We start from the raw sequence: 72,089 nt of genomic DNA, 5'->3' as shown, positions 1-72,089 counted from the left end.
TTCCCCTTAATCTTCTCTGCTCTCAGGAGAACTTTTCCACTCTCTCCAGATAACTGAAAGCGCTCATTTAAGGTGCAGTTTAACTAAATCTCCACAGCACCCTTTCCAAAGCCTTGACCCGAAGTGCGGTTTTCACAATTGGGCAATATTCCAGCTCAGGTCTACAGTCAATGATTTTGGAAGGTCCACCGGAACTTATTGCCGAAAAGACTAACTCCTCTTCAGTCAACTTCTCTCTGCTTTGCATATGTGGCACATGGTCCCATTGTTGCCAGCAGCCCTCCAAGTGAGTGACTGAAGGCTATTCAAGCACAGAGGGCAGCGCAGTTGTAGTCCAATTTAGACTTAGTTTGCTGTCCACGTGTGGTCAATCTCCAGCAGCAATCACAGGATGATAATCCGGAATGGGAAGCCAATTCTCCCATCCCAGCCCAGGGGCACCAAGGCCAATTGCAGAAACCTCACCTGAGATCAGATGCCTCGACACATATATGGGGCAATGAACATGGCGTCCGCTGGCATATGGCTTGGTTTTTGCACTCCTGATTGCCATTCAGTGATCCTTGCTTGATTCAAGGATGTGCACATCAGGTCCGTGTTTCTATGGCACCTGGGAAATGAGGAAGCATTTTCTCACACAAAGGGTATCAGAAATCTGACAGACTCAGAAAGTTCTGGATGATGCAAATTTTGAGACTGAGTTTGATATTTTTGGTAGGTAAAGTTAACAGGGATGGAGGTCATTAACTGGGGTGGAGACATTAACTGCCAATACGTTTCCAGGTTATTGTCACGTAACTGATCCACACCAAAGCCTGGTTTACAAGAGGATAGGGACCAAAATGCAGGATAGAAGATAGGGACACAAAATGGAGGTTACATGGAAATGGCGTTCAGACCAGTCATGGTTTATTTGAATGGCAGAGCAGGCTCGAAGGACTGAACGGCCTCCTCCTGTTATAATGAGGGGACAGCTTAACAATACCTAACTCTCTAAGCTTGCTTATGGGAAATAGGCACAAAAAGACCCAATGTCAATCATAAATCAGCACCAGATATGAGTCAGCACCTTCGGGAAAAATCAGGAGGAAATTGCAGAGGAACAATAAAACATCGTTCCTTCTGTGGAACCTGGCCCACAACATTAATGGGATGGTTTCTACAGCAACAGAGGGCAGCAGGCAGCCTTAGTTTCACTCTAGCATTGTGGGTAATGGACAGCTGCACTTTGTTCCTTTGGAGTTTAATGTTTTTGTACTAGATGTTCTCAATAGATGCAAAGCTATTGACCAAATTGCTTTTATAGAAATCAATGAGGAAGGGTGGTGAGCAATAGGACTGAAAGGCGGGAGGGTCTTCAATTAGACCCATTAAATAAATTAAATTGCTCCAAAGGTTAGGTTCAACCTTTTTCCTTTCTCACTGCTGATTTACTTTAATTTGCTGCTTTAAATTATAATTGCTGGTAACGTTTCCAGCATGGTTACCACAAGGCAGTTTCTTGTCAGTCTGTTGTCTGATAATTGAAGAAACTCATACTGCCTGTAAATAAAAAGGCTAAGAGAGCAGCTCAGGCAGGGCTTCTACCTATTTGATTTGAAGCGCACTCTCTTGGCTCTGTCGCTCCTGGCTTTTCGGTGCTGCAAGTGCCAATTTGCCTCCAAAACAGCATCCATGGAGTGTGCGTGTCTCTGGTGGGAACCCTGTCAGGTGGCATCAATGTGAGGCATTTAGTGCACAAGAATGGCAGAATTAAACAGAGTGGGCAGCTTGTGATAATCAGCCTGCGTTAGTGTAACAGCAAGCTGACCTTGCCTGACTTTAGTCTGAGCTGCAGTGCCGGCTATGGGTGACTCCTGCTGTAGTCCAAGCTCAGACATCAGTCTCAGACGCTGCTTCATGGTTGGGTGCACAAGTCTGGAAATGGATTTGGATATCATGTACACTCTAGGAAGGATAGGCTTCGAGCTTGGCACGAAGCCCTGCTGCCAAGTTGGACTCCTCCAACTTTCTCGATACTGAGCATAGGCTTTCTAGCAGACTTCTGAATGGGCCACGCATTTCATTGTGCACTCCAATTTCCTAGGCCATCCCATCAGTCTTCATTTGAGTCCACCGCAGCAGAGCTCATGTACATCTTTGCCCTCTTGTGAACTGGCACTTGTGCTACGCTTGTCCACCTGGCTCTAACCTCAGGCCACCCATATCTGATGCCTCACCATGTGCAGATCCTGGTCCTAATCTATTTTCTAAAGCACGCTACGGCTGCAAGTGTGAGAGTGAGTGATGGTGTTGCTTCTTCATCATTTCCTGCTCTTTCACCTCTTTCTCCTCCAGTGCTGCCTGACCAGGAATCAGAAAGGAGAAATGTGTCTTTACACCATCAGCTGCTCATAAGTCGGAAGCAATTGTGGGATGGGGGAAGTGGGGTGCGAAGAGGAGGCTTAGGCAGCAGAATCCCATCATCTTCAATTGTTTCAGCACATTGGCCTCAGCAGTAGCCACTCCAATAATGGCAACTATTTATGCATCCACCAGGGTAAAAACAACGAGTCGTGCCTGTCGCCTGCCTATTAACTCTTGATGCCACCAGTTTTGCACCGTCTTGTTTTGAAAAAGGGAGCGAAGTGGATTAGTGAGTGTTGTGCTTTGGGTGATGTGCCTGTCATGGTTGAATAGCTGGTAGTGTATGCAAGTGGTGAGGTATAGGTGCGAGGCTTGGGGCAGTACTAAATTGGAAGCAACGGAAAGAGTTTAATCAGAGATAGAGTGAGGTGTAACAATAGTTGTGATGGAGAAAGTGAGTGATGGGGTGTGATACGTTGAACGATGTGAGGCTTGTGGGATAGATGGTGGGATATGGCATTTGAAGATACAGTCACTGACCTTGACTAGTTGTGTGAAGTCATTGAACTTTTTGCGGCACTGCATCTGGAACCATGTGGATAAACACCTGCCATTGATCACCACCACCATCTGGTCCCACTGCCTTCCCAATGTTTGTCTGCTCCTCACCCACTATGGGGGCCTCATTCCTCTTTCTACCTATGTCATTGACACTGACGTGAACCAAAACCTCTAGCTGTTCACCCTTCCCCCTCAGGGTACTCTGAAGTTGCCATTCCTTTACCCTGGCACCAGGGAGGCAACACCATCCTGGAATCATTTCTACAACATTGAAATATTTCACCAACCATTATAGCAATGACTGCTTTTCTGCCTTCGCCCCTTGGCCAGCTGAATCTTTTGGAGAGTGAGATGCACTAAGGAAACTCCTGCATTAACTGCCTGCTGCTTCTTCGCTGTCATCCATTCCTTCTCCCTGCCTGCTGGATGACTACCTCCACATACCTACTACCCCCCTAGTTCTCAGCTTTGCGGATGTGTCACAATGACACAATGATGCTCAAGCTCCGAAACCTGGACTTAAACTCCTCCAGCCAAGGACACAGAGGGCCACCCAGGACATGATGAACGACTTTCAGTTCCTATATGGCACAGAATGTGTATCTGACTGTGACCTCCTGCCATGACTCTATTTATTGAACTATTATATAAACAAATTAAAAATTAAAGACTTACTTTGACTTAGACCTAATTAAAACTTACTAAATCTTAAACTCATTAGACAATTAGCTAAATTTTTTTGTTTAGTTAACTGCTTGAACTTTGGGAGAGAATAAAGACAAACAAAAGATAAAGCAATCATCTACATGCTGTCCTTTGTATCAATCCTTGATATTTTCTTGTTGTTTATCAATTTGCTGACTCTGCTATTCCATTTACACAGATTATGGTCTCAGGCCTCTGCTATTCTGTGCTGTCTCACCTCTGCACTGTCGCTGTGCTCTTGGGCCTACACTGCTCTCGCTGTGCTCTGGCCCTCCAGTGCCCTGGCCCTCCACTGCTCTTGCTGTGCTCTGGATCTCCAGTGCTCTGTGCTCTGGCCCTCCACTGCTCTCGCTGTGCTCTCGGGCCTCCAGTTGGCTTGCTGTGCTCTGGCCATCCAGTGCTCTCGCTGTGCTCTGGGCCTCCAGTGCTCTCGGTGCATTCTCAGGCCTCCAGTGCTCTCGCTGTGCTCTCGGGCCTCCAGTGCTCTTGCTGTGCTCTCGGGCCTCCAGTGCTCTTGCTGTGCTCTGGCCCTCCAGTGCTCTTGCTGTGCTCTCGGGCCTCCAGTGCTCTCGCTGTGCTCTGGCCCTCCAGTGCTCTTGTTGTGCTCTCAGGCCTCTCTACCCTCAGGCCCCTCTTGCTGGCATGTTCTCGGGTCTCTGCAATCTCATTCTGCTCTCTGGCCTGTGATATTTTTGCTGTGTGTGCTCTCGGGCTGTCCTACTGGGCTTCTGCTGTTCTCCAAAGCCTTTGATTTTCCAACATGAACCATTAGGAATTGGCAAACCTTTTGGTGAGAAACCACATTGCCCTCGATGGTGCTGCCTAGAAGGGCCAAGCTGGGTCATTGGGCTGGCCTGAGTTAGGCGAGGCTAGCTAGGGTGGAAGTGGAACTCTTATATTTGGCTCCTTAGCCAGTGAGGCGAATCATATCAGTTCATGTTCCCTCATGGATGAGGAGAGTCTGACTGATTTATTTTAAACCTGCCGCTGTGTTTTATTTTTGCAGCATGTGAAGTCAGCCAGGCCAGTGGTGGAGCCCAATGAGGGTTTCTGGCTCCAACTTCAAAGATACGAAGGCGAACTTCAATCCAGGCAGCTTGGAGCTAATCCTTCGACCTGTGGGTGAAAGCTTCGAGCAGCACAGCAGCTTTGCACAGACCTGCTTCCTTCAGACCTGCTTTACTAATATTATAGAAAATCTATATCCAACGTCACTGCTACTGTAAGGTGACCAGTTACTTTGCCTTATATTTTCACTGGTTCAATGTTTCAAGGAAGATCTCATTACAATTTCATCTGGCCACCACATATTATGACAAGGTGCAGTTCTATAATCCATTGCAGTGGGAATCTGCCATTACAGAGCTACAGTAACAAAATACTTTGTGATGGGAGGTTTGCACAGGGACATGACTCAAGAATATTGACCCTTTGCCACTCCTTCATTACAAACTACTGTCTGTCTTCAACCTCCCATTCCTCTCCAAAGTCCTTGAATGTGTTGCCACCTCCCAAATGCAAACATACAAAACAAGCAGCAGCAGGTGGCTATTCAGCTCCTCGAACCTGCTCCGCCATTTAATAAGATCATGGCTGATTTGATAGTAATCTCAAATCTACATCCTGCCCACCCTTGATAACCCGCTTGGTTACGAGGGATCTATCCACCTCTGCCTTTAATATTCAAAGACCCTGGTTCCACCACCTGCTCAGAAGGAGAGTTCGAAAGCCATATAAATCTTCCCCAGAACGCCATTTAGAATCCTTTCAATAATATTTTCACCCTGCCACAACACTGGAACAACTTGTATTAAAGTCCGACATGACATCCTATGTGACTGTGACAAGGGTAAACTATCTCTCCTCATCCTCCTCCACCTGCTCGACCTTGATGAGCACCATTCTCCAACATCTGTCTATAGTTGTCCAATTGGGTGGGACTGCTTTCACCCAGTTCCATTGTAATCAGTTTAATTATGGTCAGAGAATCACTTGCAATGGTTTCTCTTCCTGCTCCTGCACTGTTACCTTTGGTGTCCCCCAAGAATCAATCCTTGGCCCCGTACTATCTCCCACTGACATGTTGCTCTTTGGTGACATCATCTGGAAACACATCAGTCTCCACATGTGTACTGACAACACCTGTCACTCAGATTGCCTCTGCTGCGCATGCCCTAACTCACACCAAGTCCATTTACTCACCACCCAGCGTGCTCACTGACGCACTCCCACTGAAGCAACAACTCCATTTTTAAATTCTCGTCCTTGTTTTTAAGTCCCTGCATGGCCCAGCCCTCCCGATCTCTGTGATCTCCTCCAAGGCTACCCCACAAGTCTCCGAGATACCTGCACACCTCCAATTCTGGCCTCTTGCCCATACCTGATTTTAATCACTCTGGCATTGGTGGCTGTGCCTTCAGGTGCAGGCTCTACATTCTGGAATTCCCTCCCAACACCTCTCCAGCCCCACCTCACTTTTTCTCCTTCAAGATGCTCCTTAAAACCTATCTCTTTGACCAAGCTTTTGGTCATCTGACCTCACATCTTGTGCAGCTCGATGTCAAATCTTGTTTTGTAACCTGTGATATTTGGGATACTTTATTACGTTAAAGGTGATATATTAATTAAGTTACTGATGAACAGGCCGAGTGATGCAATGTATTTTTGTCACTGATAGTGCCATTCATTTGTCTCTTTATAAAACAAATGTTACCTTTGCAACTATTTATCATGTCCTGTTAAACACTGAATTAAAACTCAGGTGACAACCACAAACCAATTCAATTTTCCAGTTCCTATCCATCTTTTCCCTTTTCGCCTTTCTCATCTTTTTCAATTTGATTCTTCTCATAATGGTGTTGATGCACTAAAGTCTCCTCTCTTATGTTTCAAATTACACCGCATTACACATGTTTCCTCACCCCTGTGTTGAAATCGAGAATCATGTCAATTTCTTACCTCTTCCACAACAAGTAAAATCCCGATGATAAAATCCCAGGGGATCCACCCACAAATTTGTTAAGCGGAGCCGTGTGATAGCCGAGGAGGCCCCATTCCCACATGAATGTGTCTCTGTGTAACCGGATATGTCCACAAACGCAGTCTATGTCAACAGATTCAAATGCTAAACGGAAACACTGTTAAAGCATTAAATGTCTACCTTTTACAACATACACTGCAGGAACTCAGCAAGGGTCCATAGGCAGCACCTTCCAAACCCACGACCACTACCATCTGGAAGAACAAGGGCAGCAGATACCTGGGAATATCACCACCTGGAAGTTCCCTCCAAGTTACTCACCATCCTCACTTGAAACTATATTGCCATTCCTTCACTGTTACTGGGTCAACATCCTGGAACTCCCGCCCCAACAGCACTGAGGGTGTACCTACACCACAGGGACTGCAGCAGTTCCAGAAGGAAGCTCATCATCACCTTCTCAAGGGCAATTAGGGATGGACAATAAATGCTGGCCTAACCAGCGAGGCCCACATCCCTTGAATGAATAAAGAAAATTCAACCCACAAGCCTTTAAAACTTAATTTGGGTTGAATTAATCACCTTATTTGGTTGTTGTATTTTATTTAGTTTGCACAACTTTGGTGGTGTCCTGGATTATGGTTTTTGAAAGCTTCTGTCTGGTTTCTCAGTGATTAATTGAAAGTTGATCTCCTACACAGATGATAGGGAGTGGGATAGCTTGATCTTGGTTTCAGATAAAGCTCGGCACAACATCGTGGGCCGAAGGGCCTGTTCTGTGCTGTACTGTTCTATGTTCTATGTACACAGAAGAAGTGAATTGGCAGTGCTGCAATATCAAGTATTGCATTTTGCTTCTTATTGTTGAATGTGAAACACTGTTTGTGTAGAGCTACAATCAGGAACTTATTGCTGGTTACTGTGAGGTGAGTTTGAAATTTGGCTGTAGAATCATAGAGGCCATTTGGTCCATCATGCTTGTTCCAGTCCTTTGAAAAAGCTTTCCACTTAGCCCCACTTTTCTAACTTTACCCGACAGCCCCAGAATTTTCTTCCCTGCAAGTATTCTAACCAATTCCTTTCTGAAAGTCCCTATTGAATCTGCTTCCACAATCATTGCAAGTGATGCACTCCAGGTCATAATAGCTTGCTATGTAAAAGCACATCTCCTCCTTTATGCCCTCTGATTTCCTGTCCCCGGAACCAGTTTCTCCTTATTGATGCTAACAATACACTTCATGATTTTGAACAACTCTTTCAAGTTATCTCTTAATGTTCTCTTGTTGTAAGGAGAATAGTCCCAAAGTATTCTCTCCACATAAATGAAGTCTCTTATTCCTGATATCATCTAGTAAATCTCTCCCACACTCTCGCAAGGCCTTGAAATCCTTCCAAACATGGGGTGCTCAGAACTGAACATAATCCTAACCATGATTTATAGATACTAATAGGAGAGATTTTCAGTGTCTACCCGAAAAAACTGGACCTGTTTGCCCACAGAACTCAGTTTTCAAACAGGCCTTTAATTGGAGGCCCAGCTTTTGATCAAAACAGACAAGAGGTTGTTTAAAAATACAAATTTTGGTTCCACATCTATTGTAGGACACTGGTTGTGATTTTAATGGAATAATGGGCAAGGTATGCCCTCAGGCCTCAGAGGCCTAACTGGTGATGTGTTAAGGGACTTCTGGAGGCCTCTTCAATAAAGGTACAGTTTTGGTTGTTACAAAGATGGGGCCAGGAGGAGCATGAGGGTCTGATCTGATGATGCAAAAATCTCCCAATTTCACCATTCTCCAATTCTCGCCCCCCCAACCCTTGCCCTGGCATTTCCACTAACTTACTCCTTTAATTGACCGCACCTCACGCTGACTGCCTGCTGTCATTTGAGGGTTTTCAGGCACTGCAGTAGAATGGCCATTTGGCAGGTGCTTCAAATGCATCTGGTGCTTGGTTGATCCCCAATTGAAAATCTCTCACTGCTGCGATTGCCCCAATACAGTAAACAGATGACCAGACTAATATAAATATAGAAAGTGAAATAAGCGTGACTAAAAGGCACCAGCTGTGTGCTGGAATTCACCAGCTACATTGCTGAGCAAAGTTGGAAAAGTGACAGGCTGGGGATTCAAGTTGGTAGGTCGTCTCTTTATTGTATGTCAAATTGGGATGCGGCCCTGTGTCAATGGAGTGTTTTCATGGAATGCAGAAGCAGCTCCAAGAGGAAGAATTCCCCACTTTCCCCACAGACTGATCCAAAAGGGAGTGCAACAAAGATTCACTAGACTGGCACATGGGATAAGGGGATTAATTTATTCTCTCATGGGATGTGGATATCTCAGCATCCCAGATTGCCCTTGAACTGTGTGACTTGCAAGGCAATTTCAGAGGTGCGTGTAAGAGTCAATCACATTGAATCAATCACAGGTTAGGATGGCAGATCGGGCTTTTGCACCAATGATGATAGCTTTGTGGTCACCATTACTGAGACTTGTTCAATTCCAGGTTTATTAGTTGAATTTAAATTCCACCAGCTACCATGGTGGGATTTGAACCTATGACCTAAGAACATTACCCTAAACCTTGGGGTTACTAGTCCAAAGATTGTACCACTATACACCATCTCTCCATTGTCCTATGAAGAGAGATAAATAGACTAATTAAAAGTTTAAAGTTTATTTATTAGTCACAAATAAGCTTACATTAACACTGCAATGAAGTTACTGTGAAATTCCCCATGTCACCTCAGTTTAGCACCTGTTCGGGTCAATGCATCTAACCAGCACCACTTTCAGAAAGTGGGAGGAAACCGGAGCACCCGGAGAAAACCCACGCAGACATGGGGAGAATGTGCAAACTCCACACAGGCAATGGCTCAGGCTGGGAATCGAACCTGGGTCCCTTGGTGCTGTGAAGCAGCAGTGCTAACCAGTGTGCTACCATGCTGCCCCATTTAGTTAATACTCCCTTGAAGAATGAGATGTGATCAAACCGAAACAAGTAGATAATCATTTGGTAGTACTTGGGTATTGCTGAAAAAAGACATTTTAGAATCATAGAATCCCTACAGTGCAGAAAGAGGCCATTTGGCCCATCGAGTCTGCACCGACCACAATCCCACCCAGGCCCTACCCCCATATTCCTACATATTTACCCACTAATCCCTCTAACCTACGTATCTCATGACACTAAGGGGCAATTTTAGTGTGGCCAATCAACCTAACCCGCACATCTTTGGACTGTGGGAGGAAACCAGAGCACCCGGAAGAAACCCACGCAGACACGAGGAGAATGTGCAAACTCCACACAGACAGTGACCCAAGCCGGGAATCGAACACAGGTCCCTGGAGCTGTGAAGCAGCAATGCTAACCACTGTGCTACCGTACCGTGTCGAAGCTTTTCATCATGCACTCATCAGGACAATCACAAGAATACCAATGTCACGAGAAACAACAACTTTATTCTGAATGAAAAAAGAGTGCTAGTTGGTTGGCAGCGCAGCGGGCTGGGAGAATCGCCCCCCCAATTTGTATTTTGGATATGGTCTTTACCTTGCTCATTGCAAGCAGCGGAAGGGACATGCTGTTTGATATGATCTGCCAGTCTTTCGAATATACAGCATACATAGCTAGAATCTGAAATTCATATACCACATTACTTACGTGTATGGTAAGTAGAAGATCTTGTTGATTTGGGCAGCATTCTGTTCGTAGCAATACCACTTGTGTTGCTATTGTGTAGTAGCAGTATGTTACAACCAGCTTCACCTGTTGCTCAAACGTTTGAGACATCTTGCCCTGCCAGGGTCCTGACCTGATGAAGTACACAAATTCTTAAAGAGCTTTACTGGGTAAATGCTATGAAAATATTTCCCCTGGTGGGGGGATTTGAAACACTGGGTCATAGTCTCAGAATAAGGCATTGACATTTTAGAACTGAGATGTGGAGAAATTTCTTCACTCAGAATGCTTTGAATTTTTGAAACTCACTACCGCAGAGAAGTGTAGATGTTCAGTCATTGAATGTATTCAAGATGAATGCCAATAGAGTTTTAATAAAATGGGAATTAAGGGAAGTGTAGATTGTTAGGCCAATAAGCATTAAAAAAAATCCAAAACTGTGTGCTTCAAAAATTTATTGCTTTTTGCTATTTTCAAAATGGACTTGCTGCTGAACTAAAACGATGTCTGCTACAAGTCACATGACCCGTTGCTTTGGAATCTACCAATAGGAGTTACAAAAAAAAATTGTTCTCTCATCATCGTTTAATCTCATATCCCAATTGTAAGGATTTTATTACAATCACAAAACCAGGAGACTCAGATTGAAACTCATTACTCCTGGAGAGCGGTGAACAAACTCATCTCACACCTGCGACTGATTTCTAGAGTATAACTGAGGGGGAAATGGGTGTCATTTGCATCCTGATAAGATTATTGTCCAAGTAGACCCTCTTGATCTGCTTGGACAATGGCTTCCTGACACAAGAACCTGAATATGGATGGTAACTCTTTCAAAAGATAATGGGTGGGATTCTCTGGTCGTTCACGCCAGCAGGATTCTCTGGTCCCGCTGCAGTGAAAAGAGATTTGGCTGAGCACCAAATTCACCATGTTCGCTGGCAGTAGCGATGGGGCGTGATCAGCTGGAGAATTCCAGCCAGTGGCTGGGACATTATCAATCCTGAAACCAAAGTCAGTTCCAGACAGTAGATAAACATCCCTTTGACATTATTTAGGAGAAGGAAGGTCACACAAGTCAGATGACCATATTGAAATCTCTAGATTTCTTTGAGAATTGAGAAATCCTCAGACAGATGTTTTAAAACCAACTGAAAATAACTCCAGCAGCTCCCAGCTGAGCAAACAGCCAGCAACCATCTCTCAATTCTTTGAAGCCTGCTTGATTTTTGAAAGTAGTGTCAGCACAGAAACGTCAACATGCCACTTTGTCACTTATTTCAAGGACTTTTATGTTGATGTCTCCTATCAGAAACTCATTGGGAGTGAACTCAGCCATGCTGGAAACACCACCTGGACTTTGATTTCTCGGACATTGGAAATCATGTGAACTGGTATTAACTTCTGTGGTGCGTTTAATGTTGTTGCCCATAGTTATAAATCTTCTTTGTATGTGTGCGCGTGCATATGTGTGTGAGAGCGCTTGTGCATGTGCATGCATGTGTGTGTGTACGTGTGCATTTGTTTGTCTGTGTGCAAGAGCTACCTGTGTGTCTGTGCATGTGTGTGCATGTGTGTTTGTGCTTGCATGCGTGCATGTGTGTGAGTGATTGTGAGTGTATGAAGCTTGTGAGTGTGCATGTGTGTTTGAGTAATTATGAGTGTGTGAGTGATTGTGTGTGTGTGCATGCTTGTATGAGCTTGCGGACGTGTCTGTGAGTGATTTTGAGTGTGTGTGTGTTTGAGAGTATGTGTGTGCTTAGAGTGTGTGTGAATGTGTGTTTGTGTGTGAATGTTTGTGAGTGCGTGCGTGTGAGTGAGTGTGTGTGAGTGAGTGTTTATGTGTCCTTGTGTGAATGAGTGTGCATGTGTGTATATGAGTCTGCGCGTGAGTGTGTGAGTGAGTGTGCGTGAGTGAGTGTGCGTGTGCATGAGTGTGCGTGTGTCTGTGTGTGAATTTATGTGTGAGTGTGACTGAGTATGTGTGTGTGTGAGTCTGTGTGTGTGAGAGTGAGGTGGCAAACATTCACCTCACTTGGGTTTCAGTATGAATAAACTCATCTTCTGAGTTAGCCATAATGTGAATGAGTTGATTATTAAATTGGATCGCACAAACTGAGGGAGTGGGGAAACGTGGCGTAACTCACTTTAAAATAATTCAAAAACATCTCTGCTATGGACAGGTGAGGGGGAGAGGAGAAAGGAGTTCACTTTCTCTCTCCTATCCACAACAGGGACTATAGTAAAAGATGGAGTTAAGGTATAAGATCAACTATAATTTTACTGAATGGCATAACAGAGGTTAAAGGGCCAAATGGCATATGTACTCCAGCTCCTATTTCTTATGTTATGTTCTTATGGGTCAATTAATATCAGTTGTGGAACAAGGAGAAGGGCAATGGTTGAACCTCAGCTTTACTAAACTTCCATGGCGAAGTGACAGAGACCTGCAGCCAAATCAAGAAGCAAATCTGAAAGAGGTCCACACTTAAGATGGAAATGTTGTGCAAATAGCTCCCCTTCTTATTCAGGCAATCATTGTAACATCCATGCTAACATCCATAGTAACATCCGCGGTAACACCCGTATGCATTTATTGATATTTCTGATACTGCCTCCCCCAGTTATAAGACCTGGAACCTGGTGACTTTGTAACTGCTTACAGTGCTATTAGAGGGTCATTTTGAACAAAAGCCTGGGGGAAGAATATTGGTGGTTGCAGATCGACCACAGGTTGTCCCACCCTTTCCATTAGATCTTAATATAAGGACTGACAGATTGGCTACGACCAGTTTTAAAGCTAAATTGACTGACACACAATACCATCATCCTATAACAAGTGTTCCTCTTCAGGAGAATATGTACAAATCAATTAACTTTGCCAAAGTTCCAGAGGCCTGCGTTGATGGGTACTCCCCATCGTTGCAGCTCATTGAATTTCAGTGGAGGGAAGTGAGTCAAGCATTGACACATCCTGAGCCCAATCAATACTTGATTAATTCCGGCTTAACCTGGCAGCGAGGCAATCTCCCATTTAGGCCCAGCTGTTAGCGTCAGACAGCTGAAGCTTTGATTGCCTGATTCCACAAGAGGGAATCAGGGCAATGTTTGGTCTGAAGGTAAGGGAATTCAATGAAATGTGGTAAAGTGTTCGCTGGCATGACTGGCAATTCCACTTTGGCACTACGGTGAAGAGAAAGGATGTAATGCTGCTGGTGGCACGGGTCAGCACATTGAAGTTTTGAAGACACAATGAGGGAAAACTTGAGTTTGGTCGCTTCTTGGGCACCATGAGTGTTCCAAAAATATGGGGAACATGCATGAAAATCCTCTGGTGGTTACATCAAAGGTTGTTACACAAAATCATGGTGTAGGGGCTAACATATTAGCATGAATAGGGGATTTGTTGGCTGACAGGAAACAGAGAATAGGGATTAATGGATCATGTCTGGGTTGGCAAGATGTAGCTGGTGGAGTACCACAGGGATCAGTTCTGGGGCTTCAATGATTTGCAATCTATATAAATAATTTGGATGAAGGGACTCAAAGGTACGGTTGCTAAATTTGCTGATGACACAAAGATAGGCAGGAGTGTAAGTTGTGGGAAGGACAATAAGGTGTAGGATTTTCTGGCCAAGATAGGGAGTTCCCCGGACCTTTAAATTGTCTGCCAAATTTTTTGTCCCGCCCATTACGATCTCTGCAGCACATCTGCAAAAGGATATGCATAGGCCAAACAAGTGAGCAAAAATTTGGCAGATGGAGTATAAGGAAGGAAGATATGAACTTGTCTACTTTGGTGGGAAGAGTAGTAAAGCAGTTTATTATTTAAATAGAGAGAGATTGCAGAACTCTGAGGTACAGAGGGATCTGGGTGTCGTGGTACATGAATCATAAAAACCTGGTGCAGGTACAGCAAGTGACTAGGAAAACAAATGGAACCATTGTCATTTATTGAAGATGGATTGGAATATCAAAGTAGGGAAGTTTTGTTACAGTTTACAGAAAGCAGGCGAGACCACATCTGGATATGATGCATTAACTTTGGTCTCCTTGCTTTAGAAAGGCTTGAATTAGAAGCAGTTCAGCGAAGGTTCACCAAACTGATTTCTGTGATGGAAGGGTTTTCTTCTAAGGAAAGATTGGACAGGTTGGGCCTGTATCCCTTGGAGTTTACAGGTGATCTTACTGAAACATAAAAGATCGTCAGGGGACTTGATGGAATGGATGTTGAACAATGTTTCCCCTTGTGGGAGAGACTCGAACTAGGGGACACAGTTTACAAATTAGGGGTCTCCCATTAAAGACAGAGATAAGGAGAATTGATTTTCTCTCAGAGGGTTGTGAGTTTGTGGAATTCACTTCTTTAGAGAGTAATGGATATGACTGAATAAACTGAATATTTTTATGCCTGAGTTAGATAGATTCTTGATTGACAAGGGAGTCATAAGGGTGAGTGATTGTGAGTTTATGAAACTTGTGAGTATAAGACATAGGAGCGGAAGTAAGGCCATTCGGCCCATCGAGTCCACTCCACCATTCAATCATGGTTGATTTCAACTCCATTTACCCGCTCTCTCCCCATAGCCCTTAATTCCTCGAGAAATCAAGAATTTATCAATTTCTGTCTTGAAGACGCTCAACGTCTCGGCCTCCACAGCCCTCTGTGGCAATGAATTCCACAGACCCACCACTCTCTGGCTGAAGAAATTTCTCCTCATCTCTGTTCTAAAGTGACTAAGGGTGGAGAGGAAAGTAGAGTTGAGGCCACAATCAAATCAGCCGTGATCTTATCGAATGGCTGGGCAGGCTCCACGTGTGGAGTGGCCTTCTCCTGCTCCTATTTTGCCTGTTTGTATGTATACTTTAATGGAACAATGCTAGAATCTAGTATTATTGTAAAGACCGCTGGTTGAATTGAAGGTGCCTTGATTGTCACTTGTGTACAGTCTATGGCCGGAGTTTTACCGCCTCACCCACCCCAATTCCGGGGCAGGTGAGGCTCGCAGAACAGAATTCTCCGTTGGCCTCAGGTGGGATTTTACAAGCCTCGCCCAAGCGAGGTCGTAAAATCCTGCCCTATGACTCTCTGTGCCTGGAGGAATCCTGCACTACAAAAAGTGCCAGAGTCCTGTGCTTCCGACTATCTTCAACATACCAAAGTGGACATATGTGGCAGCCCTGCTAAACATGGCATCAGCCACATGGGTGATACAATTGCAGATGGAAGATTGTGAAATCTTACTGGTAGATCCCTGGAAAGAGCCAACGCTGAAGAAAGTTGGACAGTAGTTATGCTGTAGCCACGTGAGGCTGGGCTGCAGTTACATTGGTTAGCACTGTTGCCTCACAGCGCCAGGGACCTGGGTTCAATTCTGGCCTCGGGTGACTGTGTGGAATTTGCACATTCTCCCCATATCTGTGTGGGTTTCCTCCCGGTTCTCTGGTTTCCTCTCATAGTCCAAATTGCCCCTTAGTATCCAAAGATGTGTAGGTTAGGGGAATTAGTAGAGTAAATACTTGAGATTACAGGGAAAGGACCTGAGAGGGATTATTGTCAGAGAGTCGGTGCAGGCTCATTGGGCCAAATGGCCTCCTTCTGCACTGTAAGGATTCTATGATTCTATGATGCCACTGGCAATGCATGCCCCACTGTCCCATTTAGATGGTGGTCTTATTCAGGAAGATGTAAATGCCAGCAATGACTTGCCATGAAACATGAGTCTCCTAAAACACTGTGGCTTAGTCATGCCAAGAAAGCTGATCCTCTGCCTATATATCCTGCATTGAAGGTATAGCCTCCTTACAGCTGAAACTTCATTTCAACCCTATCTGTCCTGTGGAGTATCATGTGGCTGAGGAGAAGACAATTGATGCCTCTGCTGGTGTTGCTATTCCTCTTGTTCCTTACTGAAGGCCCAAGTTAGAGCTTCATGAGTTGCTCCCGTGTTGCAGTGAAGGTTGACAGCAGTGAAGCACTGATTGAGATGGATAAAGTCAAAGACAGGTGTAGTGACTTGGAAATTACCTGTAAAGCAGTGAAAGCATACTTCCAGGGCGAGGTCTTGTGAGCTGAAGCCTTTCATTTGGACATGGAAACAGCTCTGCAGTTTCATTCCTTAAAGACTTTCTAGCAATGAATCTCCACTGTGCACTCACCTTGTTGACCCTGACAAGTTTCACACAATTCGGGACAGCCATTCTTATTTAAACTACAGACCTGGCTGTTCCATGGGGGCGTCCCACATGCCTGGTAAAAGCAAGAAATCTATGGGATCATGTTGGGTTCCAATATGCTCACTTTTTGTTTGGAGATTTAAACCAGAAATGAGAATGGAGAATTTGGCACTCAGCTAAATCTCCATTCATAGCAGAGGGACCGGAGAATCCCAACCATGGATTTAGCCTCCCTGCTGCACCTGAACTCACCAATCCCAACCCCCAATCCAACCCCAACACCACCCATGCCCCCCCCCCCCCATTAACGTCAGTTAAAATTGAGCCCACATACGTGCGTTATCATTTTCAATTTTTATTAAATGTCTATGTTACAATTTAAACAAGAACAATGTTTAAACTCCATTGAAGCATTTACACAATAATTAAAAAAACTTGTTTTTGTAAATCTTATTCTTAAAACCTACCAAAAAGCCAGAAATACAGTTCCCCAAATACAAAACAAAGAGCAACCTATTAAAGTTCAGCACTGCGAACTATATAATCTCTGGTATACATGCATATAAAAATGAAAGCCAATCAGATTAAACAGATTCAAAGAGCTGGAGTATTACATCCACACTTCCCTCTCAACCATCTCCTTTTCACTGGGACATTCCGATTAGACACATTGTTTACAATCCTATCCCAATCTTACTTTCCCCCTCAATTTTGAAATGGTTTTAAAATGTTGGAATTCTTTCTTCCAAACTATGTTATTTTGTTTTGATTCTGAGACATGGCTTTTAGGCAGATATATGTTTGTTTTTCTGGACTGGGCCTGTTATAGAGGCTCAAGTTTTTTTAAATTTCTACTCCCTCCATGTTTTTAAAACATGCTTGAACTTATCTATGTCTCAGTGGGTAGCGCTGTCACCTGAGTCTGAAGGATGTAAGTTTGAGTCCTGTTCCGGAGACTTGAGCACAGAAATCTAGGCAAACATGCAAATGCAGCGTTGAGGAAGCTCAGTGCTGTGAGAGAGTTATTTGTTCGACGAGACATTAAATTGAGGCTCAGGGTGGGATCTTCTGGTGGAGATTCCCACCAGAGATCAACGCACCTTTAAATGGTCCGTCAAATTGTCCATTCCACCCACAACAATTCCCACAGCCAAGGGGACGGAGGTCGCCATTGGCTTCCTGATTTCCTGTCCCGCTGATATCTACAGCATTTTGCATGTCTTGCCCGCCCCACTGCTGGGGAACCCGCTGCGGGAGGGTTGCCTTTGGTGGGACCGGAAAATCCTGCCAGCAGAAAGAGCCGGAAAATACCAGCCAATATATTAACTGATATTCTGACAGTAAATGCCAATGACAATACACATAAAACCTCTTGCTATTTAACACAAATCATTTTTAAAAATTGGTTGCCCACCTCACTGAAAAGGGAGATCTTGTGGTGCAGTGGGCAGCTCCCTGCCTCTGAGCCAGAAGCTCCGGAGTCTGAGGAATATCAATAGTTATGAAACAGTGAAAATAACAAGTTATTTAATCATTCATGGAAATTCATGAAATAGTGTCTTTCTCTCCTGGTCACTTGGCCCTGATTTCTAAGCCCAATGTCCTGATTTTATTATTTATTCTCAATTTTTAAGATTGTGTCCTAGATTTTGTATTTTTGTCCTTGGTGTTTTTGGGGTCAGATTTTTCCTTGAGCTTTATTTCTATATACTGATCATGGGTGGTTACTCCTGATTTTTTTGAGGGCCTGTGTCCCAATTTTGAAGTTTGGAGGTTGAGAGGTAAGACATCATAAAGCCAGTTTTTTTTTGTTTTAATGTGAATCCTTTGAGGGTGGCACAATCAGTGCCCCAAAATCGCATCGTTTTGGGATTCTGCTTATCGTGCTCTCATTTCCGCATTCTTGCACACAAAGATCCGTAGCACAGAAGATGACAAAAGGCACAGTTCAGTTTGCAACCACTTTTAAAAATGCCTCATCAGGCCTAAGAGGATTTCGGCCTCTAAAAGATAACCAGCAAAGTGCTTTTCATTTTCATGGGATGGTGTTAACAAAAAACATAGTGACAGAATTGAAATCTGACTTTCCATGGTGATAATGTGGCACCATGTGATAAGTCCCACTTGAGGAGTAGAGAGGGTAGGCTGTTTTACCAGTGGTATCGTGATTTCATAAAATTACTTCCAGTTATGAACTAGTTCGCAGCAAAACACTTCCCTTATGTAATTATATCTGGCACTATAATGCTTGAAACCCCTTGGACATAATGGTAAGAACAAAGTGAAAAAATTGCATTTTTCAGCCATTCCATTCCATAGCTCTCTGCATTGCTACATCCTGTCAAATTCCCCTTTCTCCTCATAGCATGAGATTGCCAGATTTTCTACTGGATGATGGCAGGTGGTGAGAATCTTCTCCTTCCCTTTGCTACCCCCACCACTCCCGCTCCCGCTAGAGTGAGTGCTCTTACTCAGTCCAGTGACTCCTGACCAAACCCTCTGAAGCAAATGAGACTGAAGCCTAGGCATGTGACTCGATCAACTCTCCTAAGTGGAGTCATGAAGCCAATATCCCTTGTGCAGATTAAAACAAAAAACAATTCTGGCAGTGTGATGATAGAACATTCAAGACCTTTAGTATTGCAGTATAGACACTTACTCTACTTATTTAAATGCTTCACAGAGTGACATAATGATTTTACAAAATACAAATGATTTTTTTCTCACAAGACTTTTGAAGACCTGAGTAACATAAGAAGCATTTTTTTTGTCAGTCCTTGATTTAGACATAAGCTTTTGACTGAGTTGACTCTGCCTTTGTGTAGATTCGTTGTCCACTTTGAGCAGAAGAATACTTGTAGCCACTGTGAAAGAGAACATATAGTTATCACTACTTGCACAGGGATATATTCAGTCATCACTAATGCAGTATTGAACCATTGCTCATGCCTATTTTGCTCCTTTCTTTTCATATATATTGATTTTTTTTATTGCTCTCTCTCAATTTTCCTCTGAGAATGAAAAAGGCAAACGGCTCCCTAAGTAACAAACCAAAAACAAAACAGAAAGAGAAACAATAGATGCAAAACATACCTTTTAACAAATCATGGCAAATGGATGAAATAGCTGGAGCAAGAACAGCTTTGGGAGTTGCTCCATCTCCCAGACACTATCTTGGACAACAATAAACAATTATGTTGTCTTCCTTGTTAATGGAAAAGTAAGAGGTCTCTACGGAATCTGTTCAAAGTCTTTTTTTATTCTTTTATGGGATGTGGGCATCGCTAGCTGGGTCAGCATTTATTGCACATCCTTGAGGGCATTTAAGAGTCATTTGCTGTGGGTCTGGAGTCACATATGAGTCAGACCAGGGTAAGGACAACAGATTTCCATTTCTAAAGGACATTAGTAAGCCAGATGGGTTTTTATAACAATCAGCAATGGTTTCATGGTCATCATTGGACTTTGAATTCCAGATTTTTATTGAATTCAAATTTGACCATCTGCCAGGTCCCGAAAGGATTACCCTGGGTCTCTGGATTGCTAGTCCAGTGACAATACCATTACGCCACAGCTTTACTTAGTGTAGCCTATATAGAGCCCACCATCATTATGTCAATGTAGAGCTAACACACAGTAGGACCTGTATTGAGCCAGCTTATCATTAGGCCTAAGTCTACTCATAATGTGACTTTTATGGAGCATATGTTAAAAACAACTTTATTGTGAGGCTGTGTACAGCGAATTCATCATAACGCCTAAACAGGATAGTGAGATGTCTTTGCACTCGATTTATAATGAGAAGAATATAGGAAGTACATGTATTATAAGACCCACATGAAACTTACTTAAAATATAGATCCAAGGTATAAACTACAGACCATATAACATTGAAGCTGGTATGATCCTCACTTGTACTGAGGTTGGCATAGGGTCTACTCATAATGGAGCAATATTATGCAATGTCACATGCACAGTGGTTGGAACTGCTGCCTCACAGTGCCAGGGACCCAGGTTCGATTCCAGCCTTGAGTGAATGGCTGTGTGGAGTTCGCACATTCTCCCTGTGTCTACATGGGTTTCCTCTGGGTGCTCCGGTTTCCTTACACAGCCCAAAGATGTGCAGATTAGGTGGATTGGTCATGCTAAATTGCCTCTTCATGTCCCAAGATGTGAAGATTAGCGGGGTAAATACATAGGGTTATGGGGATAGGGCCTGGATGAGATGCTCTGTCGGAGAGTTGGTGTAGACTCGATGGGCTGAATGGCCTCTTTCTGCACTGTAGGGATTCTATGATTATTGGTGTGTTGATGATGTCTTATCTTGGCATTCTATTTTGTTAAGCTTACCCTATCATGGCAATTATTTTTTGAATTTGATTTCACAGTAAGATTGTGAGAATCATAAGAGTGTGAAAAGAATTCAGAAATTTGAAACTCTTATCCAATCTCTATGTTGACTGTATTTTGACTTTATATTCTACTGGGTCTCTTTATTTCTTTAGTATTTTGAGTGCATTTTCATGCACATCACTCAGTTGGAGCCTTGGTATGGAGAAATGACAATCTCAGTCAATTTACATCTGCTTAAGCGCATTGAGCCAAGTACCTGTAGGGAAGCCATTTTATTGATGACAAAGGTGCGGCAGGTGGGCGCAAGATAAAATGGGCATCAGAAAAACACTTACCCTGGCTGTGCATTTCTTTTGCAGGAACAACACAAGAATGCACCTCCCAAAATGAGGAGAGCTGATCCAGCCCACCCGATGTAGAGGGCAGACCCCAGCTCATATCTGCAAACAAAAGACATTGTTAGGCTCATACATTGTTAAAGGTAACTGTTGACTACCCAATGCCAACCAACTGCAGAAGTTTGGGTGATGCCCCAAACAGTGAGGGCACCATCCATTCGGTATATATGTTACTAAATCATATGAACCCTAACGGTCTCAGGTTTGATAACCAGTTTCTGGAATGTTAAAATTTCTTTTCATTCATGGGATGTGAGTGTTGCTAGCTGGGCCAGAATTTATTGCTCATTTCTAATCATCGATTAACTGAGTGGGGTGCTACATTTGGCATTAGGTAAGGGGATATAAAGATTCGCCATTTCTAATCTTTATCCAGTGTAAGGATATTGGGTGAATACCAAATGTTGCAACTCCCATTTACTTTAGTAAATGCTACATCACAGGAATGTAATCAGACAAAAATAGGCACCAACCACATGTGGTGATATTGGACCAAAGTCTTGGCCAAAGATATAGGCTTTTAGGAGCATTGCAAAGGAAGGGAGAGAGACTTAAAGAGCCAGAAAGTTTAGGGAGGGAATTCCAGTGCTTAGGCTGGACTTAGACAGATGAAGGCATGATTGTAATAAGACAAAGGGAACCAGGGATGCTCAAGGGACCAGTTTTGGAGGAACTCAGAATTCCAGGAGGATTGTAGCGCTGGAGGAAGTTGCAGAGATAGAGAGGGCTATGAGACCAGGGAAACTTTCAGTACGAGAATTTAAAATTTAAGGCATTGCTGGGCTGGGAGTCAGTGTGTCAGTGAGCATATCTCTCACCCAATATGTGCTGCTTCAGTTTATATATGGTGAATGGCTGCTTGGACAATGTGTCAGTGGTGGTGGAGGCATTTTTCAGCAATGAAGCAGTGTCCATTAGGCAAGTTGCTGTTTTGCTTCCCCCACTAATGGTTCACAAGACAGACTTCCATTTGTTCCCAGCGCGAATTTTTTCTTGGAACAGGTCACTAGTCTGTCAGCAGGGGTTTATAGCTTGAAGGGCGCCGCTCCACATCAAGCGTTGTGGCCCAGGAGTTTCTCCCACTCTTACTGCCAGCCATTGGGTGATTGGGAGGATTTTGCAGATTGACACCCAACCTGTTTGACCGTGTTATGAACATACCTTCGCTGGCCATCAAGTCCTGGAGTGGGACTCGAACTTCTAGCTCAGAGGTAGGGACACTACCCACTGCACCACAAGACCTCCCATCTTGGTGGGGAGGGCAACCAATTAAAAAAATACTTGTGTTAAATAGTAAATAGGCTTTATGTATATTATCATTTGCATTTGCTGTCCGGATATTTTTTGTAAGCTTAAACACACAGGACTGCTCCTTCTTTCAGACTGGATATTTACCACATAAGACTAAATTACTGGATAGAAATGGATGTGATTTGATTTGAACAGTTAGCCTATGTGGATATAAAGCTGGTAGACTTGTCAGTAGTGTGTTTACCATTCTCATATCTGCTTTGGAAGTTATATCTTTAGCAGCATAAGGTGGCCAACCAGCAAACACAATGTGCATATATAGTCTTTCTACTACCCCAGGACATTTAACCTTCTAATATTGATATTGTGGTCAGCATCTTCAGATCTTAGCCAAGCTGTTGGTAATGATGCTGCTGCCATTTGTACCTCCACTTGACCCATCTTTTATTTCCTTGCTCATTCCATTACCAATTTCTTTTGCTTTGCCCTCTCATCTTTTTTAATTTAATAACATCCATTTTCCACCCTAATATGGGCTCTTTTGTCCATTCTTTCCCTGGGTCTTTCCCTTGCTCTGCATTGACTTACATACTCTAACTATTTCCAGTTCTGAAGAAAAGTCATTGGGGGGAATTTTACCATTTTGAGTCTAAGTGCCGAATCTGGGCGTCAAATAGATCCGCGCCTGGAATCCTCTTTCCAGCGCGCCCATACGTGTTTTTGCTGGCTCCAGCCCAATCCGTGCTGTGGGCGGGGCTTAGTGCTGGCGGACCGATCGGAGCTCTGAACTGCGCATGCACAGTTCGAAAAAAATCTGACAGAGCGCGCCCGGGCATGAAAGAAAGAAAAAAGCAGAAAGCAGAGAGAGCGGCTCTCTGACGATCATCCTCTGGTCGGGGGGCGGGGGGCGGACCCAGATCATCCTCTGGTGGGGGGGGGGGGGGGGGGGGGGGGGGTGGTGGGAGGGGAGGGTGTGACCGATCATTCCCTGGGGAGGGGAGGAGAGGGGGTATGACGTCTCATCCTCTGAGGGGGGGGGGGCGGGGGGGGGTTGGTGGGAGGGGAGGGGGTGTGACGTCTCCTCCTGTGGTCGGGGGGGTTCCGCTGCCAGTCTGCGGCCGATCCCTCCTGCCGCAGTGGACGTGCGGCCATGCCATCCCACAAAACCTTCAGGATGAAGCAATTCCTCGCTAAGAAGATGAAGCAGAACCGGCCAATTCCACAGTGGATCCACATGAAAACCGGCTACAAGATCAGTACAAGTCCAAGAGGAGACACTGGAGAAGGACCAGGCTGGGCCTGTAAAGGGATACACCATCACTGGTACACTACCAGCCACAGATTACTCTTCCCTGCAGGGGCAAGAGAGCGGGAGAGATGGCTGTGGCTGGTAGTGTACCAGTGATGGTGTAGCCCTTTACAGGTCCAGCTTGGTCCTTCCCCAGTGTCTCCTCTTGGACTTGTACTCATCTTGTAGCCGGTTTTCATGCGGATCCACTGTGAAATTGGCCGGTTCTGCTTCATCTTCTTAGCGAGGAATCGCTTGATCCTGAAGGTTTTGTGGGATGGCATCGCCGCATGTCCACTCCGGCAGGAGGGATCGGCCGCAGACTGGCAGCGGAACCCCCCCCGACCAGAGGATGATACGTCACATCCCCTCTCCTCCCCCCCCCCCCCCCCCCCCCCTCCCGCCAGGGGATGAGACGTCACACCCCTCTCCTCCCCCCCCCCCCCCCCCCCCCAGGGGATGAGACGTCACACCCCCTCTCCTCCCACCCCACCCCCCCAGGGGATGAGACGTCACACCCCCTCTCCTCCCACTCCCCCCCAGGGGATGAGACGTCACACCCCCTCTCCTCCCACTCCCCCCCAGGGGATGAGACGTCACACCCCTTCTCCTCCTTCCACCCCCCTCCCCCCCTGACCAGAGGATGACCTGGGTCAGGGAGCCGTTGCAGTCTCTGACCCCGCTCTTCGGAGGCTGCAGCGGCGACTTCAGACTTTATTTTGCAGGTCGGTTACAGCGCGGACGCGGATCGGGCCAGAAGACGGTAAAGTGGGATTTGGCGGTAGGGTTGGGCGCGCGGTTCATTAAGTCGATTTAAATGCCGCCCGATTCAGGTGCAGGAATCGGGTGTCGGTAAAGCCGCGATCTGCTCGGATTCGGGTGCAGATTGCGTTAAAGGCCTGACGCCCAACTTTACCGCAATTTCACGCCCGTTTCAGGCCCATTGACTTGACATCCTGACTCTTTTTTGTCTCTCCATTAATACTAACTGACCTACCGAGTACTTCAAGTATTTCTTTGTTTTTATTGATGATGAGGTAAGTGGAGCTGAATCCACGAAAAGATCAGCCATGGTCTTATTGAATGGCGGAGCAGGCTCAAGGGGCCAGATATCCTACTCCTGCTCCTAGTTCTTATGTTCTTATGCTCTTATAACTGTAAAAATATTTAGCCAAGTTTACACTTCTGATAGGCCTCCTTCAGTGAGAGCACACTAGAAAAATCTCCTCTTAGTTCTCCTTTAACTCTTCTGGATTCTGAAACAAATACAACTGACAATACTACTCTCTCATTAAATACTATATACATACTTTTTTCCAGCATAGATGGGATTGTAGAAGTCCATTGTGATGTTGTAGGCATACCAGGAAACAGGGACTATCGCACATAAACCTGTCAATCAAATGGAAAAAATACATCAAGCTCCAGAAAACGCAGATAACAGATAGAAACGGATCCACTCATTTACTTAATTTCTACTTAAGAAGTGAATCATAGAATCCTAGAATGGTTACAACACAGAAGGATGCTATTTAGTCTGTCTTGTCTGTGCCAACTCTTTGTATGAACAACTCAGCTGATCCCATTCCACTACCCTTTCTCCATAGCCCTGCAATGTTTTGTTTCTTTACAGGTGCTTTTCAAATTCTGTTTTGAAAGCCATGATTGAATCTGCCTCCACCACACTCTCAGACAGTGTATTCCAGACCAAACCATTTGCTGCATAAAAAAAAGGTTTCCTCATGTTGCCATTGTTTATTTTGCCAATCACCTTAAATTGGTGTCCTCTGGTTCTCGACCCTTCTGCCATTGGGAAGTTTCTCTCTGGGCAGGATTTTCTGGCCTCGACAACGAAGGGAACATTTGGAGAGCCATGAAAATTCAATGGCTCTCCAGGTTTTCCTGTCCTGCCCACCATGATGTTGGCCGGTACCGGAAAATCCCAGCCTCTATCTACTCTCTCTAGATTCCACATGATATTGGACACTTGTAGCAATCCTCTCTCAAACTCTTCTTCTGTGAGAATTCTCTAATCCACCCATGTCCTTTAACCCTAGAACCATTCTTTAAATCTTTTCTGCACTTTCACTATTGCCTTCACATCTTTACTGTAGTGGAGACTGGAGGTGGACATGATACTCGAGTTAAGGCCAAATCCATGTGTTATGCAGGTTTATTATTTATACTTTTGTATTTTATGCTTCTATTTATAAAGCCCAGAATAAGAATGCCTTTTTAATCACTTTCTCAACTTGCCCTGCCACCTTCAATGATTTTTGCTCATATACCCAGGGCCCCTTTAAGAAAGTACTCTTTATTTTATATTGCCTCTTCATGTCCTTCCTTCCAAAATGAATCACTTTTCACTTCTCTGCTTGAATTTCCTCTGCCACATGTACACCCATTGCACCAACCTCACTCTATCTTTGTGAAGTCTGTCACTATCCTTCTCACAGATCACTTCTAAGCTAAGTGTCATCTGACGATTTTGAAACAATTCCCTGTACATCCATGTCTAATTCATAAATATATATCAGGCAAGGCAATGGTTCTAGTACTAGCCACTGGGGAAACTCACTGCATAGTTTCTTCCACTTTGAAAAACATCCATTCACAGCTACACTTTGTTCCCAATCAATCAGCCAAATTTGCACCCAAAGCATTACATCACTAATTAAGACATGTGAAGTGTATGTTCATCATCGAGTCCCTACAGTTCAGAGGTGACCATTCAGCCCATTGAGTCTGCATCGACTCTCTGACAGAATCAGTGCACCCTCTCCCCAGCCCTATCCCTGTAGCCCCATATAATTCCCATGGCTAATCCATCTAACCTACACATCTCTGGAGTGTGGGAGGAAAGCAAAGCACCCAGAGGAAACCCACGCGGACACGGAGAGAATATGCAAACTCCACACAGTCACCCAAGGTCGGAATTGAATCTGGGTCCCTGGTGCCGTGAGGCAGCAGTGCTAACGACTGTGCGAGTGTGCCTTCCTTCCAAACACGCCAATGGCTGGCAGCAAAGTGTGAGAGACTCCTGGTCATCCATGCTTGATGTGGAGTGGTGCCCCTCAACTTATAAGCCCTTGGTGACAGACTAGTGACCTGTTCCATACTACGTATGGAAACAGAAGAAAGTCTGCCTTGGTGCACCACTAGATGCGGGAAGAGAATTGGAATAGGGAAAAAGCGTCGACACAGGCTGAATTCCCTCCTTTTGTACTTCATGATTTAATGATTCTATAATTACTAACTAGGTTTCAAGATGAAATATTCAGTAAGGCTTATTCATGCTTTCAGTATTTTATTACCAAACTGTCATTTCAATTATAATGAGTAATTTACTTGTTATCTGCATTACCAAATGTGACTCGTGTATCCGTTCATATAATTTGTTGACTGCCCCTACAGAGAGCTGTCACAGAAGCACTCAAGTTTTACATTGTGAAGTGAAGGGACAATGCCACTCCAGAGACTTGAACAATGGTCATGCCGAGGGTGGCTTCCATCTTTTGGCTATAACGTCACACTAAAGAAACTCTGCCTTCTCAGAGGCCAAGCGGGTGTTCCATGGCGCTAATCCAGAGAAGAACAGGAAAGTTCACACCAATATTTAACCCTCAAGAAATCGAAAAGGCACTATATAAATTAGTTTGCAAATGTCTCGTCAGTCTTGCTAGTCTGCAGCAAGTGTGGAGAAAGAACGTATTCTGTAATGGGGTATGGGTGTTGCTGGCTAGACCAACATCTATTGCCCATCCCTAATTGCCCTTGAAATGGTGGTGGTGAGCTGCCTTCTTGAACCCCTGCAGCCCCTGTAGAGTAGGCATACCCATAGTGTTATTAGGGAGGGAGCTCCAGGATTTTGACCCAGCGACAGTGAAGGAATTGTGATGTATTTCCAAGTCAGGCTGCATTGGTCCCTTGAGATTGGAGAGATTTTGGGGTTGGGAGGTACTGTCAAAGGATCCTTGGTGAGTTGCTGCAGTGCATCTTGTAGATGGTACACAATGCTGCTACTGTGCATCAGTAGTGGAGGGAGTGAATGTTTAAGATGTGGATGGGGTGCCAATCAAATGAGTTACTTTGTCCTGGATGGTATTGAGTTTCTTGTGTGTTGTTTAAGTTGCGCTCATCCATTGAGCCTTGTAGATGGTTCACAGGCTTTGGGGAGTCAGGAGGGGAATTATTTGCTGCAGAATTCCCAGCTCCTACCAGGTGAGCCACTCACCTGATGAAGGAACAGCACTCTGAAAGCTCATGATACCAAACAAACCTGTTGGACTTTAACCTGGTGTTGTGAGACTTCTTACTGTGTGAAAGCTCGTGTAATTGTACTGACCTGATAGAATGAAGACAAGCCCACCAGAAAGGGAAACCTTTCCTTTTGTTCTCTCTTCCATGCTTCCAATATTAGTGCATTTCAGACCAAACAGAGCCATCACTGTAGCAATTACACCCAGAATGATAGAGATGATCATCAGAGCACGACATGCTTGGACATATGCTGCAGGAAAAAGAAGAGTTTTAGTGTTGGTGCAAGACTGAGCCAGGACTGGTACAGAAACAGCCAATGGGAGAGCTCATCTGTATGAACCACCACAGTGTGCATGCACTTCTGTTCATTTCAACAACTATTTATTTAACAGTGCTCAAAGAGAACTTCCTTCTTCCCTTCACAGTTATTTATGTAAAAAAGTTTGGATGATCTCAAAGCATTCGCAAGAGGACACAACACTAGTTTGCCACTTTAATTGGCAATCTCTCTCCAAGCCACCACAAGGACTGATGTATGAGATGGAATTGCCACATTGGTGTGATAGGGATGTTGGTAGAGAAACACCTTGTTGGGCAGGATACATAGGACTTTTTACTCTAACTCTGATCCTCTTCTGCTTTTCTTTGAGTGCTTCTCACTAAAAGCACAACTAGAATTTCCTCTGGGAGGGAGTGGGGTGGGTCTCCTGATCAACCACAGTAAAAATGCTACTAATACCGCCGGTACATCGATCTTGGGTATCCATTGAGCTTTCCTTGAAGGTACAATGGTCGATTCATAGAACCTAGCATAAAATGCCAAAAATGGGAAAATGTTCCATTCCTCAACTCTTGAGGACCACCAAAATAATCCCCCCAAAAAATCGAACTAAAATTATTTATCCATCCTACTCGGTCAGAGACGGTAACATTTTCAAAATGTCGGAGAACTATGGTAAAATCTGTTGAATGTAGGATGGGGCGTGGGGTGTCCTGAGGTCTTCATTTTAAGAAATCCCGTGCTAACGTGACAGAGAAGTCAAGCAGTGATTGTGAATATTCTAATTCAGGTCCTCACACTTCACTTCAAAATCCCAAAATCTGAGCTGCTCACCGAATGGGTCACTCAATGATCTCATGGGCAAGCCACGCACAATGGAAACATCAACTGAAGACCAGACCACAGTGTAACTCATATTCATCACTCCTGCTCATACTGATCACCTTCCAACTGGGAGCGCACCAAGGTGGAATCATCCCTTGTAAAGTTTTTTTAATCAATGTTGAAATCGGCATTATTTCTCTGAATGTTGTTCATCCAATCCCCTGTGTGGAATGTGCTATCACAGGCAGTGTTTGAGGTCAATTGTATAGATGGATTTAAGGAGAGGTTTGAGAAGCTCATGAGGAATGGAATAGAGGGTTATGCTGAGGTTGTTAGATGAGGAAGTATAGGGGTAGGCTCAAGTGAAACTTAAATATCAGCATGAACTAATTGGATTGATGGGCCTTTTTCTAAGCTACATACTCTTTATAGTATTATGTTTTAGATTTTGTGTGTATGTTTCTCTGTTTGTCTGTCTCTTTCTCCTCCTCCTCTAACCTCACTATGAATCCAATGAGCTGACCTCACTAAAATGTATAAACTACAAAATGGCATAAATAAATCCAGAATGCTGCTTAGGCCATGGGCATGAGCAATTCAGCCCAACCAATTCAGCATTGGTGATTTTCCTCCTTATGTGCAGTAGTCCTAATTTCACGCATTTGCCGTCTTCCTATATTCCTTTATCCCCTTTCCTTCAACTATCTATCCAACCTATTCTTAAAGGTATAGGCTTCTAGATGGTGGGGGTTACATAGAATGGGAAACTCCATTGACAGAGACAGGATCAGAATTCCCCGTATACAGCCAATGGAGGCCACCTCCGCTACCACAAAACACAGAAGAGGGCACGGAAAATTCTGCCCACTATCTCTGCCTCACCCACTGATTATGGCACTGCATCCCCCAGCCTTGCATTCTTCTGTAGCTTCGAAAGGCAGAAGGTCCAATGATTACAAGACAATTGTAAAACAAATCCTAAAATGATTGGCGGTGAAATTTTGACTTGGTTAGTAATATAAAAGGGGTAATAGTGAATCTGCAACCACTTTTATACTGTGCCCAATTTCATTTCCTGATGTAAAGATAATTTAGAGCACAATGTGGGAGGCTGAACTACTGTCAGCATTTTACACCACCATCCAAGATTAATTCAAGTCCAAAGCCCTTACTCAAAGGACAATAAAAATCGTGGTTGTAATAAAATTGAAGGTGTGGTGTTGATGGTCACAATTAAATTATGATGGATATTGAGTAATGAATAGATCATGCTCAATGGATCAAGTGACCTTTTCTCACCCTTGACTCCAAAGATGTGCGGGTTAGGTTGATCGGCCATGCTAAAATTGCCCCTTAGTGTCCTGAGATGCGTAGGTTAGAGGGATTAGCGGGTAAATGTGTAGGGATATGGGGGTTGGGCCTGGGTGGGATTGTGGTCAGTGCAGACTCGATGGGCCAGATGGCCTCTTTCTGCACTGCAGGGTTTCTATGATTCTATGACTCTTTCATGGGATGGACCCATCAAATACTAAACAGATGAAGCTGAATGGTCTCCTTCTCTACTGCTTTCATAGAATCATAGAAACCTTACAGTGCAGAAGGAGGCCATTCGGCCCATCGAGTCTGCATCGACCACAATCCCACCCAGGCCCTACCCCCGCATATTTACCCACTAATCCCTCTAACCTACGCATCTCAGGACTCTAAGGGGCAATTTTTTTTTTTTTAACCTGGCCAATCAACCTAACCCGCACATCTTTGGACTGTGGGAGGAAACCGGAGCACCCGGAGGAAACCCACGCAGACACGAGGAGAATGTGCAAACTCCACACAGACAGTGACCCAAGCCGGGAATCGAACCCGGGACCCTGGAGCTGTGAAGCAGCAGTGCTAACCACTGTGCTACCGTACCGTGCTTTATTCTGATTTTTCTGAGGCTGGGCCAGACAAATTCATAACATCGAATCACTTTGTGCTTGTTAATTATTAATTGTTTTTTGCAATCTTCTGCTAATTTATCATCAGTTACAATCACTGTCCTAATTCTCCTCAGCACATTTTTGAATATTCACTTGCAATCAAAATAGCAATGGCTTTTTACTTATATCTCATCTCAACAAGTGTGCACACAGATGAATGCATGTTCATGCTCATGCTCTCTCTCACACACACACACACGTGTGCGCAGTGGTGTGTTGCAGCTCATTAACGGAGATTGAGTTACTGTGGTAACATATAGTTTTACATGCACGTTGTATGTAAATGTGGATAGTAATAGTTGAGGCACTTGCATTCTTTCCATCACATGGCTGACCAGAAATCTGTCCAGCTCTTACCATTTGCCATTGGCATGTGTTGGAAGGGTTTGTGGATTGATACTCAACCCATTTGGTCCTGTTATGAACACATCTTTTTTAATCATCATGGCTTGGAGTGGGACTTGAACCTGGAGCTTCAGGCTCAGAGGCAGGGATGCTGCCAATCACACCACAAAATGTCCTCATATGCATTTGCAAACACATACAATACATACATGCATCTGAAAGTGCATAATAAATACAAACTATTTTACAAATACTCTCATGAGTTATGCCAGATTGTAGTCAGTAGCCAATAATATTTTTAAGAAGACCAGTTTGGAAGTAAGACGCTACTGTAGAAAGAGGAATTGACCTAAAAAATTCAACTTCTTTTTCCAGAACCATCAACTGTGACTAATGAAATGATGAGTACAAGGGGAATTTTTTTCCAAGTTTCGTTCATAGATGATGTTAAATCACATCCTTCTGACTAGAACAATGGCCTTTCATCTAGTCTTGTGGGAGGGTGTTAGATCAGAATGACTAACCTTTATCAGCAACATGTTCAACTTAGTGAGCTCTCCTTTTCCTTTTTCAGTCATTTTCCTGATAGCTTAACTCGTGTAAATAATGACAACAAACTTTGCTGGTAAATATTTTACCCAGTTCCATGATCTAACCTCAAATTCCGAAACATAGTTTCTCTCAGTGAAGGTTTGACTCTCTTGAGTAATGCTGAATCAACTGTCTGCTACAGAAACCAGCCCCCCTCTCCGATTTTAATTTCTGAAGAAGGCAATGGTCAGAATTCTACAGCTATTCATGCCAGTGGGATTCTTTGGTCTTGCTGGCAGTATACTCCATGCCGTGGGTTTCCCTGTGGCATGGGGTACAGTCAATGGGAAATTTCATTAACAGTGGTGGGACTGGAAGATTCCACCAAAAGTGAATGGTGCGCCGACCCCCACCGGCAAGAAACACACTGATGGTAGGCCAGAAAATCTCTCCCAAAAGCAATGGGAAGTTGGTCTGTAATGTCAATTTTGTGGCAAATTTAAATTCTATGTCTTCCATCTGTAATCCTCACTGTCTGGCAAAATCAGATTTTATACTTCATGAATGCATCTTTGACGGTATTTGAGCACGTATAGTGAGATCATCGAAAGGGACTGCCACCTAGTAATTGTTTGCTAATCATCGAGCTATTTCACAACATTTTGTCCAATGTTTCACCTAATAAAGAAACTGTAAGGATAAAAAGGACAAATCCTCATTGTTTTGATTGTGGGTAACTGACAAAATAGAGTTCTCCAAAAGACTTTTGTACCTACATCCAACATTTCCTTAAAGGCTAGGATTCATTAATGGGAAATTCCTGATTGGGCCATCTAATAATTTGTAATATTTGTAATATTTCAAAACAAAAATATACACACTATACATCTGGTTGCACTGTTGGGTATTCCAGTGAGTTTAAACACTATTGGAATATTTTGGAGTTTGGCACATGTTTGGGTTTAAACAAGTCATAAAATCATGGAGTTACACCAAGGGAGGCTATTCAGCCCATTATGTCTGTGCCAGCTCTTTGAAAGAGACATTCAATTATGATATCCAATTATGCAGTGGCATAGTTGTATTGTCACTAGACTAGTAATCCAGAATCCCAGGGTAATGCTCTGGGGACCCGGATTCAAATTTCACCATTCGCCATTCACCAATTGAATAAAAATCTAGAATTAAAAGTCTAATGATGACATTGAAGCCATTGTCAATTGTTGTAAAAACCAATCTGGTTCCTTTAGGAAAGGAAATTGGCTTTTCTTACCTGGTCTGGCCTACATGTGACTCCAGACCCACAGCAATGTGGCTGACTCTTAACTGCCCTCAGGGATGGGCAATAAATGCTGGAACAGCCAGCGATGCCACATTCAATGAACAAACAAAAAATAAATTCCATATCTCAATCTCCTCCTTCCATGTTGCCCCCGACCAACCCATTGTTGTGTTGTGATTGTGGTCGGTGCATACTCGATGGGCCGAATGGCCTCTTTCTGTACTGTAGGGTTTCTAAGATTCTAAGATTTTTTTCATTTCAAGCATTTATTTGATTCCTCCTGCAACTTGTTTTATTGGTAAAGATGATGTATGCACATCAAATCTGTAGATATGCTTTTGAGGAAGGAGTTTCATGCCAATAGTTGATAGTTGACAGAGAGTGAAATTCATAAGCACATTTGATGATCCTCACACCCAAAGTGTGCCTTACTTGAAAGAATCTGTGTTTAGAGACAGACTGCTGTAGCCCCAGTCCCTGGCTCATGTTGCCTTCGAATGAGGTTTAACATTGAAAGCATGGGATCACTGAATCTTCCTTTTAGTTGCTACCACATTAATATCGTCTAAGAGCGATATAGAATAATAGAATCATAGAATCCCTTCAGTTCAGAGGGAGGCCATTTGGCCTTTCAAAGTCTGCACCAACTTTCTGATAGAGGATTTTACCCAGGCCCTATCCCAATAACCCCAAATATTTACCCCGCTAATCCCCCTAACCTACACATCTTGGGGCACTACGGCAATTTAGCATGGCCAATCAATTTAACCCTGTACGTTTTTGGGAGGAAACCAGAGTACCTGGAGGAAATCCACACAGATACAGGGAGAACATGCAAACTCCACACAGTCACCCAAGGCTGGAATTGAACCCGGTCCCTGGCACTGTAAGGCAACAGTGTTAACCACTGTGCCATCCTGATAGTGATAGTAATGCCTGACACTATTTATTCTTGTCGGCAATGAAGATCTAATCCAGGTAGAATGCAGGGTAGATAAACTAGCCAACTGGATGGAAGTCTCCCTCTTCGTTTGTCATGAAAACACATTGCTAGATTCCTGCTCTCAAAAAGAGGATGGGTCAAGGTCTGTTTGTGGCTAATAACTCTATTGTGGGAAACATCTATCTCACTCACAGCACCCAGTTGTCCTGTTGTTCCTCAATTTGTCACCTGCCGGTTCAGCCATATTGTGTGACAAAGTGGTTTACCTGGCAAATGACAAACAATCCATAAAAGAACATACGAACAGTCAAAGGAGGTCAGAGAAAACCTCCAATGAGCCATTGACTGTCTATCCACCTGCACTTTGAATGCTCCAATGACTTGGCACTGACAACCTCACCAGAAGGATTGTTACAGATATTCATTACCTTTTGAGGAAAAATCTTTCCCAAAACCCATCTAAATTATTTTTTCTAGTCCCACTAACCTGCTTGACTTCAAAGCAATATACCGGTTTTATCTTTTCTGCATCAATTAATGTTATAGCTACTTCGATAAATTCCCCTCATAATCTTCTCTCTCAATGTCTGATCACTAAACTTTCTTCATCTCACTTAAACTTAGAATGATTCTTGTTGCTTCTCTCTGCACCCTCTCCAATGTATCTTAATGTATCTACATTCTTATTGTAGTACAATGAACACTGCACACTCCAATGTGACCTGACCACTATATTTAAAGATCATGGCTATAAATTTCATTGATTTTTACCCGACCTTCCTTGATGTATTCTCACGTTCAATTTGCTACTTTAGTGGATTCACCATCTCAATTTAACAGATAAAAGTAGTAAAAAGCAAGATGAAGGTGGGCAGTCTCGACTTCACGAGTCGCTCAAAGTTTTGAACAATGCAGATCATAGATGAATACAAGGGCGGATTTCTCCAGCCTCCCCATGGCGGGAAACGGTTCACCATCAACCATTGGCAGGATCTTCCAGTCCCGTTGAAGTTGATGGAGATTTCGAATGGTATTTTCCAGCTCGAGGGATGGAAAATTTCAGCCTTACATTACTTGCCCATACTGCCGTGGGGGAACCAGGGGGGTTGGGGGGGGGGGGGGGGGGGTCAACTTCAGCAGGACCGGACGATCCTGTTGGTGGGAAAGATTGAAGAAATCCACCCTGTGTGCACGTAAATTTTATTTCAAGTAGATTAGAGCACAGAAAGTTAAGCAGAGAGTTCTTAATATGTTCAACATTTTGTAGGGTTTTGACAGAATAAATAAAGGGAAACATGTTCCCACTGGTGGCAGGGTTGATAACCGGAGGCAGAAACTTAAGATAAATAGCGAAAGAACCCGGAAGAAAGATAGGGAGGAACCTTCTTCTGCAAGAGCTGTTAACATCTGAGATGAACTATGCACGAGACTTGTGAATTGGAGTAGATTCAATAGTAACTTTTAAAAGTAAATTCAACTTATACTTAGAAAGTAAAATTTTACAGGGCAATGAAGAAAAAGCACGAGATTTAAGACTCTTCGGATAGTACTTTTGGTGAGCCAAGACTCGGGAACGATGGGTTCTCACTGAGCTGTATGATTCAATGATTAATCTCGAGAGACTTTCACAGTAACTTCATTGCGGTTTTATGGAAGCCTACTTGTGACACTAATAAATAAACTTGTGTAAAAAAAATCACATATGCAGCAAAAGTGCGTTGACTTGGTGGAGGGAGCTTGTTTCCTTAAAACTCATCAATTGGCTAGATTGTAGTAAGACAGAGAGCTGCTTGGAAATAACTACTGAAATTGTCTTTCCAAGTCTGAGCATAAATCAACTGAGTACAGTGTCCTTCCATAACAATTAGGCTGATTCTTAAAGGTTAATTAAATAAGGATTAAACCTGTGTAATAAAAGTCTAAGTGTTAATTAATCTTAGGTAAATAATTATCACCGGAACTAATTTAAAGCAATTGTGCCAAAATATACTCAATCCTACAAAAATCCTCACATTTTGCACTCAGAAGAAAGATGGCTTCAATATTTTACACTATCTGTATGGTTTTTAGTTTCTTCCACAAGGTTTGTAATTCACATCTCTGATGCTGGTCCGGGGTTCCTCCATTTTGATAAGATACTTTCAGGACTCCTGTGAGACACTTCTCTGAACTAAAATGGAGGTTAAGAACTACCCTGTAATAATTTGACCATCGTGCAAACCAACTGAAGCTTCAGTAACAATTTAAATAATTTACTCCAAAACAAGAATGAGATTTTCATTGATACTTTTGGTGTTTCAAAGAATACAACCGGTTTCCGTCAATGGTTGGTTGTGATTTTTGAGACTGTGGCTACCTACATATACCCCTAGCAGTCATCAAATATCCGTCCGCGTTTTAACATTTCTTTTCGGGAGATAATTTTGTTCTCTCAACCAGGTTTTGCGGGAGCAAAATATTGCCATCATTGTTGATCTGCGTGAGAATTTAATCCAATGAAATTAAACATTGTCGCAATTCACATTAGCTGTTTTTTCTAACATCAAGCTACAACTTTTAGAACATAATCCTGTCTTGGCAAAGGGTTTGACTGAGTGTTAAGTCCATCATAAGATATAACCAGCTCACTTGATTATCCACTACAATTGTTGGAACAGATCACGGAATGTTTATATTGCACTTACGTATATTAGCGTTTTCTGTAACTTTTGATTTGAAGACTATTTTCAACCAAAACAGCAACACTGTATAATCAATGGCTATATTTAAGCCAAGTTTGAATAGGTAGCTTCAATGAAAAATGCAGAAAATTTGCTCTTGGGGGTAGTAAGAAAGTCAGAATTTTCATTTGATTGCAATAGTTTTTGAGTGATGGTACAAATTTAAAACTTTCTCAACATTATTCATTTAGCTTTATGTGTGGGTAATAGGCATTCTTTCATTGTTAAAACAAAAGCAACATAATTTACTTGAATAAACTTTCATCAAAGTCACTTGTCTGTGGCAGATCATTTTCGAAAACACAACAGAATAGAATTTTAAGGACGACTCTGCAAGGCTAAAATCTTAACTTGAAAGGAAGACAATTGGATTAAAGAACGTTTCCATCCAATCTTAATCTATTAATTTTTAAAATACTTGCTGTCCTTGCCCGGCTTTTTGGCTATCACTGGTTAGTTAAAATTGTGACTTACAGGGACTTACTCATGTTATGGCAAAGTAAAACAAATCTAAAAAGAAGTTGTAAAAACAATCAATTTGAGTTGCAGCTATTCATACAATATCTAGTTGTCCTACATTCAACCGTTAAATATCTAAGGATTAAAGAAAAACAATTATACGGTTCTTATTAAGATTAAAGCACCTACAAGATAGGCCGAGCATGGTCTCAAACATTCGGCAGTTGAAGACGCCAGTACTATCCTGAGCACAGCTTTTCCACAAATTCTCATACAACCTGGAGCTTGTGATCACGCTCCCGTAAACAGTGGAAATCTTCCAGTAATTGTTCGCCAACGTGGATCCAGTAAGCATCCACCCTGCCAGCCCCATCAGGAAACCAGTAATCTCAAAAGCAGCTGCCATAGTCAAGTCTTTGCAATACAGTCTTGTCCCAAGGTGAAAGTCACAAGAAAAAGATCTCCTCGCGTTACGAGCTTGAGCACTGGGAAACCTCTTGCTTCAGGTTCAAACACTCTTTCCCTCTCTGTCACTCTGTGTGCTTCATAAAGGCAACCCAACCTTCGCTCTCTTGCTCAAAGACCATAAAATGATAAGGTGGCACGTAAACGACAATAACTGGGTGTGACCTTGGGTGGCTGTGTTAATTACTAAGGGATGGAGTTTCCTGGTCAGAACAGTATCAACTCTACCATTTTGTTTCAAGAAATCCCCAGAAAAGAACGATGCAATGACGTATTAATCCATAATTAATATTACACAAAATTGACTGAAATGTGGTGCAATACACTCTCTGTACCAAGTAAGTATTTGAATTGTCATTCAGGTGAAGTGACAAGTTATGGACTGGCACAATCACCTTGGTTGAAACAATGCCTTGACTTTTAAGTATGATCTTTGCTATTCTCCATAAACGTTGTGTAAAGAACAGAAATGCAAATGTTGTGCATTGATTCAACCTTGGAAGAGATCCTCTCAAAAATCTGCTTCTCTTGGCTTCACTATGTTGGAACCCTTGAGTCAGACAGTTAAGTTCAGTTAATGTTTGACAAGATATTGATCTGCAGTATCAATACCACACGGGACTTTCAGTGAAACTCGACAATGAGAATGATACTGCAGGGTGAGGAGATGATTCAGTCTGGGGAAGGATCAATTACCCAAATGCAGGCAGGCTGAACCAAATTTGAAACTCTGTTGCAATGATTGGTAATCATTGTATGCAATTTAAAAATAGTCATGATGTGGAGATGCCGGCGTTGGACTGGGGTAAACACAGTAAGAAGTTTAACAACACCAGGTTAAAGTCCAACAGGTTTATTTGGTAGCAAAAGCCACACAAGCTTTCGAGGCTCTGAGCCCCTTCTTCAGGTGAGTGGGAATTCTGTTCACAAACAGAACTTATAAGACACAGACTCAATTTACATGAATAATGGTTGGAATGCGAATACTTACAACTAATCCAGTCTTTAAGAAACAAAACAATGGGAGTGGAGAGAGCATCAAGACAGGCTAAAAAGATGTGTATTGTCTCCAGACAAGACAGCCAGTGAAACTCTGCAGGTCCACGCAACTGTGGGAGTTACAAATAGTGTGACATAAATTCTGATTCTAGGATCGCATGATAAAGACTCAGGAGGAAAAAAGCAGAAATATTTATGTGAAATAGTGTGACATAAACCCAATATCCCGGTTGAGGCCGTCCTTGTGTGTGCGGAACTTGGCTATCAGTTTCTGCTCCGCGACTCTGCGCTGTCGTGTGTCGCGAAGGCCGCCTTGGAGAACGCTTACCCGAATATCAGAGGCCGAATGCCCGTGACCGCTGAAGTGCTCCCCAACAGGAAGAGAACAGTCTTGCCTGGTGATTGTCGAGCGGTGTTCATTCATCCGTTGTCGCAGCGTCTGCATAGTTTCCCCAATGTACCATGCCTCGGGACATCCTTTCTTGCAGCGTATCAGGTAGACAACGTTGGCCGAGTTGCAAGAGTATGTACCGTGTACCTGGTGGATGGTGTTCTCACGTAAGATGATGGCATCTGTGTCGATGATCCGGCACGTCTTGCAGAGGTTGCTGTGGCAGGGTTGTGTGGTGTCTTGGTCACTGTTCTCCTGAAGGCTGGGTAGTTTGCTGCGGACAATGGTCTGTTTGAGGTTGTGCGGTTGTTTGAAGGCAAGAAGTGGGGGTGTGGGGATGGCCTTGGCGAGATGTTCGTCTTCATCAATGACATGTTGAAGGCTCCGGAGGAGATGCCGTAGCTTCTCCGCTCCGGGGAAGTACTGGACAACGAAGGGTACTCTGTCCACTGTGTCCCGTGTTTGTCTTCTGAGGAGGTCGGTGCGGTTTTTCGCTGTGGCGCGTTGGAACTGTTGATCAATGAGTCTAGCGCCATATCCTGTTCTTATGAGGGCATCTTTCAGCGTCTGGAGGTGTCTGTTGCGATCCGTCTGTTGCGGAGCAGAAACTGATAGCCAAGTTCCGCACACACAAGGACGGCCTCAACCGGGATATTGGGTTTATGTCACACTATTTCACATAAATATTTCTGCTTTTTTCCTCCTGAGTCTTTATCATGCGATCCTAGAATCAGAATTTATGTCACACTATTTGTAACTCCCACAGTTGCGTGGACCTGCAGAGTTTCACTGGCTGTCTTGTCTGGAGACAATACACATCTTTTTAGCCTGTCTTGATGCTCTCTCCACTCCCATTGTTTTGTTTCTTAAAGACTGGATTAGTTGTAAGTATTCGCATTCCAACCATTATTCATGTAAATTGAGTCTGTGTCTTATAAGTTCTGTTTGTGAACAGAATTCCCACTCACCTGAAGAAGGGGCTCAGAGCCTCGAAAGCTTGTGTGGCTTTTGCTACCAAATAAACCTGTTGGACTTTAACCTGGTGTATTTAAAAATAGCACAGGGAAAAGCTGGGAAAAACCTTTTCAAAGGTTTTTCAAAGAAAACGCTAATGTTACAGATTCAAGCACAAGATTTTACTCTATGAGATTTGAGTTTGAATCCAGTTCTTAGCAGGAAGAGTAAAAATCTTCTTTCTGAGACTGATCACCAAACCGGTCCATCTGAAGAGTTTGGCTAGTCTTAATCTAGTCCCAACTGGTTGAAAAGTTTACAAATTAGGCATCTCTGTCACAAAGAGCTTTAGAATAGTTGATGCAGGAAACAGCAATATTACCTTGTAATAATAGGGTGCCTGATAATGTTAGGGTTGAGACAAATCATTGGGAGGCAAAGCAAAAAGATTTCAATTTATCGAACCTGGGAGCACAGGGTCGATAAATGGGAAAAATATATATAATTCTCCAGGATGACATTCCTCAGCTTGATGAACCCCATATAGCTTTCTCTTCCAATAATAAAAGTATAAACACTCAGATCCTCCTAGTCAGTCAGTTGTAAAATACATTATATATTGTGGTGTTTTTAATCTCCAGCTTGTGCGGAGGAATGAGTGCGGAGGATGCTAGGTGCAGAGCAGGCTAAGCAAAAGGCAGTTTTGAAGTTAAATTATAAAAAAAACCAAAGAACATAAAATAGCCCTCCAGCCCTCATATCCCCATATTAAAACAAGCATTGGAATTCATTGCCCTATTTGATCCACTGGAGCAAGCTGAGAGGGGTGATTGAAGGCAGCAGTGCTGGTGAGAGATTAATTGAATTGTTTATTTATTTAATTAGTCAGCTAGTGTGTGTATTTTTTTGGCCTTTACTTTAACAGCAGTTTTTCAAGTTTAAAGTGAAAACTAGAAGTGGGCAGCAAAGGAGTCTGGGAAGGGTTTTTTAAGCGCGTGAAGTATAAAAGGTAGGCTGCAGTATACAGCGGGCAGCGTCGGGAGCGGGCAGTGGAGTGTGTGGGAAGCAGAGTGTGAGCTATAAGACTTTGGCTCACAGGGCTTAGGCTGAAAGGGCGAGTAGGGGTGAGTTGAATTCATTTTTGCACTTTCTACCTGGTACTGGCAAGGTATCTAGAGGGGATGGGTGTGCAGGCAGTGCAATGTTCCTCTTGCACTATGTTTGAGGTGAGGGACGACGACAGTGTCCCTACTGATTACACCTGTGGGAAGTGCACCCATCTGCAGCTCCTCCAAAACCGTGTTAGGGAACTGGAGCTGGAGTTGGATGAACTTAGGATCATCAGGGACACAGAGATGGCCATAGACACAAGCTTTAGGAATACAGTTACTCCGAGGATTGAAAACAGATGGGTGACGGTGAGAGGGGCTGGGAGGAAGCAGTCCGTGCAGGGATCCCCGGTGGTCGTTCCCCTTAGCAACAAGTATTCCGCTTTGGATACGGTTGAGGGGGATGACATACCAGTGGGGAGCCGCAGTGAGAGGATCTCCAGCACTGTGTCCGTCTCTGTGGCTCGGGAGGGAAAGGGGGAGAGCGGGAGGGCGATAGTTATTGGGGACTCGTTAGTTAGAGGGATAGATAGGAGGTTCTGTGGCAGCAAAAGAGACTCACGGATGGTATGTTGCCTACCGGATGCCAAGGTCCGTGATGTCTCAGACCGTGTTTTCCAGATTCTGAAGGGGGAGGGGAAACAGTCACAAGTCGTGGTGCACATTGGTACCAATGACATAGGTAAGAGAAGGGACGGGGATTTAAAGCAGGAATTTCTGGAGCTGGGCTGGAAGCTGAGAGCCAAGACAAAACATGTGGTCATCTCTGGTACGTTGCCGGTACCACGTGATAGCGAGTTGAGGAACAGGGAGAGAGTGCAGTTAAATATGTGGTTGCAGGGATGGTGTAGGAGGGAGGGTTTCAGATACGTGGATAATTGGAACACGTTCTGGGGAAGGTGGGACCTGTACAAACAGGACGGGGTGCACCTGAACCAGAGGGGCACCAATATCCTCGGAGGGAAATTTGTTACGGCTCTTCAGGGGGGTTTAAACTAATTTGTCAGGGGAGTGGGAAAGGGAGTTGTAGTCCAGAAGTCAGTGAGGGTGGTGAGGTATTGGGGAAGGTATCAGGGTCAAGGGTGGGTACTGGTAGACAGGAAGGTGGGTTGAAGTGTGTCTACTTCAATGCAAGGAGCATCCGGAACAAGGTAGATGAACTTGGGGCGTGGATTGGTACTTGGGACTACGATGTTGTGGCCATTACGGAGACGTGGGTAGAACAAGGACAGGAATGGTTGTTGGACGTTCCGGGGTATAGATGTTTCACTAAGTGTAGGGAAGCTGGTAAAAGAGGTGGAGGAGTGGCATTGTTAATCAAGGATAGTTTAACGGCTGCAGAAAGGCACTTCGTGGGGGATCTGCACACTGAGGTAATATGGGCTGAAGTTAGAAATAGGAAAGGAGCGGTCACGTTGCTAGGAGTTTACTATAGGCCCCCAAATAGTAATAGAGATGTGGAGGAAGAAATTGCTAAGCAGATTATGGATATGTGTGGGGGTCACAGGGTAGTTGTCATGGGGGACTTTAACTTTCCAAATATTGATTGGAACCTTTGTAGGTCAAATAGTTTGGATGGGGCAGTTTTTGTGCAGTGTGTGCGGGAGGGTTTCCTGACACAATATGTGGATGGGCCGACTAGAGGTGAGGCCACATTGGATTTGGTACTGGGAAATGAACCGGGCCAAGTGTTAGATTTGGTTGTGGGAGAGCAATTTGGAGATAGTGACCACAATTCGGTGTCTTTTGTTATTGCAATGGAGAGGGATAGGGCCGTACGGCAGGGCAAGGTTTACAATTGGGGGAGGGGTAATTATGATGCGATTAGGCAAGAATTAGGGGGCATAAGTTGGGAACAGAAACTGTCAGAGAAAGGAACTAATGAAAAGTGGAACTTTTTCAAGGAACAAATACTGGATGTCCTTGATAGGTATGTTCCTGTCAGGCAGGAAGGAAATGGCCGAGTGAGGGAACCATGGTTCACAAAAGAGGTGGAATGTCTTGTGAAAAGGAAGAGGGAAGCTTATGTAGGGATGAGGAAACAAGGTTCAGATGGCTCGATTGAGGGTTACAAGTTAGCAAGGAATGAGCTGAAAAAGGGGCTTAGGAGAGCTAGGAGGGGACATGAGAAGTCCTTGGCGGGTCGGATCAAGGAAAACCCCAAGGCTTTTTACTCTTATGTGAGGAATAAAAGAATGACCAGGGTGAGGTTAGGGCCGGTCAAGGACAGTAGTGGGAACTTGTGTATGGAGTCAGTAGAGATAGGCGAGGTGATGAATGAATACTTTTCTTCAGTGTTCACCAAGGAGAGGGGCCATGTTTTTGAGGAAGAGAAGGTGTTACAGGCTAATAGGCTGGAGGAAATAGATGTTCGGAGGGAGGATGTCTTGGCAGTTTTGAATAAACTGAAGGTCGATAAGTCCCCTGTGCCTGATGAAATGTATCCTAGGATTCTGTGGGAGGCAAGGGATGAGATTGCAGAGCCTTTGGCGTTGATCTTTGGGTCCTCGCTGTCCACGGGGATGGTGCCAAAGGACTGGAGAATGGCGAATGTTGTTCCTCTGTTTAAGAAAGGGAATAGAAATGACCCTGGTAATTATAGACCGGTTAGTCTTACTTCGGTGGTTGGTAAATTGATGGAAAGGGTCCTTAGGGATGGGATTTACGACCATTTAGAAAGATGCGGATTAATCCGAGATAGTCAGCACGGATTCGTGAAGGGCAAGTCGTGCCTCACAAATTTGATAGAATTTTTTGAGGAGGTAACTAAGTGTGTTGATGAAGGTAGGGCAGTTGATGTCATATACATGGATTTTAGTAAGGCGTTTGATAAGGTCCCCCATGGTCGGCTTATGATGAAAGTGAGGAGGTGTGGGATAGAGGGAAAGTTGGCCGATTGGATAGGTAACTGGCTGTCTGACCGAAGACAGAGGGTGGTGGTCGATGGAAAATTTTCGGATTGGAGGCAGGTTGCTAGCGGTGTGCCGCAGGGATCAGTGCTTGGTCCTCTGCTCTTTGTGATTTTTATTAATGACTTAGAGGAGGGGGCTGAAGGGTGGATCAGTAAATTTGCTGATGACACCAAGATTGGTGGAGTAGTGGATGAGGTGGAGGGCTGTTGTAGGCTGCAAAGAGACATAGATAGGATGCAAAGCTGGGCTGAAAAATGCCAAATGGAGTTTAACCCTGATAAATGTGAGGTGATTCATTTTGGTAGGACTAATTTAAATGTGGATTACAGGGTCAAAGGTAGGGTTCTGAAGACTGTGGAGGAACAGAGAGATCTTGGGGTCCATATCCACAGATCTCTAAAGGTTGCCAGTCAAGTGGATAGAGCTGTGAAGAAGGCCTATAGTGTGTTAGCTTTTATTAACAGGGGGTTGGAGTTTAAGAGCCGTGGGGTTATGCTGCAACTGTACAGGACCTTGGTGAGACCACATTTGGAATATTGTGTGCAGTTCTGGTCACCTCACTATAAGAAGGATGTGGAAGCGCTGGAAAGAGTGCAGAGGAGATTTACCAGGATGCTGCCTGGTTTGGAGGGTAGGTCATATGAGGAAAGGTTGAGGGAGCTAGGGCTGTTCTCTCTGGAGCGGAGGAGGCTGAGGGGAGACTTAATAGAGGTGTATAAAATGATGAAGGGGATAGATAGAGTGAACGTTCAAAGACTATTTCCTCGGGTGGATGGAGCTATTACAAGGGGGCATAACTATAGGGTTCGTGGTGGGAGATACAGGACGGATATCAGAGGTAGGTTCTTTACGCAGAGAGTGGTTGGGGTGTGGAATGGACTGCCTGCAGTGATAGTGGAGTCAGACACTTTAGAAACATTTAAGCGGTTATTGGATAGGCACATGGAGCACACCAGGATGATAGGGAGTGGGATAGCTTGATCTTGGTTTCAGATAAAGCTCGGCACAACATCGTGGGCCGAAGGGCCTGTTCTGTGCTGTACTGTTCTATGTTCTATGAAAGAGTACAGGACCATTTGGAGCTGTCAATCAAACAGTGAAATGGCAGGTACCCTACTGTGGTAATGGGCTGTTATGAAACCAGTCATACACACTAATGTTTATGTCAACAGACAGAGTGAAACAGGTAGCAATCATTTATTTTAACACTTTGGACAGTCTATTCAAAGAGTTAAAGGGCAGGCATTTTAACTGTCTTGACAGCTTCCCATCGGCAATTCAGCATGATACCTTTCAGAGTTGTTTTTAACAGTTTTAAAAGCTTCACGGTTCCAATGATTTTATGCACTTCTTACACAAATTCATGCCTACTTTTAACAACCCCAAAGGACATTTTACCTCTTCCAAAGTGCACCTGACCTCTCCCAAAGGACTGTTTATCTCCATAAAGGTGTCCCAGCGCTTTATCCAAAGGGGCATTGTACCTCTCCAAAAGGATATTCTGGCTATTCAAATGAATCCACAACGTTCCGGCCTATTCCCACGAGGTTTAATTTGTGCAGGTCAGATTTCAGATATCGCTCATGATGAAACCGCACATGGCAGCTGCCTCTGCAAAATGCGTACAGGTGAACCCTGCCAGAGCCTGTTCCCACCCCTGTGAAAATGGTCATTACCATGTTTGGCACGCGGAGTTTGCAGATTCAGGACTCTCTGGCCATTTTCACAGTGATGGAGAGCATTCCTGTCATGGTGAATATCCAGGCCTGTGTATTTGTTTGAACATTGGGTGAGATAGCATCAAGCTGGGTCAGATATTCTGCTGGTATGCAATGTATTACATAAGAACATAAGAACTAGGAGCAGGAGTAGGCCATCTAGCCCCTCGAGCCTGCCCCGCCATTCAATAAGATCATGGCTGATCTGAAGTGGATCAGTTCCACTTACCCGCCTGATCCCTATAACCCCTAATTCCCTTACCGATCAGGAATCCATCTATCCGTGATTTAAACATATTCAACGAGGTATCCTCCACCACTTCAGTGGGCAGAGAATTCCAGAGATTCACCACCCTCTGAGAGAAGAAGTTCCTCCTCAACTCTGTCCTAAACTCTGTTCTATTCTTATTGAAACATATAAGATGATTAGAGGTTTAGATAGGGTGGATAGTGATAGCCTTTTTCCTGTGATGGAGAAATCCAGCACGAGGGGGCATGGCTTTAAATTGAGGGGGGGTAGTTATAGAACCGATGTCAGGGGTAGGTTCTTTACCCAGAGGGTGGTGAGGGATTGGAATGCCCTGCCAGCATCAGTAGTAAATGCGCCTAGTTTGGGGGCGTTTAAGAGATCCGTAGATAGGTTCATGGACGAAAAGAAATTGGTTTAGGTTGGAGGGTCACAGTTTTTTTTTTTTTTTAACTGGTCGGTGCAACATCGTGGGCCGAAGGGCCTGTTCTGCGCTGTAATGTTCTATGTTCTATGTTCTAAACTGACCCCCCTTTATTTTGAGGCTGTGCCCTCTAGTTCTAGTTTCCTTTCTAAGTGGAAAGAATCTCTCCACCTCTACCCTATCCAGCCCCTTCATTATCGTATAGGTCTCTATAAGATCCCCCCTCAGCCTTCTAAATTCCAACGAGTACAAACCCAATCTGCTCAGTAAGTATTGGCTCACTTGGACAAGGGGGTGGCTGAGGGAACAGAAACCCTGCAAAAAATATACATCGCAAAATAATACACCAGAAATAATAGAAGAAGGAAGAGAAATTGGTAAGATTCCATCTTCAATACCAATGTGATACCAAGCTAAGATGTACCAGTGAATGTGAGGGATCAGCTGGGTTGGTCCTCTTGCTCCTAGACAGGTGACATGGTCTGAGATTGCCATTAAAGGTGAATCCGTTTCTCTTCTGGTGTCTTGTCTCAGAGGTTGCTGTGCCATCAGTGTACAATTACATTTTTCAATGTGCCTTTAAAGTGGTCCAGTTGTGCTCCACTGATGTGTTGCAGAACACATCTGCCCCCAAAATCTGCTGGCAATTTCCTCATTTGAACTCAGCTCTTTCTTTTCTGAACGACATATACCTGTACTTCAGTACTTACTGAGCTGCAAGACATGTCATTCTACAGTCACCATCCCCCAAGGGTATCACAAATTCCATCCTCTCTGTACTATCCGCCTCACTCGCTATTGCCAAGCTAAGATGTGGACTGCCTCTATGGCTTCCCTGATGCACTAGACATGAGCAGATTCAAAAGTGTTCACTTTCCCCCCTCAGGATTCTTTGCTCTGAAGACATGGACTCAGACTTTCATTTCTGGGTCGGTCAGGAGAATTCCTGGCTTGGTGAACCTGACCTTTAAAAACTGCAGGCGGAACTTGTGGTTTTTGGACAGGAGGGTGGGGGAGGGGGTTGGGGCTGGACAACTCAGAAGTAGTGAGAAGTCAGAAGTGGACGTCTTGGGTGCAAATAGAAAGCGGACATTCAGAAAGGCCCACTTGAGAATTAGATCATCAGTGCTGAAATCCCTGAACCTTGGAGGAGACAGCCTTGCCTTGTCAGGTGAGTGTCCAAGTTGCGAACGTTGTCCAACTGTTGGCTGACCATGGAACAGATGGCCAATCATGAGCTTTCGTTATGGATGAATTGTCATTGTTGCCACCTATTCAAAGTGTATTCCACTGAAAACATGGAGTGGATTCTCAAGGCATACATGGAGTTGGCATCATATTGGCGCCACTGCCTGGTAAAGGTATTATACAGTCATGTAGTTAGTTGTAAAGACTCCGTGGGTGGATGAATTGATAAACAGAAACGTGATCATTATCCCATTGACTCGCCTACTTACTACCCACATATCAGGACACACCCACACTGTTGACCTTTGACTTGGTCCCCCACAATATAACAGAGTGACTAAGAGGGAGGAAACAGTCAGGCTGTCAGTGATTGCAGAGCACAGCATATCATTTCAGAGTCACAGCCACAACATACATGATACCAAGCATTTGTCAGAGCCATTGGGGGCGGCTTTACCACTTCGCCCTGTCGCAGGAGGAACCGATAAAATCGCGAGAAATCAGTTTCGTGCCCGATTTCTCACCTCTCATGATCTTACCAGCACTCGATATTCACCCATTTCTGGTGAGAGACTGAATAAATTATTTAAATATATGGGAATTTAAATGATATTAGCGAGCTTGGAACAGAGTTGTCCAGGCTCACTTGCCTTTGTGGCCTCGCTGGGAGAGGTTCTCTCCACCAAGGAAAACACCTGGTCCCCATAAACGGGGGCCAGTCGTGATGGCCTCGCCAGTAGAACTGGAGGCCATTGAGGCCCCCCACCCCCCCTCCCCCCCCCGGGAGGTCAAGGGCAAGGGGGTGTGCCCCTTGGGCAGTGACAGCCTGGCAGTGCTGGGGGCGGAGCCTGAGGGGTGGGTCCCACAGGGGCAGGGCCTGAAGGGGCGAGGACCAAAGGGGGGGGGGCATGAAGGGCCAAGGCCAGGGCAGGGCTGATGGGGCAGGCCGATGGGTAGGGAGGAGGGCCCACTGCCACTCTGCACGCGATTGTTGAGGTCTGGCCTGCAGGGGGATTGCACCCAAGATGTCCACTTCTGACTTCTCACTACTTCTGAGGTATTTCTGGGTAGGGCGTGCTCGTGATCGGCCATGGGCCGCCGGAATATCTCGGAGGGGGCTGGGGTGCTTTGTCGAGGCCGGCTGCAGCAGCAGATAGCTGACAGATCTCTTTCTCACACCTGTCAGCTCTCTGCTGGTTGCCATCGCTCATGTGCAGCCGATGCCATCCATCTCATTAAAACGGTGGTGCTTACCTCCAGTGGCATCCCTTGGGTCTACAAACTGGCTGTGTATCTGGTGAAAGAAATATGTCACCAGGGCACACCATCGTGAAAGGGCTCAATGTAAAGGTTGCTGGCTGGGAGGGCTTGGTCCCATCTCCTGGTAAAGGGTTAACCAACGGGACCTAGTCTCAGGCAAGGACAGCGTTAAGGTTATGGTTGCAGTGGCTGGCCGGGAAGTTAGGGTCCCTTTCCTGGGCAGTGGGGTTAGGGTTAGGGCTAGGGTTAGGGTGAGGGATACAGCCGCTGGCCGGGAGGTTCAGGATCCGTCCCCCGGCAGAGGCCATTCAGCTGTGCTAGTTCTTTGAAAGCACTGTTCAATTAGTCCCACTGCCCGCCTTCTCCCCATAACCAGCTAATTTATCCAATTCCACATTTGGTCTACTTCCACCCCTCTTCCAGGCAGTGCATCAGCACAACTCATTGCTCACATTCTTTTCCCCCTAATTTCTCATAAAGTTCTTTTGCCAAACATTTTAATTTTGTCCTCCTTAGTTATTGCCACTGGAAAAATATTTTGCTTATTTATTTGTTTAGAGGATATGAGCATTGCAGGCAAGGCCAGTATCTTGTGCGCATCCCTCATTGTCCTCAAGAAGGTGACAGTGAGCTTGAATCACGGCTGTCCATCTGGTGTAGGTATACCTATGGTGTTGTTAGGAAGGGAGTTCCAAGATTTTGACCCAGTTCTAACTGTCCAATTAAAGATGAAGAGTGGGTTCTTGAAGCAAATAGGAGGCTGCAGCCCTTTTTTGCAGGGTTAGGGAGAGAGAGGTGGAACCTCCTTGTTTGAGGCTCTCTCTCAGCAACTTCAAATTTGAACTAAGAAATGCTCACAGCTTCCCGGGCCACCATTGTGGAATGGTTACATCTTCATGGTAGTCCACGACTGCAACCGTGGCCAAGAGAGCAGGAAACGGAGGGCCTCATCATTATCCGGAGGCAGTGGCCTCCCAATCTGCTGTTACAAAGCCACCTCTGGGTAGCTGACATACTCCTGAGACCACAGGGGCCCGGCCCACTGGGGCCCACAGGCCAACCGAACAGAATAGCAAGACATGTGGCTGAAAATTCAGAATCCAGTTCTTCAACTCTGTGAAAATTCAGGCTGTTTTCCAGTTCTACGCAAACCCTTTTTCCAGTGGTCACTTCTTAACCAATATGCCGACTCAAATAAAAGCGTATCAATTTAAAATGACATAGGCTGGAATCTTCTGAACATTTTCATCAGCAGGGTCTTCTGGTCTTGCCGATGGCGAATCCCCACTATGGATTTCCCAGCAGCGGGGCATGCAGATAAGGGAACACCCCGTTGATAGTGGCGGGATCTTCTGATCTCACTGCCGGCTATTGGCGGGCTGCCTCCACCGCTGTGAAACCCACTGCATGAAAAATCCCACTCATATTATTGTGTTCATCACAATATGTTTAATCTCACATATACACAGTCAAAGGAAAAAATCATCGTTGCTGCAGGTGAAATATGCTATGTACCAAATCAAAATGATTGCGAGTGAGATTTGTTAAAGGGTCTATTATTTTACAGATCGAAGAGTAGACTATCTCCCAGGATTCTCTCAATCTCCCACCCTAACAAGAAGCTTTCCGGAATACTTGAGGAAATGGTGTGAACAGATATTGCTTCTGATCTTCCAATGAACTTAGCACAGTAATTAGGTGAATCTCTGTGGAAAATCTACCCCCCCCCCCCTCGCACCGCCCACCGCCCCCCCTTCCCCAAATCTCACATTTGTGGGATCGGTGGCACAGTAGTTAGCATTGCTGCCTTACAGTGCCAGGGACCTGGGTTCGACTCACAACTTGGATCACTGTCTGTGTGGAGTTTGCATGTTCTCCCTGTGTCTGCATGGGTTTCTTCCTACAGTACGAAAGACGTGCTGGTTAGGTACATTGGCCATGCTAAATTCTCCCTCAGTGTACCCGACCAGGCACCGGAGTGTGGTGACTGGGGGATTTTCACAGTAACTTCATTGCGGTATGAATGTAAGCCTACCTGTGACACCAATAAATAAACTTTACTTATTCTTCTTTGCTGCAGGATTGCACTAAAGTGTATATTTCAGATGAGATCATCAGGCGGTGACAGGATGGGTTTATTTAACATCAAATCATTCACTGCAGCACGTTTCCCCCACATGGTGCAAGTGAATAGCATTTTCACTGTTTAGCACTTTTGCACATTATTCAGTGTGATTCAATGTGGCAATGATCCTGTCGTATTTACATACTTTAGTGTGAAAGTTGGAATAAGTACTGCTACTAAACAGATGCTTTACAGGCTCACAACAAATCCTACCCTCCACATCAAACCCATGGCGATGTTGTTGATTCTTAACAGCCCACTGAAAAGGTCCAATGTACCAAACCGCTACTGAAACAATATGGACTGCAATGGTTCAATAGGGCAACTCACCACCACCTTCCAAAGGGCAATTAGGAATTGGCAAATGATGGCCTTGGCAGCGACGCTCACATCCGATCGACAATTAAAATATATAAATAAAGTATGCACACGCTCACATAGGGGGCAATCTTACCAAAATAATTCTAAGTCTAGAATGGGAGTGAAAACGGGAGAGTTTGGAGAGGGTACAGAAAAGATTTAGAGAGGCTTTGGAGAGGGTACAGAAAAGATTTACCAGGATGTTGCCTGGTATGGAGGGCATTAGCTATGAGGAGAGGTTGGAGAAACTTGGTTTGTTCTCACTGAAGTGACGGAGGTTGAGGGGAGACCAGATAGATAGACCTGACAAGATTATGAGAGGCATGGACAGAGTGGATAGTCAGAAGCTTTTTCCCAGGGTGGAAGAGTCAATTACTAGGGAGCATAGGTCTAGGGTGCGAGGGGCAAGGTTTAAAGGAGATGTACGAGGCAGATCTTTTACACAGAGAGTAGTGGGTGCCTGGAACTCGTTGCCGGGGGAGGTAGTGACTTTTAAGGGGCATCTTGACAAGTACATGAATAGGATGGGAATAGAGGGATATGGTCCCCAGAAGGGTAGGGGGTTTTAGTTAAGTCGGGCAGCATGGTCAGTGCAGGCTTGGAGGGATGAAGGGCCTGTTCCTGTGCTGTAATTTTCTTTGTTCTTTGTTCTTTGTTAATTTCACATCCGTTTTTTTGGCGAGGCCACCAGTCGAATCTTATGGCACTCTGTGCAATAAAAAAGCCTCGATTTGTTTCTGACCAGGAGGGGGCACGAGGCTGAATACGCTGGACATCTGGTGCCCTTAAGATTGCGAGGGGTGAGATGTTGACTGCGAACCCGATTTCTCAGCTCTCTCGTGACCAGTTCACCCCGCCCACGGGCCAGTGGGGCGAGAAGGTAAGATCACAGCCATAATACATACAATACATTTCTCTAAACGTCTGCTTGGTGATGTCACATCCAAAGTACCACACACTAATTTATGGCAATTTAATCTCCAATAAAGGCACTGAGAATAGAATGTGAAATGAAGGTGGAAAAATGGGACCGGCTGCGATCTAATGCATGAATTTCTGATGTCTACTCCCATCATGAAGGCTAAAATGGAAACATTTTCTGATGATTTCATTTTGCATGCATCATGAAGTCCTTGGCAGTGTAAATACTCCCTCATTTATATAAAATGTGCCAAGATTAAGAACTTGGGGTGTCATTTATGATTTACGGTGCTTGAATTAATATCTGGGTCCCACATTTACTGACAATTTACCAACAATTGGTCTCCTTAGGAAGGATATTATTGCAATAGAGACAGTGCAACGAAGGTTCACCAGATTTGTTCCCGGGATGGCAGGACTGTCTTTTGAAGAGAGATTGGGAAATTGGGCATGTGTTCTTGATGCGCGTTATCATACACGAGGCTTGATGCTCAGGAAATAAAGGCTTTTATTTGCTGTAACAAGGCAGCTACCAATTATATACACGATCCCAGACTGAGGGGTCCCAGCCAGAGCAGGGACCTTTATACCTCTCCCAGGAGGCGGAGCCCGACTGGGATGTACCACAATACTACAATACAAAGGTGTAACAACCCCACCCTAACCCCAACAGCAACAAGTAGCACAACCCATCCCTAACCCAACAGCAACATATGTACATACTTGTAGTACTGGCCAGACCCTGGCTCAGTACTATCCAGTGGGAACCAACGATGGTTCACCACAGTTCTCCAGAGTTTGGAAGAATGAGAGGTGATCTCATTGACGCGTACAAAATACTTAAAGGGATAGACCAGGGAGAAACAAGTAAGATATTTCCTTTGGCTGGAGAATCAAGAACCAGGGACACAATTTCAAAACAAGGGAGAAGCCACTTAGGATCGAGATGAGGACAAATTTCTTTGTTCAGATGGTTGTGAACCTTTAAAACTCTCTAACCCAGAGGGCTGTGCAAGCTCAGTCATTGAGTACATTTAAAACAGATCGCTATATATCAATGACATAAAGGGATATGGGCCAGTGTGGGGGAAAAAAGGCATTAAAATGGATGATTGTACTGAATGGCGGAGCATGCTCGACGGGCTAAATGGCCAACTCCTGCTTCTATGTTCCTATGCCTGGACAGAGGTCAGTGCTGGGTAAAGTGATAGATTGGGTGAGGTTGTTGAGCAACACTTCAACGGTAGAAAAATGGTAAACATTGCCAAACTATTGTTGAGCAATGTTGGATAAGGATAAATACATTCCCAAATCCTAAAAACTCAGACCAAACAAACGCAACCTCAAAGGGATTAACAAACAAATCCAAAGTGAGCAAGAGGGAAAATAACATGTAGAATTTTGCAGGGAAAGAGATATTGTGGATGAATAAAAAGGTTGTTGAAGCATGTTTATAAAGGTTCTCATTCAGGCAAAGAAAAATGAGAAAAACATAGTATCTGGAGATAAACCTGTTGGAAAGTAATTCAGTGGTGCACAACAAGAGGGTAATCAAAGAGACGAGAATCTTCAAAGATGCAACTAAAATTGAAACTGAGAATGAGCACAAAATAATAAATATTAGTATGTCAACACCTTTCAAGTATTTACAAATGAAGAGAAGGGCACATGCTCTCGCGTGACAAAGATATCCCAAGTAAAATTAATCATTTCATTATAATTGGGATGGAAATCCGATTCAGGCTAAATTAGCTAACTACAAATAAATCTCTTGGCATGGATAACATCTGTTGCCCGAATTCTGAGAGAGACGATAGGGAGGAGATTTATGAGGTGCTAACAATCATTAAGAAGGACTCACTGGGCTGTGGGAATGTATGGGGAATTTAGAAAGAGGCTATTGGAATTGAACTGAAAAAAGGCCAACCAGAAACTGCAAACAATAGACTCACTCTGTAAATTTATGTAAGTAATTATCAGGAGCAATCATAGAACAATAGGATCCCGACAGTGCAGAAAGAGGCCATTCAGCCCATCAAGTCTGCACTGACTCTCCAAAAGAGCATCTTACCCAGACCCAACCCACCCTACCCCGGTAACCCCATGCATTTACCATGGCTAATCCACCTAACCTACACATCTTTAGAGACTAAAAGGCAATTTACCATGGCTAATCCACCTCACCTGCATATCTTTGGACATTAAAGGGCAATTTAGCATGACCAATCAACCTAACCTACACATCTTTGGACAGTGGGAGGAAACCAAAGCACCCGGAAGAAAACCTATGCAGATATGGGAGAATGTGCAAACTCCACACAGTCACCCAAGACTGTAATCGAATCCTGGTCCCTGGTGCTGTGAGGCAGCAGTGCTAACCACTGTGCCACTGTGGCTTCCTGTACATTGACCATCTATAAAAACAGCAGCCATTGTGGACTCAGGACTCCATCCGGCCTGTCTCTTTGACTTCTCTTAGCAAGTAAAGACCCAAGTAGACGATGGGATGCCCTGTGCTGTGGTGTGCCTCAACTTCCAAAGGGCATCTGATAAAGTTGTAAGTGAAAAGCAATTAAACAAACTCAGGAATCAAGGTAAATCCTGGCAAAGCAGAAGAAACTGCTTGAGGACAAGGCACACTCACTAGCAAGTGGACTTGGGGCCAGAAGAGATGATAAGTTATTTTAATTATTTAGTTTTGTTTCCCATGGGCCAGAAGAAAAAGGAATGCTCATTTTGGCCGAGAAGAAATCCATGAGCCAACCCATCCTAGGCTTGCTTTCTGTTATGTATTTCAGTGGTTGCATGATTGCTTTAAGAGCCAGCCACGAGTTGATAGTGATGTGATTAAGGAGGTTTCACAGGCTCCTGTTTTAGTTTCATGTTCTACTCTGCACAGGAACAACTCCAAGGATAAACCTGTTTTGTAATTTTGAATCCACATGTGTAATCCACATCTTTTTCTTTTTGTTAAAGCCCACAACCCCTAACATAGTTAGGACATTATAAAAAGGAAATTTGCGACTAGTTGGTATTAACAATCTCTCAGACCCCAATTATAAAGGTCCTGTAACAGCTCTCCTGAACACCATGGGCGGTGTTCATTTTACCATAACTAGTGAATGCACTTGCCTTAATTGTGAAGCGTGCCCCATCGTGGTTAGCAGTGCCAGGGATCCAGGTTCAATTCTGGTCTTGGGTGACTGTTTGTGCTGAATTTGCACTTTCTCCCTATGTCTGCATGTTTTCCTCCGGGTGTCCTGATTTCGTCACACAGTCCAAAGATATGCAGGTCAGGTGAATTTGCCATGGTGAATGCACGAGGTAATGGGGATAGGGCGGAGGGGAGGGCCTGGGTAAGATGCTCTTCGGAGAGTCAGTGCAGACTCAATGAGTTGAATGGCCTCCTTCTGCACTGTTGGGATTCAATGGTTTTCTGCTTCTAATTGACTTCCAATGCTGCCAGGCCCTAATAGCCCCACTGCCCTTCCAACCTCCGGTTTTCAGTTCTGTGTGAAACCCAGGACAATCTCCAGATGCTGCCAAAATAAGGAACAATTTCTAATGTCAATAAAGCCTACCCAATACTAATAAATACCAAAAGCTAGGCATTCTTGACATTAGCTATCAGAAATGTTTTGGGAGCAGAGTTTCCATCCACCTTTTGTCAAAAATGACGCTATTCCAAAACTCTAACGATGGGGCACGCTTCACAATAGAGGCAAGTGCATTCACTAGTTATGGTAAAATAAGGCATGCACAAAGGAGAGTACACAGAATGATAAAAGTATTTTACTCCCAACCCCCTCAACAACCTCATTAAAATTTACTCTGATACTCTGGTGAGGCAGTTACCATCAGAGCCTTAACCACAACACTCCAAGCTTAGTGACTTGCCTCTAACTGGAGACCTTGCCGAACATTCATGATGTTCATAGAATATTGGACCGAGTTATAGAATTCAATCTTGCAAGTGCTGTTGAAAATCCCCAGAGAACCATTTAACCATTTGAGAGTTTGACTTATTTAGTCCCTGTAAATTAACAATCACTCATGGGCATTAAAACGATGGCGGAAGAATTTTCTGAGGATGACACTTGCGCCGCTGTCACAGCGTACACTGAACTGCAGCAGCAACACTCTACATTTGTGAGTGGAATATCTGACCACACATGCAGTGGAGTTAGGACAGTGGAGTGTGAGGAGCTCGGAGGAGATTTCCAGCAAATGTGCCCTTGGCAAGAGCAATATCATTGGAGGTCTGCTAGGATTCAGAAAGGGTTTGTTTAGGAAATGGATATAAAATCCCCTTGAGCATATTTTAAATCGCACCCGTGACCAGATATTCAGGAGAAGTTTCCACTTACAGTTTAAGGAGAGCAAAGAACTGTAATAGATACATTGTACTATCCCCATCGCATTGGCAGTGCATGTATTCCAGAGGCCATCATAGATCCAGCTTGCTGTAATTAGTGTAGTAGATGTGCTGGAGATCCTCCACTCATTGGCTGTCGTGGAAACAAAGGTAAGGACCACTCCCACGAAGGCCAGAGATAGAGAGAATACCTGAATGACAGTCACTCCCATTTCTTCCTATCGCTGAATAAGCGAATGTGAAGCAAGAGAACCTGAAGCTCTTTATCTGCAGAGAAACAAATAGAGTGAGCGTTAGTTATGTGTCTAGCCCTGGAGTTTGGGAAATAGCCTCCTTGTTAAAGTGATAGAGTGTTGGTCGGATCAGGATGAACGTGCAAAGCAATGGGAATGGACCACTTTGACCAAACATTTGCATAAATAGCATTTTCTGTTTGTGAAATACTCAGATAAGTGCGTTATTTTTACATAAATAAAGTAAGGACTTTAGAATCTTACGTAAGCAATTGAATGTGTTGCACGATTCATTTTCAAAAAAATTGGGATGCACTATCACTGGTTCTGGATTTGTTAGTCATCTGGAAAAAGTTATTTTCATTATTCGAACACACCAAGACTTTACCTTCTGCAAATCATGTTGATTTTTTAAAATTGCATTTCGATTGATTTATTGGGGAAATCTGGATGACTCGAAATAAAGGTTAGAGCAAACTGGCCTTTGGCATTTCTCCCCAACACCTTTCACTCATGATTTATTACATGCTTTAAAATTCAATTAGCTACAAATCCATTTTTAAAAAGTTGATTAGTAAATAGTCATTTATTAACAGTTGGAAACTTCTGGTATTTTTGAACTACAGTTTGGTTCATTAAACAAGTCACAAAGTAGTTTTGAGATTTCTTTTCCTATTACCTCCTCTCAAACTTAGCCACATCTTAGTCACATCTCATGGAACCTTGCATTAACTGAAAAACAATTATAAAAGTGACCTTAAAGCAGCCTCTATAGCTTATCAAAGCTGACTGCCTTGATAAAAGCCTTTGTAAATCATAGAATCCCTACAGTCCAGAAGAGGCCATGCAGCCAATCATGTCTGCACCGGCTCTCTGATAGAGTATTTTACCTAGACCCTGTCCCCTGCCCTATCCCTATAATCCCACACATTTATCATGGTTAGTCCATCTAACCTACACATCTTGGAACACTAAGGGGCAATTTAGCATGGCCATCCACCTAACCCGCACATCTTTGGGCTGTGAGAGGAATCCGAAGCACCCGAAGGAAACCCATGGAGACACAGGGAGAATGTGCAAATGTTTCAAAAGCTATAATAATCCCAAAGCAAAAGTGGTTTTTCTTATGGTTTAAGTTTGAATATTTCTATTCACTCCCCACAAGAACAAAGAAATAGAAAAAAAGTAACCTGCAATCCTCTTCCCCAAAGTCTCTCAAGATGTGGCTAATTACGGATTTCACAACTGAGGCTGGATATGCGAGGGCAGTAAGGGAATTGGGTAAATAGTGTTAAAGTACAGGTTGGCCATGGACTAAATGACTGACACAACAAAGAGAGGCTGAATCGTCTCCCCCTGTATCTATGATATGGTGATCTACTGTAAGTTAAGAGTAAGTGTTAACTTGCTTTAATTGGTAGCACTCTTCCTTCTAAATCTGAAGGTTGTGGTTTCAGGTCTATGATTTGAGCATACAATTCAGGTTGACATTTTGCAACAGTACTGAGGATATGTCGCACTGTTGGAGGATTTTTTACTTAATGAAACATCAAACTAAAATCTTATTGGTTATGTTTTGGCACCATTCGTTGAAGAGCTGGGGTTTTCCCAATCTTCTGGCCAATGTTCCTCTCTTAAAACATACTGTCACCACCAAAGACAGGTCAACTGGTCACTCAATTAACTATCATTTATTTAATCTTGCTGTGTACAAAATATTTGCAAAGAAATATTTGCCAAATGCGTGTAATTGGGACAAGCTGGGAGGGCCCCATGGTCAGCATGGACAGGACTGTTTCTGTGCTGTTTTGCTCTCTGACTCTATGGGCGGGATTTTACATCCGCGCTCGGGCGAGATCGTAAAATCCCGCCCGAAGTCAACAGAGATTTCCATTCTGCGAGCAGGAATCAGGGAGGGCAAGGCAGTAAAATTCCAGCCTATGACTCTAAACCAGCAGCTGCATTGCATATCACAATAGTAAGCTGTTGATTGTAAAGTATTTTGGGATGTTCCATAGTGCTCTGTATAATCCAAACACTTTCTTACTTATATCATGCCCAGTAAAGGCATGTCATATTCCAAACTTTAAAAACGGGCTGTATTCAGTATGGAATCTTCTGAAACTGCCTTTCCTTTTAAAAATGGGATTAAAAGCTATAAGATAGCTGGCTGGGTTTCAGGTAGCTTTTGCAATTTCTGCATTGACTCAAAACTTCAGAAGGCTCCAAATATTATGGGATGACCATGAGTGGAGCACTTCCCTAGAATGGATATACCAAAACAAAACTGTTATTGGAATTCACACCTCCTATTGTTTGTGGACTTACCCAAATCTCCAAACCTATGGACAAGATGCACTGTACCCCAGCTTGAAACTTAACAAAGAGAACTGTAGAGAAACCAGTCTAAACATAAGTAGATGTGAATGGTCACCATCCACACTACACCACCCCATCCACCTCCCCCTCCCCCTCCCCCTCCCCCCCCCCCCCCCCGCCCCCCCCCCCCCCACCACCCCATCCACCTCCCCCTCCCCCCGCACCCCCCCCCCCCCCCCAACCCCAGCCACAGCCCCATTGTGTAGCAACAGCTTCAAACTTCACATCATTCTGGGCCGACAATAGAAGTAGTGATCATGTGGCCACCTGATCAAAACTGTCTTCAGATAACTTATCTTGTTTCAAGCACCAAGGAGAAACAATTCAGTCTGCAAACTAACAGCAAGAAACTGCAGCAACAGCAAAGATGGCAATGTCCATGCTTAAAACTGAAAACTGTAATATAGTTCAGTCTCCAAATCTGTTCATTTTCAGGTTCACCACGATACAAAACTGATCTCCAAACAATAAGACAACAAGCAAATAACTTTCTGACCTGCTAAAAATCCATCCCTTTGAGGGAATCCTCAACAACTTTGATATATAACTTTGGACATTGAATTCTCACGGCTACTGGAAAAACCCTTTACTTCATCAAGTCTGCACCTAGATGAGCCAATCATGGGACTTATGAACTGTTCCTTTGTTTATGATTTGTAAAATTGCACTATCATCTTTAACAATACTTTTCCTCAAGTGTGTGTGTGCATGTGTGTGTGTGTGTGTGTGTGTGTGTGTTTGTGTAAGATATAGGGTGGGATATTCCGGCCGCGCTCACCCCAAAACTGGAAAATCCCACCCGAGGTCAACGGACCTTTGCATGGTCCACCCCCTCACCCATTATGATTCCTGTGGTGAGAAGTTGGGAAAACTCCCCCCGTAGTGTTAGATTTTTGGGCTGAACATGTGAATATCTAATTCTCTTTATTTAAACACACAAAAGCTTGTTTTTCAAATTGCCCATACACTCAAGGGTTAAGAAGCACACACATCTTCCCTTACAAAATAACAATGATTGTAGACAGTAAGGGAACAGAACTGGGGTTACAGTTCTCTTTTATCCCTATCCATAACACTTAACCTTTTGTTACGATCTCAGCTGATGTTCCCACTGAGCAAGTCGGGTCTGAAAGTATAAGCTGACTTGATAGATCCTAAAGTCACTGAACTAATAATTCAGAGACCCAGGATAATGCTGTGGGGACCCTAGTTCAAATCCTACCGTGGCAGATAGTGAAATTTGAATTAAATAAAAATCTGGAATTAAAAGTCTAATGATGATCATGAAACCATTGTTGATTGTCATAAAAACCCATCTGGTTCATTAATGTCCTTCAGGGAAGGAAATCTGTTGCCCTTACCTGGTCTGGCCTACATGTGACTCCAGACCCACAGAAATGTGGTTGACTCTTAAATGCCCTCAGGGTTGTGCTTGAAATGCTGGCCTAGCCAGCCCAATGGGAGGGAAATGGAAGAATTTCCCACCTGTCTTTTGGGCATACTTAGTACTTAGTTTCATGAATCTCCGGCACTCTGCATCACAGAGTGCCTCAGAGAGATTCACGCTAGTAAGTGGGAGGTGGAGACTGAACCTGCCCGAGAGACCAGAATCAGCATACTGAGTAGGCCACTGACAAATCGGTGCATGTGCACTGCCCCACCCCACCTTCGCTGGCCTCCTGATCACTGGCCTCCCCGATGTTATCCTCGACCTCCCATCGCCAGCCTGCCTGACCACCCCCCCCCCCCCCAATTGCTGGTCTGCCCGATACCTCCCCAATTGCTGGCCTGCCTGACATCCCACCCGCGCCCCCCCACCCCCCACCCCCCCGTACCCAAGGCCAGCCCCAATTACCAGCCCTCCCTTTGCCAGCCTCGAACTCCCCTCCCCTGTTGGCCAGCCCCGATCACCCCCACTCTCCTTCCCCCATCAATCCCATTGCAGAGTGCACAGCGGGTTTCCCTACAATCAACTGTTGCTGTTTCCCTATTATCAACATCCTAGGAGTTACATTGACTGGAAACTAAACTAGACCAGCCATATAAATCGAGGCCTTTATCAATTGAGGGATTGAGTTTAGGAGTCCGGGAATAATGATGCAGCTATATAAGACCCTCGTCAGACCCCACTTGGAGTACTGTGCTCAGTTCTGGTCGCCTCACTATAGGAAGGATGTGGAAAAGATTGAAAGGGTGCAGAGGAGATTTACAAGGATGTTGCCTGGATTGGTTGGCATGCCTTATGAGGATAGGCTGAGGGAGCTCGGTCTTTTCTCCTTGGAGAGACGAAGGATGAGAGGAGACCTAATAGAGGTGTATAAGATGTTGAGAGGCATAGATCGGGTGGACTCTCAGAGGCTTTTTCCCAGGGTGGAAATGTCTGCTACGAGAGGACACAGGTTTAGGGTGCTAAGGGGTAGGTACAGGGGAGATGTTAGGGGTAAGTTTTTCACACAGAGGGTGGTGGGCGAGTGGAATCGGCTGCCATCAGTGGTGGTGGAGGCGAACTCAATAGGATCTTTTAAGAGACTCCTGGATGAGTACATGGAGCGTAATAGGATGGAGGGTTATAGGTAGGTCTAGAAGGTAGCGATGTGTTCGGCACAACTTGTGGGCCGAAGGGCCTGTTTGTGCTGTAGTTTTTCTATGTTTCTACAAATACTGTGACAATAAGAGCAGGTCAGAGGTTGGGAATTCTGTGGTGAGTAACTTACCTCCTGACTTCCTGACGCCTGTCCACCATCTACAAGAGACAAATCAGGAGAGTGTGATGGAATCCACTCTATTTGTTTGGATGAGTGTGGTTCCAAGGACACTCAACAAACGCAACACCATTTAGGACAAAGCAGCCCACTTGATCAGCACTCCACCCACCAACTTCAGCATTCACTCCCTTTGTCACTGACACACAGTGGCAGCAGTGTGTATGCCATCTACAAGATGGACTGCACTCACCAAGGTTCCTTGAGCAGCATCTTCCAAACCCGCAACCTCCACTACCTAGCAAGACAGTAGGTGCATGAGAACACCACAGCCTGCAGGCCCCCCTCCAAGTCACACACCATCTTGACTTGGAACAATGGGCAGAATTTTGCCAGCACATCCGCCCGAGGTTCATATGATCCCATCCGAGGCCAATGGAGAATGCGTTCTCTGAGCCTTGCCCCCCCCCCCCCCCGCCCCAGACTCAGGGCCTATATTGCCATTCTTTCACTTTCGCTGGGTCAAAACCCATCCTAACAGCACCATAGGTGTACCTACACCACATGGACTGCAGTGGTTCAAGAAGGCAGCTCACCACCACCTTCGAGAGGGCAATTAGGGGTGAGCAAACAAATGAAGGCCTAGTTATCATCTCGACATGAAATGAAAGAAAATGAAAATGAGAAAAATTTAATTAAAAAGTGAGATCTAATTAGTAAAATATACCACTGATAATTTGTTAAAGAAAGAAAGATTTGCATTTATGTAGCATCTCATCTGCCCTCAAAGCACATCGCAGCTAATGAAATACTTTTGAAGTGTATTCACTATTCTAACACAGGAACCATGAGAAACTAAAATATTACAGCAAACTCTTACAAACGGCAAAGGAAAAATGAGCAGATAATCTGTTTTTTGGGTGATTGTTAGGGGATAAATATTGACAAAGCCACCTGCGAAGAACTCCTACGCTCTTCAAAATAGTGCCATGGGGTTGTTTTCACCCACCTGAGAGGCCAGAGGTGGCCTCGATTTAACATCTACTTCTGAAAGACAGCACGGCACTCCCTCAGTAGTGCGCTGGGTTTCCGGCCTTGATTTAGTGCTCAAGTCCCCAGTAGGAGATTTGAAACAAGAACCTTCAGACTCAGGAACCAGAGTGCTACTACTAAGTCACAACTGGCGTCAAGTAGTCATTATTGTGATTGAACTGTCTTATTTCAATTAATTTGAAAGTGATACCAACAACTGGTGCAAAACAGTGATCCAATCTGTCAGATAACGGGCTGTTAAAACAATGCTCACAGTAAAATAGTCTGAATTCTAGAATGTTTTTACCTCTCTGTGTCTTTCAGTCAACACAAATGTCCTTATGCACTGTCTGTTGTGCAAAGAGCAAGTGATAGGAACTATCTCATCATTCTCTCCCTTTCTCGCACACTTTGAAGTACAGATGGAACATCCATGGGATGACGGTGGTGACCTTGTTTTTGTAAATAAACCCAGATTTTGCAAGCCCTCCCACTGCTCAGCGATCAGACCTCACTCTCCAAAGAGGTCAGAGTGCCAGGGGACATAAGCGATGAACAAATGACTGAACATTGAACTTATCCCACAGTCCAGAGATAAAGACCTGCATTGCCGTAGCGCCTTTCACCCAAACACACAACAGGCCGGATTCTTTGACCTCGCTTGCTACGGTCCCGTTGCAGTGAATGGAAATTTGGCTGAGCGCCAAATTCTCACTGGCAGCGGCAGCGGGACATGAATGTTCAGAAGATTCCAGCCAATATGTCACAGTAAATGTATTACTTTACAGTATAGTCACTGTTGTAACATCAGAAATGCAAGTTACATTCTGTTCAAAACACACAGAAAATAGTGGACAGTTGGAACTGATTACTACAGTGCCTCTGTCAAATCAAGATGGTAAAGATGTCATAGAATCATTGAAGTCCTACAGTGCAGAAGGAGGCCATTCAGCTCATCGAGTCTGCACAGACAACAATCCAACCCAGGCTCTATCCCCATAACGCCATGTATTTACCCTGCTAATCCCCCGACACTAAGGGCAATTTTTAGCATGTCCAATCAACCTAACCTACACATATTTGGATGTCGAGAGGTTAGTGAAAGATTGTGGTCAATTTGACTCTACTGTAACGGAAATAAAAATGGGGAGTGATATGAAATGGGCTGCCGATTTGTTATCATACCTTTCCTGCTGTCAAATAAAGTCACAATTACCCTCAATGCTTCCATTGATTTGCAGGCTCAGTAATAAGGGAGCAGCAGACAGAATTTCAATCTTGAAAAAAGTTACACAAAGTAGTTTCACACACCTGTTAAAATTAAAAATTTGCAGTGGTTTCAACACAAGAGACTAATGAGGCAGAGACAGATTTTTGTGAAGAAGAAATAGGAAAAGATATTTTGGGTGGCACAGTGGCACAGTGGTTAGCACTGCTGCCTCACAGTGCCAGGGACCCAAGTACAATTCCAGTCTCGGGTGACTGTCTGTGTGGAGTTTGCACATTCCTCCCGTGTCTGTGAGAGTTTCCTCCAGGTGCCCCAGTTTCCTCCCAGTCCAAGAATGTGCGGATTAGGTTGATTGGCCATGCTAAATTGACCCTAGTGTCAGGGGGTTAGCAGAGTAAATATATGGGGTTACGGGAATAGGGTCTGGGTGGGATTGTGGTTGATGCAGACTCAATGGGCCGATTGGCCTCCTTCTGCACTATAGGGATTCTATGATTCTATAGGGAAGTGTGGGGAAGTGGGGGTACTCGAGTTGAAAAGCTAGCACTAGCTTTAGGCTGAATGGTCTCCTGCTGGATAGCAAGATGGGAATTTCTCAATCCTCCCTCAGTCCAGTGGGTGTGCAGCAGAGTTGGAGCCGTGTACCAACAGTGTGGTCCATTATTGACCTTCAAAATCACAGAAACAAGGGCATAAAAAGGGGTAAGTGCTCACGCCATTTACTGGGCATCCTAGGTATGCAGGATGGTGGGTGGGGTGGTTGACGTTAAAATTAAAATTAATTTCATGGCAACTGGTCTTTGAATGACAACTGACCTGTCTGATCAGAAATGTGATAGGTGGGATCATGCATCCTTCTAGCTTAGATGTGCACTTGCATAATTACATAGCCTGCTGCCAACATCAAAAGTGCCACTGTGCCACTTACTTGCGCACTGATCCTGTTCCAGCATTACACTATCTTGAGTGGAGTCCATGATTGCCCATTTTCTCAGTGATCTCTGTCCAGGTCAGAGAGAAGGGTCTCCTGTTCCCATCCCTCAGATGGAATGCTTCCCACCATTCCCAAGGGCCTTGAGGAGAACCTGCAGTGAGGCATCGCTGAACTGTGGGTGGGTTTTTGGGCTCCTGTTCACAAACGGCAATGGGAGCACAATATCACGAGACTCAAACCGCAATTTACACCAGCGGGATTTCCCATTGCGATTGTCCCCAAGCTCCACCAGTGAGGCAATTGTCCAAGAAAAATAAGATTTTAATGAAGGGGAGTGATGAGAGGATACATTTGGGGGTGGCTGAGGGTTTTGAAGCGTTGCAAAATCAAATTGACCAAACTGCAGAATGAACAGATAAAGGGTGTGGAGCCAAGGCCGAGACACAGTCCCACCCCATTAGTCCAGTTGGCTCTTTTAGAACCTACCTGGATTTCATCGTAGGATTCTCCAATGGAAAACTGCCCGCACCACATAGTTGCACATGTTTAATATTCCACCACTGGCCCCTTATATTTCCATGTGAATCATACGGACACTGGTTCCCCACACAAAATGGAAGTGATGTCCACTTCTGAGGCAGAATGGACCACTCTGGACCTAAGTCCTGCAGATGGGGGTGGGAAGTCAGATCAAGTGTGGCACAGTGGCGCATTCTGCTTCACAGCACCATGGACCCAGGTTCAATTCCGGCCTCGGCTGACTGTCGGGTGACTCGGGTGTGGAGCTTGCACATTCTCCCCATATATGCGTGGATTTCCTGTGGGTGTTCCGGTTTCCTCCCACAGTCCAAAACTGTGCAGGTTCGATGGATTGGCCATGGTAAATTGCCCCTTAGTTTCAGGAGAACCAGCTGGGCAAATATGTGGGTTTACAGGGATAGGGCCTGGGTGGGATTATTGTCGGTGCAGACTCAACGGGCCGAATGGCCTCCCTCTGCATTGCTGGGATTCAATGATTCAACTCTGGCCTCAGAGCCTTGCAGGAAAGCCCATTGAATCGCGTGATGCTGGGATCATTAATTAAGCAGTGGGGGTTTCCAGACAATTTGTGCAGCAGGAAATTATGTATGCCACCATCATCATGGGACACCCATTCATTTGTCGTGCTTTGGAGTTTGGAACTGGACGAGCCAGGCAGGACTCAACCAGCACTGGCCCCAAGAATCAATGGTGCTTTGTTGGACACACTTCTGAATGCAATGGAGGACAGGAGGAACGTCCTTTTTCTGAGGGATGGTAGGAGGAAGCCCACCTCTGAATGGAAGGCAATTGCCAGTACAGTGAGTGCCAACCCCATGCACAGAAGGACCATCTTGCATTGCAAGTGAAGGATAAATGACCCCCAACCATGTGCCAGAGTAAGTGAACCCCCCAGTCCCCATATTCACCTCACTGAATGGGAACTGGGAAATGGGCCTCAGTGGCAAAGCTACCAGCTGTGCTGCCCAGGCACTAAAGCCCTTTATAAGGTGCAAGGTCTGCCTCACACCCTACTGCAGATAAGGGGGTGACAGTGGTTCACTGACTCAGCCGCATTGAAGGCTATAATTATGTGTGGTGCTTGGGGGAGGTGGAAAGGAGGTTGCTGATTGGCATAAAGGGCAACTGAAGATGCTGCTGCTGCCAGGCCTCTCTTGCCCTTGTCCTTCTAACTGCTGAAGTCCATGACCCTGGAGGATGTTGCTGAAGTACCATTGGGGACTAGCAACAGTGCATCTTACATATAGCATACATTTGCCAATGGATTGGGGTGGAGATTGGCAGCATGCAAATATCACCTGTGATAGAAATGCTCACAAACCATCTTTATTCCTTCTGCAGAAGAAGACAGCATACAACAGGTGCAAGAGGGAGAAGGCGGGAGGGGATGTGTCCAATCTCGACCTCCTCACGGTGTACGAAAAGCCGGTTGCCAAGCTGGGAGGGAAGGGCCATGACCATTCCTCCATTGATGCCGAGGCCAGCCACTCCGGGAGGAAGCATACTGTAGTAGTGTGGCCCTTGACGGGAAGTGGTCTGAGGGCCATGTGACCGGAAGGACCCTATGCATCACTCTGGCGGGAAGTTGAGCCTATTGGCAGGAGAGCACTGACTATGGTTCAAGGAGGGACTAGCAGTTGGAGCCTGGGAGTCCAGAAGTGAAATTGCACTTGTAGTCTAGTTGTACAAGTATGTAATTACTCTGCTGGCAATAAAGCATCTATTGTTGAAGCTGCATTGAGTCACTCTGCATCTATTACATTGGTGACGAGGCAAAGTATCAAAGTTGTCAAGATTCACATGTCCTGCCAAAGAGGGAGGAGTCTGGAGCATTGAGAGTGAGAAGAGATAAGGTACACTCACTTTGCAATGCCTATGATAGGAAAGAGCGAGCCATTCAACCCAAAGGTTGAGGACTGGGAACAAAATATAGAAAGGCTGCGACATTACTTCACTGCAAATGAAATAACTGTGGAAGACAATAGTTTGTGACTCATAGACTTACAGCTTAGTGAGAACATTAACATCGCCTGACAGCTATTGGGCCAGATTGTGGAGCTGGTCAAAAATCACTTGAACCTCCGTCCCTCGGTCATTTTGTTGAGATACAAATTTCATACAGCAATCCGTGAGCCAGGGGAGACCATTTCACCTTTCATGGCAAGACTTAGGGGATTGGCAGAACACTGCAAATTTGGCCCAGTATTAGCTGAGATGTTAAGGGACAGAATGGCCTGTGGTATAAACAGCTTAATATTTCAGAAACTGTTACTGGAAGTGACCAAAATCACCTTTGAAAAATCTGTGGAGCTGGCCCAGGTGACTGAATGTGCGGAGCAGGGAGTAACTGAGTTGCAAGGTTTGCAAGGAGTGCCGAATGAGGTAAATCATCTGTGGCGGGAAACGGCTGTGGTGCAAAACAGTCCAGGAGTGGATGCAGCAGCGCCCGGTAGCAGAAACACAAGTGAGGCTGAAATGTGTTTTCGATGCCGGGGAGAACATTCCCAAGAGGTTTGTCGATTCAGGAAAGATGTGGGCTTCAAATGTAACAAGAAATGTCACTTAAGGTCATAGTGCAGAGCAAATCAATCAGGACAGTCAGTGCAAAGAAAAAGCCAGTGACTACTAGCTTTACTCCTGTAAACAATTTGGACGAGGAGCCCGGCAAGGACTCTGAGTCATTCTCCCTAATTCAGGTCCAGCTAAACAAAATGCCCCCAATAGAGATAACTTTGCAAGTAAATGGCAAAGTACTAAAAATGGAAGTGGATGCAGCAATGGCCACAGTCACAGGGGAACAGGCGTTTTGTTACCTGCAAAAGGGACTCCAACCGTTAAGCCATGTTGTCCACATATACAGGAGAGACACTGCAGACTTTAGGTGCAGCAACCAACAGTGGCATTTCAGAACCAGACAGCGAGGCTGCCGGTCTTGGTAATCAAAAGTCCCAGACCTTGTTTATTGGGACGTTATTGGTTAAAATAGATATGGTTAAACTGGCTGGAAATGTTATACCTGAGAGATGGAGGTTTTCAGGAGGCAATGTAAATACTCAGAGGTCTTCAGAAATGAATTACGATGCATACGGGGAGCTAATGCTAAAATCTATTTGGATCAGGGGGTGATGTCTAACTTTTCAGGCTCACCTGGTACCTTTAGCCCTTCATCAGAAGGTGGAAATTGAGTTTAAGAGGCTGGAAGATTCGAGCATTATAAAGCCTGTACAATTCTCCGAATGGGCTACACCCATAGTCCTATTTTAAAATCGGATCAGACAGTCAGAATTTGCAGGGTTTACAAATTAACAGCCAATAGAGGAGCACAGATGGAGAGGTATCCCATACCCAGAATTGAAGTTCTCTATACTAAGCTAGCTGGGGGTTTAATGTATACTAAATTAGATCTCAGCCATGCCTATCATCAATGGAATTGGATGAGGATTCGTTAAGGTAGGTGACAACCAACACACCCAAGGAGTTGTATCAGTATACCAGATTGCCTGTTGCAGTCTCATCAGCCTGTGCCATTTTCCAGTGTATGATGGAAAGCCTTTTGTAAAGCATCACCAGTCTGGTGGTTTATCTGGACGATGTACTAATTGCTGGCACTTCACCTGAAGAACACAGGTCCAATTTAGAAGAAGTGTTGAGCTGGTTTTCAGAAGCAGGAGTTAGGCTGAAATGGGAGAAATGTACATTTCAATCAGAAGAAGTTACATATTTAGGATTGAGGGTTGATTCAAAGGATTTACATCCTTTGGAAGAAGAAGTAAAATCCTTCAAGGAGGTCCCATAACTAAAAGACCTATATGAGCTGAAGTCATTTCTGGGAATGGTCAACCACTATGGCAGGTTTTTAAAAAATGTTTTACTAAAGGGCCTCCATTAATTTTGACCTCTCTCTTCGTTTTTATATATTTAAAAAAGCTCTTATTGTCCATTTTTATATTACTTGCTAGTTTAACCTCATAGTTTATCCTCTTCCTCTTTATTATTGTTTGGTCATCTTTTATTGTTTTTTAAAACTTTCCCAATCCTCTTACTAATAATCTTTGCCACATGGTATGTTTTCTCTTTCAGTCTAATACTACCCTAACATTCTTGGCTAACCATGTTTGATTTATCCCCTTCCTAGGATCCTTCTTCCTCACTGGGATTTTTTTTGTGAGTCATGAACTGCTTTCATAAATGTCTGACATTGCTGACCAACCATCTTTTCTCCTAAACTCTTTTCCCAGTCCACTCCAGTCAACTCTGCCCTCATTTTTTTCAGTAATATCCCTTATTTAAGTGCAGCACAATTGTTTCTAACCCAAATTTCTCACTCTCAGAATTAAATCCAAATGCTACCATATTATGGTCACTGTTTCCTAGGGATCTTTTATTCTGAGATTTTTTATTAAACCTGCCTCATTAAACATTACCAGATCCGAGGTTGGATCTCAGGTTGGATCCACAACATAGTAATAGAATCCCTGCAGTGCAGGAGGAGGCTATTTGGCTCATCAAGCCTGCACCGACAACAATCCCACCCAGGCCCTTTCCCCATAACCCCATGTATTGACCCTGCTAATTCCTCTGACATTAAGGGGCATTTTCTTTTCAGCATGGCCAGACCACCTGACCTGCACATCTTTGGACAGTGGGAGGAAACCAGAGCACCCGGAGGAAACTCACGCAGACGCAGGGAAAACATACAAATTAGAACATAGACATAGAACAGTACAGCACAGAACAGGCCCTTCGGCCCACGATGTTGTGCCGAGCTTTATCTGAAACCAAGATCAAGCTATCCCACTCCCTATCATCCTGGTGTGCTCCATGTGCCTATCCAATAACCGCTTAAATGTTCCTAAAGTGTCTGACTCCACTATCACTGCAGGCAGTCCATTCCACACACCAACCACTCTCTGCGTAAAGAATCTACCTCTGATATCCTTCCTGTATCTCCCACCACGAACCCTATAGTTATGCCCCCTTGTAATAGCTCCATCCACCCGAGGAAATAGTCTTTGAACGTTCACTCTATCTATCCCCTTCATCATTTTATACACCTCTATTAAGTCTCCCCTCAGCCTCCTCCGCTCCAGAGAGAACAGCCCTAGCTCCCTCAACCTTTCCTCATATGACCTACCCTCCAAACCAGGCAGCATCCTGGTAAATCTCCTCTGCACTCTTTCCAGCGCTTCCACATCCTTCTTATACTGAGGTGACCAGAACTGCACACAATATTCCAAATGTGGTCTCACCAAGGTCCTGTACAGTTGCAGCATAACCCCATGGCTCTTAAACTCCAACCCCCTGTTAATAAAAGCTAACACACTATAGGCCTTCTTCACAACTCTATCCACTTGAGTGGCAACCTTTAGAGATCTGTGGATATAGACCCCAAGATCTCTCTGTTCCTCCACAGTCTTCAGAACCCTACCTTTGACCCTGTAATCCACATTTAAATTAGTCCTACCAAAATGAATCACCTCACATTTATCAGGGTTAAACTCCATTTGGCATTTTTCAGCCCAGCTTTGCATCCTCTCTATGTCTCTTTGCAGCCTACAACAGCCCTCCACCTCATCCACTACTCCACCAATCTTGGTGTCATCAGCAAATTTACTGATTCACCCTTCAGCCCCCTCCTCTAAGTCATTAATAAAAATCACAAAGAGCAGAGGACCAAGCACTGATCCCTGTGGCACTCCACTAGCAACCTGCCTCCAATCCGAAAATTTTCCATCCACCACCACCCTCTGTCTTCGATCAGACAGCCAGTTACCTATCCAATCGGCCAACTTTCCCTCTATCCCACACCTCCTCACTTTCATCATAAGCCGACCATGGGGGACCTTATCAAACGCCTTACTAAAATCCATGTATATGACATCAACTGCCCAAATTCCATACAGACAGTGACCCAAGACCGGAATTGAAACTGGGTCCCTGGCACTGTGGGGCAGAAGTGCTAACCACTGTGTCACTGCACCGCCCTGTGTGCCACCATGCTGCCCTGTGTCCCATCGTATTGTTCACACACACATAAACACACACACATAACACACACACACACACAACACCCCCTCCCCCACGTCCCCGGCCTCAAACCCTGCCGCTGACAGGAGGGAATGATTCCCCTGCTGGCTCCACCACTGATTAAACCCTGCTCAATGAACGTGGATTTTACTTTGCACATGGATGAATTCATGGCAATCAAATCTGGTCAATCTCAGGTTAA

General features: G+C 44.5%; 2 protein-coding genes across 5 annotated transcripts in view; one reads left to right on the top strand and one right to left on the bottom strand.

Annotated features, from left to right (window-relative positions):
* The window catches only part of dusp28 (dual specificity phosphatase 28), an 8,255-nt gene extending 1,078 nt beyond the window's left edge, over positions 1–7,177 (top strand). The window contains exons 2-3 of one of the 3 annotated variants that reach the window (XR_013497442.1): positions 4,619–4,839; positions 6,794–7,177. Coding sequence is in view for 2 of the 3 variants with exons in the window: in XM_078209245.1 (XP_078065371.1) it covers positions 4,619–4,738 (120 nt within the window). In the remaining variant the exon portion in view is untranslated. Of the gene's footprint in view, positions 1–4,618 lie in introns of all 3 variants that reach the window. The other 2 variants (XM_078209246.1, XM_078209245.1) reach the window with 2 other exon arrangements.
* Positions 7,178–17,677: 10,500 nt separating this feature from the next.
* LOC144491431 (claudin-15-like) lies at positions 17,678–63,594 on the bottom strand. 2 transcript variants are annotated; one of them, XM_078209243.1, is made up of 6 exons: positions 63,466–63,594; positions 56,805–57,079; positions 28,086–28,250; positions 25,051–25,132; positions 21,139–21,243; positions 17,678–19,314 (listed from the first exon to the last, which is right to left on the bottom strand). In XM_078209243.1, exons 2-6 carry the CDS (start codon positions 57,022–57,024, stop codon positions 19,233–19,235), a joined length of 654 nt encoding a protein of 217 aa, XP_078065369.1. In that variant the 5' UTR covers positions 57,025–57,079; positions 63,466–63,594; the 3' UTR covers positions 17,678–19,232. The 2 variants fall into 2 exon arrangements, with proteins under 2 accessions (XP_078065369.1, XP_078065370.1); XM_078209244.1 differs by lacking the exons at positions 56,805–57,079; positions 63,466–63,594 and adding an exon at positions 37,554–37,931.
* Positions 63,595–72,089: the final 8,495 nt, after the last annotated feature.

The sequence above is a fragment of the Mustelus asterias genome, chromosome 3 (genome assembly GCF_964213995.1).
Source record: "Mustelus asterias chromosome 3, sMusAst1.hap1.1, whole genome shotgun sequence".
NCBI classification, from domain to species: Eukaryota; Metazoa; Chordata; class Chondrichthyes; order Carcharhiniformes; family Triakidae; genus Mustelus; species Mustelus asterias.
This window is presented reverse-complemented; position numbering and strand designations above follow the sequence as displayed.

Bases quoted from the DNA above. Each gene is read 5' to 3' on its own strand.
- LOC144491431 (XM_078209243.1), bottom strand. From the start codon at position 57,024: ATGGGAGTGACTGTCATTCAGGTATTCTCTCTATCTCTGGCCTTCGTG. The intron at 21,244-25,050 runs GTATGTATATAG...TTTTGTTTGCAG, and splicing joins CCCATCTATGCTGGAAAAAA to ATATGAGCTGGGGTCTGCCC. The intron at 19,315-21,138 runs GTAAGTGTTTTT...TCTCTTTCACAG, and splicing joins AAAAGAAATGCACAGCCAGG to TGGCTACAAGTATTCTTCTG.